This window comes from Leuresthes tenuis, unplaced genomic scaffold, assembly GCF_036924035.1.
Source record: "Leuresthes tenuis unplaced genomic scaffold, fLeuTen1.0.hap1 SCAF_4, whole genome shotgun sequence".
Classification (NCBI taxonomy): Eukaryota; Metazoa; Chordata; class Actinopteri; order Atheriniformes; family Atherinopsidae; genus Leuresthes; species Leuresthes tenuis.
Window position 1 is genome coordinate 33,244,513 of NW_027325358.1, and position 72,089 is coordinate 33,316,601.

The 72,089-nt window shown below is 42.5% G+C and overlaps 5 non-coding genes and 1 pseudogene across 5 annotated transcripts; all 6 read left to right on the plus strand.

The window, feature by feature from the left end:
• Window positions 1-28,861: 28,861 nt before the first annotated feature.
• LOC140306461 (U2 spliceosomal RNA) lies at window positions 28,862-29,052 on the plus strand. Its single transcript, XR_011915766.1, has one exon. It is a non-coding gene; the product is annotated as a U2 spliceosomal RNA (small nuclear RNA).
• Window positions 29,053-29,463: 411 nt separating this feature from the next.
• On the plus strand, window positions 29,464-29,577 carry LOC140306375 (U5 spliceosomal RNA). Its single transcript, XR_011915690.1, has one exon. It is a non-coding gene; the product is annotated as a U5 spliceosomal RNA (small nuclear RNA).
• Window positions 29,578-29,875: 298 nt separating this feature from the next.
• LOC140306208 (U2 spliceosomal RNA) lies at window positions 29,876-30,063 on the plus strand. The gene has a single exon (XR_011915559.1). It is a non-coding gene; the product is annotated as a U2 spliceosomal RNA (small nuclear RNA).
• Window positions 30,064-66,154: 36,091 nt separating this feature from the next.
• On the plus strand, window positions 66,155-66,322 carry LOC140306243 (U2 spliceosomal RNA; annotated as a pseudogene).
• A 411-nt stretch (window positions 66,323-66,733) lies between these two features.
• Window positions 66,734-66,847, plus strand: LOC140306274 (U5 spliceosomal RNA). The gene has a single exon (XR_011915597.1). It is a non-coding gene; the product is annotated as a U5 spliceosomal RNA (small nuclear RNA).
• A 298-nt stretch (window positions 66,848-67,145) lies between these two features.
• LOC140306142 (U2 spliceosomal RNA) lies at window positions 67,146-67,333 on the plus strand. The gene has a single exon (XR_011915499.1). It is a non-coding gene; the product is annotated as a U2 spliceosomal RNA (small nuclear RNA).
• Window positions 67,334-72,089: the final 4,756 nt, after the last annotated feature.

The following is a 72,089-nucleotide window of genomic DNA, read 5'->3' on the forward strand; positions in this document are numbered from 1 at the left end:
GGGTGTACGTTCAAACAGAGATGAGAAAATTGCAATAAATTATTGTTTGTTTGTTTGTTAGTATGTATATGAATGTTATGTGTATAAACTGTGTTGAGTTGTAGTTACTCAGTAGTGTCTCAGTGAAACAACCGACGGGGGAAGCCTTGCGGTGACAACAAAAGCAGTGTTTTACTGATCAGTCAAGTTGCTCCAGTGTACTCCATACAAACTGGTTGGCTACTGAAGTGATAGAAAATGGGGAATACTTGTTTTAAAGCAAAAAAGGAATTAGATGGGAAAAATACATGTTTTAACGGGACCCAGACAATATTATATAGATGTCGCCACTGAAGTAAAGAACATTTACGTGGGATGGTGTGAGGGTCCTCGTTTGGCTGACGTTCGCCGATATGCTCGCCATGCTCAGAACCAAGTTGAGACGCGTAAGACAACCAAAAGGGACAAGTGTGAAAAGGAGCTGCATTTGGCAAACATGACCATGTATTACGCAGTTGGTGTAAACAGAGGACGAGGCCGAAGTCGAAGACGTGGACGTGTGGGAGAGGAGGTCGAAATGGGCCACGCCAGAGCTATGATCCGAAAATTTGTTTTTACTGTGGCCAGACAGGACACTGGAAGAAGGACTGTCCACAGCTAAAAAGTGATGAAATTGGGCAAAAGGCTGACTGAGGGTGGGAGGCAGGTTCTGGACGTCACGCGGCAGCGGAGCCTCCACTAATGGGTGATAGCACAAACACACTCACACATTTTTCCTGCTCTGTGTAGTGAAGCAACGCTTGCCGACTGTGATTCACGTAGTAAAGTTTTCCATGCTATTTCCGTCCTAGAGCAAAGATATTTCTCTCAGAATATAGGAACTTATGTTCATCAGTAGTGAGTTTGATTGTCCTCCAAAGTTAAGTGGAAACCACGTTTACTGTATGTCTGCATCAGGCCAGGTTGTGAAGGAGAAAATGACAATGCCCATTGCGTGTTGTCACTCCCGATGAGCTCTCCTTCAAACACTCATTTTTGTTATCAGAGTTGTGTCCCATTAACCTGATGGGCTGTGATCTCATGTGTAAATTAGGCATTATTTTAACTTCTACACCAGAGGGTGTTAAGGTTATGTTACAGCCTGACAAAGTTTTCACAGCAGTGCAGTTTGATTCATCGGCACTTACATATGCTTATGAGTGGAAACTTCCCAGCTCTCCTTTTTCACAACAACTAGTGGAAGAAGCAAAAGCGTATTGACTCCAGAGCACTTCGATTTTTTTAATGTTTGTGGTACTCGCCCTCACATTTCCTTGGCCAAACGTACACACTGGCAGTGACAAGGTGTGGGAGAGTTTGTTGCTACATGTCAGAAAGAAATGGAGTGGACTGTTTCACCTGCTGATCCAAATTTGATGTTTTCTAAACGATTGTCAGCATACAAAAAAACATTTTTGAGTACAATGCATTGTCAAAGAACTGTGGACTTAATTCCTACCACAGAATCACATTTTGAAGCATGTTTTTTATCTGAAACAGATTTGTCTTCGATACCCATGTTGGCTGAAGTGCCCAATGATCTTTGGGCTAAGAGTAAATATGATGTGGGGTTGATAAAAGGCTGTGAACCAGTAATTGTCACCCCTAAATCAGACTTTTGTCCATGTAAAAAACAGTACCCTTTTAAGCCTGAAGCAATTAAAGGGATTAAACCTGTTTTTCAATCTTTTCAGAATACAGGCGTTATTGTTCCTTTTGAAAATTCACCTGTGCTTACTCCATTGTTTCCTGTTAAAAAGATTAAAGATGCTGGCCAGCCAGATGAATGGCGTTTTGTACAGGACCTCCAAGCGGTGAATGCTGCAGTTCAGCCACATGCTCCTACTGTGCCCAACCCACACACTATTTTGTCTCAAATTACATCAGATGCACAGTTTTTCTCAGTGGTTGACTTGTCGCCAGTGCACCCTGATAGCCCATTTTGGTTTGCTTTTTAGTTTGAAGGGAGATCTTGGACTTTTACCCGGTTATGCCAGGGGTACTGTGAAAGTCCCACTATTTACAATGCTGCCCTCAAAGCTAGTCTGGATTAACTTCAATCAACCACAGGCTCTGCTCTTTTGCAGTATGTGGATGACATCCTTTTATGTAGTCCATCTAAACAACAGTGTGAAAAAGACCAAATGACTCAAATAACTTTCTTGCTTTCAAAATTTTTCCTCTAGTGACGCTGACTTAGAGAGGGATGAAGATAATCATGTTTAATTGTTCATGTTTTGATTGTTTATCATTGGACCCTTTATTACTATGATGCTTGCATTTTAAACTCACGTTGTGTGCAAATGCAGGCTGATGTTTTACAGATAAAGTTATTATTTTCCTTGTTTCTTTTGGGTTGATTAATATAATGGTATTATTATAATCAAAAGGGAGGAATGTAATGGAAAATAATTCTTTTATGCATTGTATTGAGTGTTACTTTGTATAACCTGCAAATGACTGAGCTGCAAGGTACCACCCTGCCCTGTTTTCTTAAATTCCTCTTTACAATGCTGGGCTTGTTATAATGAGATAGCTGCACTTTAGGGGGGACAGGGTTAGGCTGGTATTTACGAGTGTGTCTGGGTAACCTCAACTGATGGTTGGGGAGGAAAGTTAGAAGAACAATCAATTATACCCAAAAACAGATGACGTGATGAGCGGGCAATATAACTGTGTGTTTTTGCTTCAGTGGTCAGAGCAACTCTGTATTCTGTACTGTGTTGTTCTCTCTTGCAAGATATTATTATTAAAGCCTCTTATCTCCTCACAAGAAAATAACTGACTCCCCAAATGCAAGTGTCAGGACAAATGATCAAACTTCTCCAAGCTTCAGTCTGCAGAGAAGTACAAGACAGGGTTGCTCACTTTCTCCCTCACTTTTTGCTATTTTCATCAAACCTTTAGCAGCTGCTATCAGACAAGATAGAAATATTAAAGACATCCAACCCCCAAATATTGAGCATAAAATAAGTCTTTATGCTGATGATGTATTACTTTTCCTTCAGAACTCACAGACGTCTCTCACTCACACGATCACACTCATAAATAAATTCTCAGCACTTTCTGACTACTCTATCAATTGGTCTAAGACCACAGTTCTGCCCATTAACTGTAGGGTCCAGAATATACCTGCGATCACTTTACAGTCAGGAAATATTAGATATTTAGGCATAAACATTTCCTCCAGGCTCTCAGAGCTAACAAAGCTAATTTATGTGCAATTATTAAAGACAGTAGAGGACAATCTCTCTCGTTGGAAGTCCTTACCTATATCACTTATGGGGAGAGTTACAACCATTAAAATGATGATACTACCAAAAGTTAACTATTTGTTCTCAATGATCCCCATAAAACCAACCTGCTACTTGGTTTAATTCACTAGATTCATGCATCTCCAAATTTCTGTGGAAAAACAAACCACCACGTATTAGTTTAAAAACCCTACAGAAGACCAAGGACAGTGGTGGATTAGATTTACCTAATTTTCAGCACTATTCCTTAGCCAATAGGTTACGGTATATATCAAAATGGTTTAAACCTAGCCCAATAGATGAACATGGATAAATATAGAACAAGTATTGTGTGATAATCTGGAAATCTCTGACCTGCCACTTATTAGTCAAAACGTAAAAAATCACAAATGTTTCAAAAGCATTAACATCAGCACCTCTCTGACAGCCTGGTGGGAATTTCTTAAAATAACAAAGTCTTCACTTGTCCCGTGTAAGCTTACACCCATCTGGAACAATCCTGACATCCTGCAAAACAAAAAAATGCTAAACATTACTCTGTGGAAGATCAAAGGAATCAAACATCTGGAACATATAATCCAAAATGGACATTTTATTTCATTTGATGAGCTCATATCACAACATGAGATAGGCAGCAATAAATTCCTAGAATATCAACAACTTAAGTCTATAATAACAAAGAAATATATCCTCCACCAACCAGACTTACAACTCCCGATTAGGGTAGAAGAATTTCTAAGCATCTGCACCCCAAAACTACTATCAAAAATATATAAATTATTGTCTAAGATAGATGACACAATGTCTCTACCGTCCTCAAAATGGGAGGCAGATTTATCCATCAGTTCTAGTCATAGCTTCTGGCCACAAATATGTTTGAACACCTTCAGAATGACTCAAAATCCTAATTTACAGCTCATACAATACAAAATTCTTCATAGAACACACTATACAGGACAAAGGATGTTCAGGATGGGTCTAACACACTCAAACATCTGCTCACATTGCACAGATAACACACCTGATGATTTTGCACACGCTTTGTGGTTTTGTGCGCCTGTCCAGAAGTTCTGGCTTGAAGTCTGTGCGGACCTAACAACATGGCTAAAGTGTAGCATTCCTGCATGCCCCACACTGTGCATACTGGGTGACTTAGACAACATCAACGTGGAATTTAGCTTAGCACACATGATCCTCACAGTGTTATGTATAGCAAAGAAAACTATTCTCATGAACTGGAAAGCGAAGAACAATCTGTGTATTAACCAGTTTAGAAATCGCTCTGGGCGGTTGGGTGTGTGCTGGGGGGGGGCTGTGTGGCTTCGGGCGTCTGTTGGTCTCTCGGGTCGTGGGGACCGGGTTGGTCATTGCTGGGGGGGACTGTGTGTCGGGCTTGGAGGGCAGTTTTGGGGGCTTGCGGGTTGGGCTGTCTTGCGGTGTTGGGCGGGGTCCCTTAGGGGCCTTGGGGTGGTGGCTGCTGGCTCTGTACCGGGTGACCAGGCCGCTCTGGTGTGGGTGGTGGAGCTGGGCCTTGACCTGGTGGTTTGCCGCTGCCTTGCGCCCGGGGCGGGGCCCTGCCTGTGCCTGGGGGGTCTGGGTTGCCCTGGACATGCCACAGTATGCGTGGGTTGGTGCAGGTCCTGGTGCCGGCCTTGTTGCTCTGGGAACTCCAAGGTGTCCGCAGGTGGTTGTTTTTTTTAGGGTGTTGGGGCGTGCGGTGAGGGGGAGGGGGTCTGTGTGGGGGTGTGCTTTTCCCCTGTTGGGAGGGGCCTGGGGGGGCCTGGGTGATGGTGGGTCTCAGGCCCGGGCTGCTGCGACTGGTGTAATAAGAATAAGCTTCTTTTCACGAGTTCTACACAAATCCGGATTTTGATATAAAATTAATTCCTTCACTCAAACCAAGTTAAAACTGCTTTGTCCTTCATATTTATCCATGTCTAAATAGCTTTAAACAAAAAAGAACGTTGTACTTTGCAGGATAGGAAAGAACAACACTAAACCTTGTGGAATCCGAGAATAAGCTTATTTTCACGAGTTCTACACAATTTCAGATTTTGTTATAAAATGAATTCCTTCACTCAAACCAAGTTAAAGCTGCTTTGTCCTTCATATTATTGCATGTCTAAATAGGTTTCAGGCATAAAATTCTTCATATTACCCTGTATGTGAAAGAAGCATACTTGTGATGGAGCAATACACTCCTTTTGGGTAACCTAAACTGATGGTTGGGGAGGAAAGTTAGAAGAACAATCAACTATCAACAAAAGACAGATGACGTGATGAGCGGGCAATATAACTGTGTGTTTTTACTTCAGTGGTCAGAGCAACTCTGTATTCTGTACTGTGTTGTTCTCTCTTTCAAGATATTATTATTAAAGCCTCTTATCTCCTCAGAAGAAAATAACTGACTCTGTGCGTTACTAAATTTCCACCACAATTTTGTCGTCACGAACAGGATCCCTCGACTGGTGTCTCTGGACCGGATCACAGTGCATTGCCAGCCTGGACTGAAGTAGCTGTTCCAGCCTCATACCTCCAAGGCCTTTTCTGAGAGAGAGGACTGGCAGGTCCTTTTCCTGAATACCAGCGCTGGGATCATTTTTGAAATATGATAGTCTGAGACGATAGGACTGCTTTTCAGTTTTTATTTGAATAAAAGAGGGTTTCCCGGTTGTGTCATTAGTGAGACAGAGATTTCATGGGTAAGTGAAACTTTTGAAGCAGTCCGAAGAAGTGTGAAGTACTCCGAAGAAGTGTGAGTACAGATTAAGGTCCTCATTGGAGACGTCCTTTGAGTGAAGGAATATATTTCCCCATTCCAAGTCTGAGAATGGGAAACAGTAGGTCTCAGACTTTTGACCTTACCGGGGGACCTGAGCATGATGAAATGAAAAAGACATATGGTCCAGAGGTTTTCCACCTGAAGGTTCTTTCAGTATGTTAGAAATAAGAAAGTTTTGCAAATATGAGAAAGAGATGAAGCAAAAAAAAAAAAATTAAGTTTAAATGAATAAAGAAGTAAGAAAGGTATAGAATTTTGGAAAAAATAAAGTGTATTAAGAGAAAGAAAGGAAAATGTTAAACAAATGCCATGACGGAATGATGATAATAATTTAGTATTAGCTGTGCCGGATCCAGACCTGGACTCCTGCCCTCCACGACGCCTGCAACAACAACAGCCAGCCCTGCCACAAGCCTCTGGCTCTCGGGAAGAAGGGACTTCTTCCATCCTCCCTCGGGAAGAAATTCCATCATTCTCACAACATCAGCTACATAGGTCTGATGATGAGGAAAAGGAAGACGTTTGGTTCTCCAGCGTACCTGCCCAAGAACTTTTAACGCAAGTGACAAAAATCCTTTACCCACAATCTGGACTTCAGAGATCTAAACGTGAGAAAAAACAAAACCAGATTCAAACCATGCCTATGGTTAAAGTTGCAGTTCCCAGTGGACCATTACTGGTTTATCGACCCTGGACTGAGACTGACATCATGGAAGCATGACAATGCTTACCAGATCCAGAGATTTCTGGACCCCATTTTGCTGACGAGTTGCGAGATTTCTGCGCACAATTCTGCCCGACTGGGGTTGAATTGCGTCGCATATTGGCAAAAAAGTTCAAACCGTCCGACCTCTGCAAAATAGAGGCCAGTATGCTACAACTGGATTTGCGACCTACCAACAGTGAACGAGGACATAATGATAACGCTCAATATGAAGCAGCCAACCAAAGACTGTGTCAAGCCATCACCACTCAATTTCCAACCAAAATCAATATGTCCCACATTTACACCTGCAAACAGAAACCCGGTGAAGGGACTGATGATTTTGTACACCGCATCCTTGAGGAAGTCAGCAAGCACAGCGGTCATCAGAGACCAAGGGATTTGGGTAATGAATCAGGACCATGGGAGAGTATTGCATGCAATGCAATAATTAAAGGCCTCATGCCAGATGTCGCCACTGAAGTAAAGAACATTTACGTGGGATGGTGTGAGGGTCCTCGTTTGGCTGACGTTCGCCGATATGCTCGCCATGCTCATAACCAAGTTGAGACGCGTAAGACAACCAAAAGGGACAAGTGTGAAAAGGAGCTGCATTTGGCAGCCATGACCATGTATTACGCAGTTGGTGTAAACAGAGGACGAGGCCGAAGTCGAAGACGTGGACGTGTGGGATCAGAGCTATGATCCGAATATTTGTTTTTACTGTGGCCAGACTGGACACTGGAAGAAGGACTGTCCACAGCTGAAAAGTGATGAAATTGGGCAAAAGGCTGACTGAGGGTGGGAGGCAGGTTCTGGACGTCACGCGGCAGCGGAGCCTCCACTAATGGGTGATAGCAAAAACACACTCACACATTTTTCCTGCTCTGTGTAGTGAAGAAACTCTTGCCGACTGTGATTCACGTAGTAAAGTTTTGCATGCTATTTCCGTCCTAGAGCAAAGATATTTCTCTCAGAATATGGGAACTTATGTTCATCGGTAGTGACGTCAGGGGAGTTTGATTGTCCTCCAAAGTTAAGTGGAAACCACGTTTACTGTATGTCTGCATCAGGCCAGGTTGTGAAGGAGAAAATGACAATGCCCATTGCGAGTTGTCACTCCCGATGAGCTCTCCTTCAAACACTCATTTTTGTTATCAGAGTTGTGTCCCATTAACCTGATGGGCTGTGATCTCATGTGTAAATTAGGCATTATTTTAACTTCTACACCAGAGGGTGTTAAGGTTATGTTACAACTTGACAAAGTTTTCACAGCAGTGCAGTTTGATTCATCGGCACTTACATATGCTTATGAGTGGAAACTTCCCAGCTCTCCTTTTTCACAACAACTAGTGGAAGAAGCAAAAGTGTTAGTTTCACCCCTTTCTGATTTCATGCAACCTACTGATTTGCACTGCACATCACACATTTCTTTGGGGCCTGACAATGACTATGAGAAGAAGTGAAAAAATATGTGCGCCTACTTTATTGGCTGTGTCGCTCACTCCAGAGCACTTCGATTTTTTTAATGTTTGTGGTACTCGCCCTCACATTTCCTTGGCCAAACGTACACACTGGCAGTGACTAGGTGTGGGAGAGTTTGTTGCTACATGTCAGAAATAAATGGAGTGGACCGTTTCACCTGCTGATCACCTGCTTTCTGAACGATTGTCAGCATACAAAAAAACATTTTTGAGTGCAATGCATTGTCAAAGAACTGTGGACTTAATTCCTACCACAGAATCACATTTTGAAGCATGTTTTTTATCTGAAACAGATTTGTCTTCGATACCCATGTTGGCTGAAGTGCCCAATGATCTTTGGGCTAAGAGCAAATATGATGTGGGGTTGATAAAAGGCTGTGAACCAGTAATTGTCACCCCTAAATCAGACTTTTGTCCATGTAAAAAACAGTACCCTTTTAAGCCTGAAGCAATTAAAGGGATTAAACCTGTTTTTCAATCTTTTCAGAAAACAGGCGTTATTGTTCCTTTTGAAAATTCACCTGTGCTTACTCCATTGTTTCCTGTTAAAAAGATTAAAGATGCTGGCCAGCCAGATGAATGGCGTTTTGTACAGGACCTCCAAGCGGTGAATGCTGCAGTTCAGCCACATGCTCCTACTGTGCCCAACCCACACACTATTTTGTCTCAAATTACATCAGATGCACAGTTTTTCTCAGTGGTTGACTTGTCGCCAGTGCACCCTGATAGCCCATTTTGGTTTGCTTTTTAGTTTGAAGGGAGATCTTGGACTTTTACCCGGTTATGCCAGGGGTACTGTGAAAGTCCCACTATTTACAATGCTGCCCTCAAAGCTAGTCTGGATTAACTTCAATCAACCACAGGCTCTGCTCTTTTGCAGTATGTGGATGACATCCTTTTATGTGGTCCATCTAAACAACAGTGTGAAAAAGACAGTGAATCTGTTGAAACATCTTCCTTCTTATGGCCATAAAGCCAGCCTTTCTAAGTTACAGTTTGTACAGGACGAAGTCACCTTTTTGGGTCATGTGATTTCTAAGGATGGGCGCTCACTTTCTCCTAAACGTGTTGCTGCAGTTCAGATCATTCCTAAACCGGTTACTAAAAAACAGCTTATGTCATTCTTAGGTATAACATCTTACTGCAGGAACTTTATTCCTAACTACTCTTTTCTCGAAGCTCTCTTAGGTGCTCTTATCCATGGTAAAGACAGCTGCAGTTCTGACATGCAGCTCCAGTCAGCTGATCGTGTTCCATGGACTCCTGAGGCTGAATCAGCCTTTAGTCAGCTTAAGCTGGCTCTTCAAACAGCACCAACACTTGGCATTCCAGATCCTCATAAACCTTTCATACAGGCAGTTGATGAGAAGCATGGTTGTATGACATCTGTTCTTATGCAGGAACATGGGGCAGGCAAAGGCCAGTGGCTCATTTCTCAGCAAAACTGGACTCTGTGGCTGCAGGACTGCCTGGTTGTCTTCGTGCTGTTGCAGCTGCAGAGAAAGCTGTCCTGGCCTCCAAAGATATTGTGGGCTACGCTAATTTGACTGTTTTGGTTCCTCATGCTGTTGCGATTATTCTTCTCGAGCAGAAAACTTCACATCTTTCAACTGCTTGTTGTATCAGATACACCTCTGTACTCCTTGATATGCCAAATGTCACTGTTAAACGTTGTACTGTTCTGAATCCTGCTACTTTGCTTCCGACTCCTGAGGATGGGGAGCCTCATGACTGTGAAGCTGTTTTGGAACAAGTTTGTACACCCCGACCTGATCTTTTAGAGACTCCTCTTCCAAACTCTGACATGATTCTTTTTGTAGATGGATCAGCTTTGCGTGATCCAGCCACAGGTACTAACTGTGTTTGGTTTGCAGTATGTTCTTCACATGACACTTTGTTGTCTGGTTCTCTTCCTAAACATTTCTCTGCTCAAACTACTGAGCTTATTGCACTTACTGAAGCTTGTAAGTTGGCAGCTGGTAAGTCTGTCACTATTTACACAGATTCCAGATATGCTTTTGGTGTTGTTCATGACTTTGGTGCGCTGTGGAAACACAGGCATTTCCTTAAATCAGATGGTAAAACTATTCTGAACTCCAAGCAGGTTTCTGATCTTCTTGATGCGATCCTTTTGCCTACAGCAATCTCGGTCTGTAAGTGTGCGGCTCACACTAACTCAGACGATCCTGTTGCTTGTGGCAATGCCAGAGCTGATGCTGCAGCTAAGCAAGCAGCTAAATCTTTTCCTGTTTTCGCTTCCCTCTCTTTGCAGGCAGAAGACTCCCTCACAGATCTCCATGCTTTGCAAACTTTTGCCTCTGCAGATGAAATTTGGTCCTCTGGACGCATTTGGTCCTCTGTGGGTGCAACTCATACGGATGGTGTTTGGATGGGACCTGATGGTAAACCCTGTCTACCTAAACATTTTTTTCCTCATTTTTCAAAATTGACACATGGGTTGAACCATGTGTCAAAAGGGGGGATGCTGAATGCACTCACTGCTCAGTGGTTCACAAAAGGGTTCAGTTCATATGCGCAAAAATACTGTCAGTCATGTATGGTTTGTGCCACACATAATGTAGGAAAGGCATTACACACATCGCAAGTTGCACACCCTCCACCAGAGAAACCTTTTGAACATTTGATGATGGATTTTGTTGAACTCACACCAGCTGAAGGAAAGAAATATGCACTAGTAATAGTGGACGTGTTTAGTAAATGGGTTGAAGTTTTCCCTGCAAAACATGCAAACAGTAATGCAGTGACTAAAGCACTGCTAAACAGAAATCATTCCTAGATGGGGCATTCCAGAGAAGATCAGCAGTGATAATGGCACACATTTTGTAAACACTGCATTGACTGAGGTTGGTAAATTCCTGGGAATAACCTTGCGCACACATTGTGCTTATCATCCACAGAGTGGAGGTGCTGTGGAAAGAGAAAATGGTACATTAAAGTCCAAGTTAGCCAAATGTTGTGAAGAAACAGGTCTGGCATGGACAAAAGCATTACCTATTGTGCTTACCTACATGAGAATGAGAATCAGAGCTCAAGTGAATCTCAGCCCATTTGAAATTTTATTTGGCAGACCTCCTAACCTGGGATTGGGACCTGTAACCAGACCCCTCCCTTCCACAACTGTTTGTGATGATGCTATGTTGTCTTACTGTCGAAACCTTTCCACTGTTCTATCTCAAGTTTCACAGACAGTAAAAGCAGCCCTTCCAGCCACAGAAAACACACCACTCCAACCAGATGACAGGTGGTGAAGGAACTTCGCAGGAAACATTGGAAGTCCAAACGTTGGCAAGGCCCGTTCCAGGTGCTACTGGTCACTCACACAGCTGTTAAAGTTGCAGAGAGAGCAACCTGGATTCATGCCAGTCACTGTAAGAAGGTACCAGAACCAGTAGATGACTTCCACCCTGACATACATCAGCCTAACCAACACGCCCGGAAGGACAAAGATAAGAGTCAGCAGTAAAAGCTGTACTCCACCGGTGTGTTAAGTGCTAGTAACCTCTGACACCGAAGATGTTTCAATCCTTACTGAGACCAGCGATGAAGATGATCATACACATGCTGTGAACCATGGAAGAAACTGTTTGTTGTTTGTATTTTCTTATTTGTAACCAGCATGTGCACATTGTATCTTGATTTCACAGGAAGCAATAATACAGGGCTGCTGTATTTCCCCACGACCCGAGAGACCACCAGACGCCCGAAGCCACACAGCCCCCCCCAGCACACACCCAACCGCCCAGAGCGACGGGACAGCAACCCACCACCACCACTATGTGATCAAGCTAATCAGAAGGGACCAGAGAGAATTAAATTCAGCCAATTGATGTTTTGAGGAAGCAGACATTGTTTCCATGCTAATATAATCTAAAAGAAAATTTCTAAACTGGTTAATACACAGATTGTTCTTCGCTTTCCAGTTCATGAGAATAGTTTTCTTTGCTATACATAACACTGTGAGGATCATGTGTGCTAAGCTAAATTCCACATTGATGTTGTCTAAGTCACCCAGTATGCACAGTGTGGGGCATGCAGGAATGCTACACTTTAGTCATGTTGATAGGTCCGCACAGACTTCAAGCCAGAACCTCTGGACAGGCGCACAAAACCACAAAGCGTGTGCATAATCATCAGGTGTGTTATCTGTGCAATGTGAGCAGATGTTTGAGTGTGTTAGACCCATCCTGAACATCCTTTGTCCTGTATAGTGTGTTCTATGAAGAATTTTGTATTGTATGAGCTGTAAATTAGGATTTCGAGTCATTCTGAAGGTGTTCAAACATATATGTGGCCAGAAGCTATGACTAGAACTGATGGATAAATCTGCCTCCCATTTTGAGGACGGTAGAGACATTGTGTCATCTATCTTAGACAATAATTTATATATTTTTGATAGTAGTTTTGGGGTGCAGATGCTTAGAAATTCTACTACCCTAATCGGGAGTTGTAAGTCTGGTTGGTGGAGGATATATTTCTTTGTTATTATAGACTTAAGTTGTTGATATTCTAGGAATTTATTGCTGCCTATCTCATGTTGTGATATGAGCTCATCAAATGAAATAAAATGTCCATTTTGGATTATATGTTCCAGATGTTTGATTCCTTTGATCTTCCAGGGAGTAAAGTTTAGCATTTTTTTGTTTTGCAGGATGTCAGGATTGTTCCAGATGGGTGTAAGCTTACACGGGACAAGTGAAGACTTTGTTATTTTAAGAAATTCCCACCAGGCTGTCAGAGAGGTGCTGATGTTAATGCTTTTGAAACATTTGTGATTTTTTACGTTTTGACTAATAAGTGGCAGGTCAGAGATTTCCAGATTATCACACAATGCTTGTTCTATACTTATCCATGGTTCATCTATTGGGCTAGGTTTAAACCATTTTGATATATACTGTAACCTATTGGCTAAGGAATAGTGCTGAAAATTAGGTAAATCTAATCCACCACTGTCCTTGGTAGGGTTTTTAAACTAATACGTGGTGGTTTGTTTTTCCACAGAAATTTGGAGATGCATGAACCTAGTGACTTAAACCAAGTAGTAGATGGTTTTATGGGGATCATTGAGAACAAATAGTTAACTTTTGGTAGTATCATCATTTTAATGGTTGTAACTCTCCCCATAAGTGATATAGGTAAGGACTTCCAACGAGAGAGATTGTCCTCTACTGTCTTTAATAATTGCACATAAATTAGCTTTGTTAGCTCTGAGAGCCTGGAGGGAATGTTTATGCCTAAATATCTAATATTTCCTGACTGTAAAGTGATCGCAGGTATATTCTGGTCCCTATAGTTAATGGGCAGAACTGTGGTCTTAGACCAATTGATAGAGTAGTCAGAAAGTGCTGAGAATTTATTTATGAGTGTGATCGTGTGAGTGAGAGACGTCTGTGAGTTCTGAAGGAAAAGTAATACATCATCAGCATAAAGACTTATTTTATGCTCAATATTTTGGGGTTGGATGCCTTTAATATTTCTATCTTGTCTGATAGCAGCTGCTAAAGGTTCGATGAAAATAGCAAAAAGTGAGGGCGAAAGTGGGCAACCCTGTCTTGTACCTCTCTGCAGACTGAAGCTTGAAGAAGTTTGATCATTTGTCCTGACACTTGCACTTGGGGAGTCAGTTATTTTCTTTTGAGGAGATAAGAGGCTTTAATAATAATATCTTGCAAGAGAGAACAACACAGTACAGAATACAGAGTTGCTCTGACCACTGAAGCAAAAACACACAGTTATATTGCCCACTCATCACGTCATCTGTTTTTGGGTATAGTTGATTGTTCTTCTAACTTTCCTCCCCAACCATTAGTTGAGGTTACCCAGACACACTCGTAAATACCAGCCTAACCCTGTCCCCCCTAAAGTGCAGCTATCTCATAATAACAAGCCCACCATTGTAAAGAGGAATTTAAGAAAACAGGGCAGGGTGGTACCTTGCAGCTCAGTCATTTGCAGGTTATACACAGTAACACTCAATACAATGCATATAAGAATTATTTTCCATTACATTCCTCCCTTTTGATTATAATAATACCATTATATTAATCAACCCAAAAGAAACAAGGAAAATAATAACTTTATCTGTAAAACATCAGCCTGCATTTGCACACAACGTGAGTTTAAAATGCAGGCATCATAGTGATAAAGGGTCCAATGATAAACAATCAAAACATGAACAATTAAATATGATTATCTTCATCCCTCTCTAAGTCAGCGTCACTAGAGGAAAAATTTTGAAAGCAAAAAAGTTCTTTGAGTCATTTGAATCATTTGGTGAGATACATACAATGAGGCCTTTCACACAGGGAAAAATACAGCAGCCCTGTATTATTGCTTCCTGTGAAATCAAGATACAATGTGCACATGCTGGTTACAAATAAGAAAATACAAACAACAAACAGTGTCTTCCATGGTTCACAGCATGTGTATGATCATCTTCATCGCAGGTCTCAGTAAGGATGTTTCAATCTTCGGTGTCAGAGGTTACTAGCACTTAACACACCGGTGGAGTACAGCTTTTACTGCTGACTCTTATCTTTGTCCTTCCGGGCGTGTTGGTTAGGCTGATGTATGTCAGGGTGGAAGTCATCTACTGGTTCTGGTACCTTCTTACAGTGACTGGCATGAATCCAGGTTGCTCTCTCTGCAACTTTAACAGCTGTATGAGTGACCAGTAGCACCTGGAACGGGCCTTGCCAACGTTTGGACTTCCAATGTTTCCTGCGAAGTTCCTTCACCACCTGTCATCTGGTTGGAGTGGTGTGTTTTCTGTGGCTGGAAGGGCTGCTTTTACTGTCTGTGAAACTTGAGATAGAACAGTGGAAAGGTTTCGACAGTAAGACAACATAGCATCATCACAAACAGTTGTGGAAGGGAGGGGTCTGGTTACAGGTCCCAATCCCAGGTTAGGAGGTCTGCCAAATAAAATTTCAAATGGGCTGAGATTCACTTGAGCTCTGATTCTCATTCTCATGTAGGTAAGCACAATAGGTAATGCTTTTGTCCATGGCAGACCTGTTTCTTCACAACATTTGGCTAACTTGGACTTTAATGTACCATTTTCTCTTTCCACAGCACCTCCACTCTGTGGATGATAAGCACAATGTGTGCGCAAGGTTATTCCCAGGAATTTACCAACCTCAGTCAATGCAGTGTTTACAAAATGTGTGCCATTATCACTGCTGATCTTCTCTGGAATGCCCCATCTAGGAATGATTTCTGTTTAGCAGTGCTTTAGTCACTGCATTACTGTTTGCATGTTTTGCAGGGAAAACTTCAACCCATTTACTAAACACGTCCACTATTACTAGTGCATATTTCTTTCCTTCAGCTGGTGTGAGTTCAACAAAATCCATCATCAAATGTTCAAAAGGTTTCTCTGGTGGAGGGTGTGCAACTTGCGATGTGTGTAATGCCTTTCCTACATTATGTGTGGCACAAACCATACATGACTGACAGTATTTTTGCGCATATGAACTGAACCCTTTTGTGAACCACTGAGCAGTGAGTGCATTCAGCATCCCCCCTTTTGACACATGGTTCAACCCATGTGTCAATTTTGAAAAATGAGGAAAAAAATGTTTAGGTAGACAGGGTTTACCATCAGGTCCCATCCAAACACCATCCATATGAGTTGCACCCACAGAGGACCAAATGCGTCCAGAGGACCAAATTTCATCTGCAGAGGCAAAAGTTTGCAAAGCATGGAGATCTGTGAGGGAGTCTTCTGCCTGCAAAGAGAGGGAAGCGAAAACAGGAAAAGATTTAGCTGCTTGCTTAGCTGCAGCATCAGCTCTGGCATTGCCACAAGCAACAGGATCGTCTGAGTTAGTGTGAGCCGCACACTTACAGACCGAGATTGCTGTAGGCAAAAGGATCGCATCAAGAAGATCAGAAACCTGCTTGGAGTTCAGAATAGTTTTACCATCTGATTTAAGGAAATGCCTGTGTTTCCACAGCGCACCAAAGTCATGAACAACACCAAAAGCATATCTGGAATCTGTGTAAATAGTGACAGACTTACCAGCTGCCAACTTACAAGCTTCAGTAAGTGCAATAAGCTCAGTAGTTTGAGCAGAGAAATGTTTAGGAAGAGAACCAGACAACAAAGTGTCATGTGAAGAACATACTGCAAACCAAACACAGTTAGTACCTGTGGCTGGATCACGCAAAGCTGATCCATCTACAAAAAGAATCATGTCAGAGTTTGGAAGAGGAGTCTCTAAAAGATCAGGTCGGGGTGTACAAACTTGTTCCAAAACAGCTTCACAGTCATGAGGCTCCCCATCCTCAGGAGTCGGAAGCAAAGTAGCAGGATTCAGAACAGTACAACAGTCAACAGTCAACAGTTAACAGTGACATTTGGCATATCACAGAGGTGTATCTGAGCCAACGAGCAGTTGAAAGATGTGAAGTTTTCTGCTCGAGAAGAATAAAGGCAACAGCATGAGGAACCAAAACAGTCAAATTAGCATAGCCCACAATATCTTGGGAGGCCAGGACAGCTTTCTCTGCAGCTGCAACAACACGAAGACAACCAGGCAGGCCTGCAGCCACAGAGTCCAGTTTTGCTGAGAAATGAGCCACTGGCCTTTGCCTGCCCCATGTTCCTGCATAAGAACAGATGTCATACAACCATGCTTCTCATCAACTGCCTGTATGAAAGGTTTATGAGGATCTGGAATGCCAAGTGTTGGTGCTGTTTGAAGAGCCAGCTTAAGCTGACTAAAGGCTGATTCAGCCTCAGGAGTCCATGGAACACGATCAGCTGACTGGAGCTGCATGTCAGAACTGCAGCTGCCTTTACCATGGATAAGAGCACCTAAGAGAGCTTTGAGAAAAGAGTAGTTAGGAATAAAGTTCCTGCAGTAAGATGTTATACCTAAGAATGACATAAGCTGTTTTTTAGTAACCGGTTTAGGAATGATCTGAACTGCAGCAACACGTTTAGGAGAAAGTGAGCGCCCATCCTTAGAAATCACATGACCCAAGAAGGTGACTTCGTCCTGTACAAACTGTAACTTAGAAAGGCTGGCTTTATGGCCATAAGAAGGAAGATGTTTCAACAGATTCACTGTCTTTTTCACACTGTTGTTTAGATGGACTACATAAAAGGATGTCATCCACATACTGCAAAAGAGCAGAGCCTGTGGTTGATTGAAGTTAATCCAGACTAGCTTTGAGGGCAGCATTGTAAATAGTGGGACTTTCACAGTACCCCTGGCATAACCGGGTAAAAGTCCAAGATCTCCCTTCAAACTAAAAAGCAAACCAAAATGGGCTATCAGGGTGCACTGGCGACAAGTCAACCACTGAGAAAAACTGTGCATCTGATGTAATTTGAGACAAAATAGTGTGTGGGTTGGGCACAGTAGGAGCATGTGGCTGAACTGCAGCATTCACCGCTTGGAGGTCCTGTACAAAACGCCATTCATCTGGCTGGCCAGCATATTTAATCTTTTTAACAGGAAACAATGGAGTAAGCACAGGTGAATTTTCAAAAGGAACAATAACGCCTGTTTTCTGAAAAGATTGAAAAACAGGTTTAATCCCTTTAATTGCTTCAGGCTTAAAAGGGTTTTTTTTTTTACATGGACAAAAGTTTGATTTAGGGGTGACAATTACTGGTTCACATCCTTTTATCAACCCCACATCATATTTGCTCTTAGCCCAAAGATCATTGGGCACTTCAGCCAACATGGGTATCGAAGACAAATCTGTTTCAGATAAAAAACATGCTTCAAAATGTGATTCTGTGGTAGGAATTAAGTCCACAGTTCTTTGACAATGCATTGTACTCAAAAATGTTTTTTTGTATGCTGACAATCGTTCAGAAAACATCAAATTTGGATCAGCAGGTGAAACGGTCCACTCCATTTCTTTCTGACATGTAGCAACAAACTCTCCCACACCTTGTCACTGCCAGTGTGTACGTTTGGCCAAGGAAATGAGAGGGCGAGTACCACAAAAATTTAAAAAAATCGAAGTGCTCTGGAGTGAGCGACACAGCCAATAAAGTAGGCGCACATATTTTTTCACTTCTTCTCATAGTCATTGTCAGGCCCCGAAGAAATGTGTGATGTGCAGTGCAAATCAGTAGGTTGCATGAAATCAGAAAGGGGTGAAACTAACGCTTTTGCTTCTTCCACTAGTTGTTGTGAAAAAGGAGAGCTGGGAAGTTTCCACTCATAAGCATATGTAAGTGCCGATGAATCAAACTGCACTGCTGTGAAAACTTTGTCAGGCTGTAACATAACCTTAACACCCTCTGGTGTAGAAGTTAAAATAATGCCTAATTTACACATGAGATCACAGCCCATCAGGTTAATGGGACACAACTCTGATAACAAAAATGAGTGTTTGAAGGAGAGCTCATCGGGAGTGACAACACGCAATGGGCATTGTCATTTTCTCCTTCACAACCTGGCCTGAGGCAGACATACAGTAAACGTGGTTTCCACTTAACTTTGGAGGACAATCAAACTCCCCTGACGTCACTACTGATGAACATAAGTTCCTATATTCTGAGAGAAATATCTTTGCTCTAGGACGGAAATAGCATGCAAAACTTTACTACGTGAATCATCGTCGGCAAGCATTTCTTCACTACACAGAGCAGGAAAAATGTGTGAGTGTGTTTGTGCTATCACCCATCAGTGGAGGCTCCGCTGCCGCGTGACGTCCAGAACCTGCCTCCCACCCTCAGTCAGCCTTTTGCCCAATTTCATCACTTTTCAGCTGTGGACAGTCCTTGTTCCAGTGTCCAGTCTGGCCACAGTAAAAACAAATATTCGGATCATAGCTCTGGCATGGCCCATTTCGACCTCCTCTCCCACACGTCCACGTCTTCAACTTCGGCCTCGTCCTCTTTTTACACCAACTGCGTAATACATGGTCATGGCTGCCAAATGCAGCTCCTTTTCACACTTGTCCCTTTTGGTTGTCTTACGCGTCTCAACTTGGTTATGACCATGGCAAACATATCGGCGAACGTCAGCCAAACGAGGACCCTCACACCATCCCACGTAAATGTTCTTTACTTCAGTGGCGACATCTGGCATGAGGCCTTTAATTATTGCATTGCATGCAATACTGTCCCATGGTCCTGATTCATTACCCAAATCCCTTGGTCTCTGATGACCGCTGTGCTTGCTGACTTCCTCAAGGATGCCGTGTACAAAATCATCAGTCCCTTCACCGGGTTTCTGTTTGCAGGTGTAAATGTGGGACATATTGATTTTGGTTGGAAATTGAGTGGTGATGGCTTGACACAGTCTTTGGTTGGCTGCTTCATATTGAGCGTTATCATTATGTCCTCGTTCACTGTTGGTAGGTCGCAAATCCAGTTGTAGCATACTGGCCTCTATTTTGCAGAGGTCGGTCAGTTTGAACTTTTTTGCCAATATGCGACGCAATTCAACCCCAGTCAGGCAGAATTATGCGCAGAAATCTCGCAACTCGTCAGCAAAATGGGGTCCAGAAATCTCTGGATCTGGTAAGCATTGTTATGCTTCCATGATGTCAGTCTCAGTCCAGGGTCGATAAACCAGTAATGGTCCAGTGGGAACTGCAACTTTAACCATAGGCATGGTTTGAATCTGGTTTAGTTTTTTCTCACGTTTAGATCTCTGAAGTCCAGATTGTGGGTAAAGGATTTTTGTCACTTGCGTTAAAAGTTCTTGGGCAGGTACGCTGGAGATCCAAACGTCTTCCTTGTCCTCATCATCAGACCTATGTAACTGATATTGTGAGAATGATGGAATTTCTTCCCGAGGGAGGATGGAAGAAGTCCCTTCTTCCCGAGAGCCAGAGGCTTGTGGCAGGGCTGGCTGTTGTTGTTGCAGGCGTCGTGGAGGGCAGGAGTCCAGGTCTGGATCCGGCACAGCTAATACTAAATTATTATCATCATTCCGTCATGGCATTTGTTTAACATTTTCCTTTCTTTCTCTTAATACACTTTATTTTTTCCAAAATTCTATACCTTTCTTACTTCTTATTTAAACTTAATCTTCTTTTTTTTGCTTCATCTCTTTCTCATATTTGCAAAACTTTTCTTCTAATTTTCTTATTTCTAACATACTAAAAGAACCTTCAGGTGGAAAACCTCTGGACCATATGTCTTTTTCATTTCATCTTGCTTAGGTCCCCCAGTAGGGTCAAAAGTCTGAGACCTACTGTTTCCCATTCTCAGACTTGGAATGGGGAAATATATTCCTTCACTCAAAGGACGTCTCCAATGAGGACCTTAATCTGTACTCACACTTCTTCGGAGTACTTCACACTTCTTCGGACTGCTTCAAAAGTTTCACTTACCCATGAAATCTCTGTCTCACTAATGACACAACCGGGAAACCCTCTTTTATTCAAATAAAAACTAAAAAGCAGTCCTATCGTCTCAGACTATCATATTTCAAAAATGATCCCAGCGCTGGTATTCAAGAAAAGGACCTGCCAGTCCTCTCTCTCAGAAAAGGCCTTGGAGGTATGAGGCTGGAACAGCTACTTCAGTCCAGGCTGGCCATGCACTGTGATCCGGTCCAGAGACACCAGTCGAGGGATCCTGTTCGTGACGCCAAGATTGTGGTGGAAATTTAGTAACGCACAGAGTCAGTTATTTTCTTCTGAGGAGATAAGAGGCTTTAATAATAATATCTTGAAAGAGAGAACAACACAGTACAGAATACAGAGTTGCTCTGACCACTGAAGCAAAAACACACAGTTATATTGCCCGCTCATCACGTCATCTGTCTTTGGTTGATAGTTGATTGTTCTTCTAACTTTCCTCCCCAACCATCAGTTTAGGTTACCCAAAAGGAGTGTATTGCTCCATCACAAGTATGCTTCTTTCACATACAGGGTAATATGAAGAATTTTATGCCTGAAACCTATTTAGACATGCAAAAATATGAAGGACAAAGCAGTTTTAACTTGGTTTGAGTGAAGGAATTCATTTTATAACAAAATCTGAAATTGTTAAGAACTCGTCAAAATAAGCTTATTCTCGGATTCCTAAAGGTTTAGTGTTGTTCTTTCCTATCCTGCAAAGTACAACGTTCTTTTTTGTTTAAAGCTATTTAGACATGGATAAATATGAAGGACAAAGCAGTTTTAACTTGGTTTGAGTGAAGGAATTAATTTTATATCAAAATCCGGAATTGTGTAGAACTCGTGAAAAGAAGCTTATTCTTGGATTCCTGAAAAAATTTAGTGTTGTTGTTTCCTATCCTGAAAAGTACTACGTTCGTTTTTGTTTAAAGCTATTTAGACATGGATAAATATGAAGGACAAAGCAGTTTTAACTTGGTTTGAGTGAAGGAATTCATTTTATATCAAAATCCGAAATTGTGTAGAACTCGTGAAAATAAGCTTATTCTCGGATTCCTAAAGGTTTAGTGTTGTTCTTTCCTATCCTGCAAAGTACAACGTTCTTTTTTGTTTAAAGCTATTTAGACATGGATAAATATGAAGGAAAAAGCAGTTTTAACTTGGTTTGAGTGAAGGAATTCATTTTATATCAAAATCCGGAATTGTGCATTATGTCAGCAGAATTGTAGTCTGAATACCTTTATGCCAAACAGATTTGCTTTGCCAAGGGAAGTTTTATAAATGTTTATTGTTTATGTTTACAATATATAAACTAGCAGAATAATTAATTCATCCTCCTGGTCCCTCCCACCCCGGAGAGGGCAGCCAGAGACTGGCTGCAATAGGCATCCCCGCTACCTGGGACCCAACACAGGGCAGGAGGGCCTGATGTCCACCAGGCTCGGGGCCTGCAGTCACCATATTCCGGGAGCTACTGTACCCCCAGAAGGAACCCATCCCGCCCCACCCCACTCAATCCAACCCCACCCCGGAGGACCTCTACAAAAACAAACAAACAACAACAAAAATCAAACAAACAAACAAACAAATCACCCGGTCACACCAGTCGCAGCAGCGAGACCCACCATCACCCAGGCCCCCCCAGCCCCCCCCCCAACAGGGGAAAAGCACACCCCCACACAGACCCCCTCCCCCTCACTGCACGCCCCAACACCCTAAAAAAAATAACCACCTGCGGACACCTTGGAGTTCCCAGAGCAACAAGGCCGGCACCAGGACCTGCACCAACCCACGCATACTGTGGCATGTCCAGGGCAACCCAGACCCCCCAGGCACAGGCAGGGCCCCGCCCCGGGCACAAGGCAGCGGCAAGCCACCAGGTCCAGGCCCAGCTCCACCACCCACGCCAGAGCGGCCCGGTCACCCGGTACAGAGCCAGCAGCCACCACCCCAAGGCCCCTAAGGGACCCCGCCCCACATCGCAAGACAGCCCCACCCGCAAGCCCCCAAAACTGCCCTCCAAGCCCGACACACAGTCCCCCCCAGCAATGACCACGACCCGAGAGACCACCAGACGCCCCAGCACACACCCAACCGCCCAGAGCAACGGGACAGCAACCCACCACCAACACTATGTGATAAAGATAATCAGAGGGGACCAGAGAGAATTAAATTCAGCCAATTGATGTTTTGAGGAGGCAGACATTGTTTCCATGCTAATATAATCTAAAAGAAAATTTCTAAACTGGTTAATACACAGATTGTTCTTCGCTTTCCAGTTCATGAGAATAGTTTTCTTTGCTATACATAACACTGTGAGGATCATGTGTGCTAAGCTAAATTCCACGTTGATGTTGTCTAAGTCACCCAGTATGCACAGTGTGGGGCATGCAGGAATGCTACACTTTAGCCATGTTGTTAGGTCCGCACAGACTTCAAGCCAGAACTTCTGGACAGGCGCACAAAACCACAAAGCGTGTGCATAATCATCAGGTGTGTTATCTGTGCAATGTGAGCAGATGTTTGAGTGTGTTAGACCCATCCTGAACATCCTTTGTCCTGTATAGTGTGTTCTATGAAGAATTTTGTATTGTATGAGCTGTAAATTAGGATTTCGAGTCATTGTGAAGGTGTTCAAACATATTTGTGGCCAGAAGCTATGACTAGAACTGATGGATAAATCTGCCTCCCATTTTGAGGACGGTAGAGACATTGTGTCATCTATCTTAGACAATAATTTATATATTTTTGATAGTAGTTTTGGGGTGCAGATGCTTAGAAATTCTGCTACCCTAATCGGGAGTTGTAAGTCTGGTTGGTGGAGGATATATTTCTTTGTTATTATAGACTTAAGTTGTTGATATTCTAGGAATTTATTGCTGCCTATCTCATGTTGTGATATGAGCTCATCAAATGAAATAAAATGTCCATTTTGGATTATATGTTCCAGATGTTTGATTCCTTTGATCTTCCAGGGAGTAAAGTTTAGCATTTTTTTGTTTTGCAGGATGTCAGGATTGTTCCAGATGGGTGTAAGCTTACACGGGACAAGTGAAGACTTTGTTATTTTAAGAAATTCCCACCAGGCTGTCAGAGAGGTGCTGATGTAAATGCTTTTGAAACATTTGTGATTTTTCACGTTTTGACTAATAAGTGGCAGGTCAGAGATTTCCAGATTATCACACAATGCTTGTTCTATACTTATCCATGTTCATCTATTGGGCTAGGTTTAAACCATTTTGATATATACTGTAACCTATTGGCTAAGGAATAGTGCTGAAAATTAGGTAAATCTAATCCACCCTGTCCTTGGTCTTCTGTAGGGTTTTTAAACTAATACGTGGTGGTTTGTTTTTCCACAGAAATTTAGAGATGCATGAATCTAGTGACTTAAACCAAGTAGCAGGTGGTTTTATGGGGATCATTGAGAACAAATAGTTAACTTTTGGTAGTATCATCATTTTAATGGTTGTAACTCTCCCCATAAGTGATATAGGTAAGGACTTCCAACGAGAGAGATCGTCCTTTACTGTCTTTAATAATTGCACATTGAGGCGGCCTGTTGCCACTGCGGGTTCTTTCAGAGAGACTCAGAGACAGAGGACGGTTCAACGTATAGTTTATTTAACCCTTTTTCATGAATGTGGAGTCGTTCGCAGGCCTTCCCTCCCGGTTCGTGCTGCCGACTCCACTTCAATACTCCTTCCAGCTCTGAGTTTTTAAAAGAGGAGAGTGATTAGACAAGTGACTGCCGGTGTACTAATCACTCACCTAGTCCTGCTCCCCAGAGCTTTCTCCACAGCTCTCTCCTGCAGCTGATGCACCACGCCCCCCCCCCCCCCCCCCCACCTCACCATGCGAGCTGGAAAGGAAGTTGGCCACCGCCATCTTTGCCCCCGGCCTATGGACCACTTTGAATTTAAAAGGCTGTAGTGCCAGATACCAGCGGGTGATCCGTGCATTGACATTTTTCATTCGGTGGAGCCACTGGAGGGGAGCAAGGTCCGAGCAAAGGGTGAATGGGCACCCCAGCAAGTAATACCGCACAGCGCCGACCACCCACCGGATGGCCAGGCACTCCCGGATGGAGGATGAATTAATTATTCTGCTAGTTTATATATTGTAAACATAAACAATAAACATTTATAAAACTTCCCTTGGCAAAGAAAATCTGTTTGGCATAAAGGTATTCAGACTACAATTCTGCTGCCATAATGCACAATTCCGGATTTTGATATAAAATGAATTCCTTCACTCAAACCAAGTTAAAACTGCTTTTTCCTTCATATTCATCCATGTCATAATAGCTTTAAACAAAAAAGAACGCTGTACTTTGCAGGATAGGAAAGAACAACACTAAACCTTTAGGAATCCGAGAATAATCTTATTTTCACGAGTTCTACACAATTTCGGATTTTGATATAAAATGAATTCCTTCACTCAAACCAAGTTAAAACTGCTTTGTCCTTCATATTTATCCATGTCTAAATAGCTTTAAACAAAAAAAGAACGTTGTACTTTGCAGGATAGGAAAGAACAACTCTAAACCTTTTCAGGAATCCGAGAATAAGCGTCGATTGACAAGTTCTACACAATTTCGGATTTTGATATAAAATGAATTCCTTCACTCAAACCAAGTTAAAACTGCTTTGTCCTTCATATTTATCCATGTCTGAATAGGTTTCAACAAAAAAGAAAGTATTACTTTGCAGTATACCAAAGAACAACACTAAACCTTTAGGAATCCGAGAATAAGCTTCTTGTCACCAGTTCTACACAATTTCGGATTTTGATATAAAATGAATTCCTTCACTCAAACCAAGTTAAAACTGCTTTGTCCTTCATATTTACCCATGTCTAAATAGCTTTAAACAAAAAAGAACGTAGTACTTTGCAGGATAGGAAAGAACAACACTAATTTTTTTCAGGAATCCGAGAATAAGCTTCTTTTCACGAGTTCTACACAATTCCGGATTTTGATATAAAATTAATTCCTTCACTCAAACCAAGTTACAACTGCTTTGTCCTTCATATTTATCCATGTCTGAATCGGTTTCAACAAAATAGAAAGTATTACTTTGCAGTATACCAAAGAACAACACTAAACCTTTAGGAATCCGAGAATAAACTTATTTCCACGAGTTCTACACAATTTCGGATTTTGATATAAAATGAATTCCTTCACTCAAACCAAGTGAAAACTGCTTTGTCATATTTTTCAGCAAGTATGGTCGGACATTCACACCTACTCACAGCCGAACACCTCCGCTCCCGCATTTGATGGTGTATAGTCGGGCATTCTCACCATCTCTCATCAGGTTTTTGCAAATTATGATCTGACATTCACACCTGCTTTTGATGTTGTATGGTTGGGCATTCACACCTTTTTTTACCCATTTTTGAGGAATTATGGGTGGACATTCACACCTTCTTGCAGCTGAACACCTCCTTTCCCACTTATGATCATGTGCGGTTGGATATTCGAACATTTTTTTTCATGTTTTCTAGCTATTATTGATGGACATTGAGACCTTCTTGCAGCTGAACACCTCTGCTCCCACTTTTGATGGTGTATAGTCGGGCTTCCGAGCCTTTTCTTCCCCGGTTTTTACAAATTATGGTTGGACATTCAGACCTTCTTGCAGCCGAAAACCTCCGCTCCCTCTTTTGATCATACATTGTCGGGCATTCGCACCTTTTCTTAACCGCTTTTTACAAAACATGGTCGGACTTTCACACCTTCTTGTAGCCGAACACATCCCTTCCCACTATTGATTGTGTACAGTCGGCCATTTTAACCTTTTCTTACCCGCTTTTTACCAACTACGGTCAGACATTCACACCTTCTTATGGCGGAACACCTCCGCTCCCTCTTTTGATGGTGTATGTTCGGGCATTCGAACCTTTTCTTACCCGCTTTTTACAAACTATGCTCGGACATTCAAACCTTCTTGTAGCCGAACACATCCAGTCCTGCTTTTGATGATGTATGGTTGGGCATTCGCACCTTTTTTTTTACCCATTTTTCAGGAATTATGGGTGGACATTCACACCTTCTTGCAGCTAAACACCTCCGCTCCCACTTATGATCATGTGCGGTTTGATATTCGAAAATTTTCTTTCATGTTTTCTAGCAATTATTGATGGACATTCAGACCTTCTTGCAGCTGAACCCCTCTGCTCCCGCTTTTGATGGTGTATAGTCGGGCATTCGAGCCTTTTCTTCCCCGGTTTTTACAAATTATGGTTCGACATTCAGGCCTTCTTTGAGCCGAAAACCTCCACTCCCTCTTTTGATCATACATTGTCGGGCATTCGCACCTTTTCTTACTCGCTATTTACAAAACATGGTCGGACTTTCACAACTTCTTGTAGCCGAACACATTCGCTCCCGCTATTGATTGTGTACAGTCGGGTATTTTAACCTTTTCTTACCCACTTTTTACCAACTACGGTCGGACATTCACACCTTCTTATGGCGGAACACCTCCGCTCCCTGTTTTGATCATTTATGGTCTGGCAATACTACCTTTTCTTACCCGTTTTTGAGTTATTATGGCTGGACATTCATAGCTTCTTGCAGCCGAACACCTGTTCTCCCGCTTTTGATGATGAATGGTCCGGCATTCTTACCTTTTCTAACACATTTTTCAGCAATTATTGTCGGTCATTCACACCTTTCTCATCAGCTTTTTGCCAATTATGATCTGACATTCACACCTACTTGCAGCCGAACACCTCGGCTTCCACTTTTGATGGTGTATATTTTGGCATTCGAACCTTTTCTTACCCGCTTTTTACAAACCATGGTCGGACTTTCACCCCTTCTTTTAGCCGAACAACTCCGCTTCCGCTATTGATTGTGTAGAGTCGGGTATTTCAACCTTTTCTTACCCGCTTTTTACCAACTATGGTCGGACATTCACACCTTCTTACAGCGGAACACCTCCGCTCCCTCTTTTGATGGTGTATGTTCTGGCATTCGAACCTTTTCTTACCCACTTTTTACAAACTATGCTCGGACATTCACACCTTCTTGAAGCGAAACACCTCCGCTCCCTCTTTTGATTGTGTATGTTCGGGCATTCGAACCTTTTCTTACCCGCCTTTTACAAACTATGGTCGGACATTCAAACCTTCTTGTGGCCGAACACATCCACTTCGGCATTTGATGATGTATAGTTGGGCATTCACACCTTTTCTTACCCATTTTTCAGTAATTATTGGTGGACATTCAGATCTTCTTGCAGCTGAACACCTCCGCTCCCGCTGTTGATGGTGTATAGTCGGGCTTTCGAGGCTTTTCTTCAACGGTGTTTACAAATTATGGTTGGAAATTCAGACCTTGCAGCCGAACACCTCCGCTCCCTCTTTTGATCATACATTGTCGGGCATTCGCACCTTTTCTTACCCGCCTTTTACAAACCATGGTCGGACTTTCACACCTTCTTGTAGCCGAAAAACTCCGCTCCCGCTATTGATTGTGTACAGTCGGGTTTTGTAACCTTTTCTTACCCGCTTTTTACCAACTATGGTCGGACATTCGCAGCATCTTACAGCGGAACACCTCCGCTCCCTCTTTTGATGGTGTATGTTCGGGCATTCGAACTTTTTCTTACCCACTTTTTACAAACTATGGTCGGACATTCAAACCTTCTTGTAGCAAAACACATCCACTTCTTCTTTTGATGATGTATGGTTGGGCATTCGCACCTTTTCTTACCCATTTTTCAGGAATTATGGGTGGACATTCACACCTACTTGCAGTCGAACAGCTCTGCTCCCACTTTTGATTATGTTTGGTTGGATATTCGAACCTTGTCTTACCCGCTTTTTACAAACTATGGTCGGACATTCACACCGTCTTTCAGTGTAACACCTCCGCTCCCTCTTTTGATGGTGTATGTTCGGGCATTCGCACCTTTTCTTACCCGCTTTTTACAAACTATGGTCGTACATTCAAACCTTCTTGTAGCCGAAAACCTCCACTCCCTCTTTTGATCATACTTTGTCGGGCATTCGCACCTTTTCTTACCCGCTTTTTACAAACTATGCTCGGACATTCAAACCTTCTTGTAGCCGAACACATCCACTCCTGCTTTTGATGATGTATGGTTGGGCATTCGAACCTACTTTTTGCCCGCTTTTCATTAATTATGGGTGGACATTCACACCTTGTCGCAGCCAAACACCTCCGCTCCCTGTTTTGATCATGTATGGTTGGACATTCGCACCTTTTCTCACCCTCGGACCCTCGGACGTGAACCAGTGGACAGTTATCGCTTCTCGGCCTTTTGGCTAAGATCAAGTGTAGTATCTGTTCTTATCAGTTTAATGTCTGATATGTCCTCTATGCGAGGACTACATATTAAATGGATTTTTATCAATAGGAGTTGAAAAAGGAGCTTGCTCCGTTCACTCCAAGCATCGACCTGGTACTGCAGTGCCGCTGGGAACGGTGCGCTCTCCTCTGCTCTTGTGAAAAAGCAAACAGCGGTGCAGGATGGAAGTTTCAGGGAGCCCAAGATGAAACTTTCTTTTAATCTGCTGAGAAAAGAGAGTGAATGCGAAGCAGACTTTAACACGGCTCTGGGAGCGAGTCGTGTGCGGGCTAACCGGGAGAATTGCTTGAAAGAAATGCGACACCGAATGAGCGGTCAGAAAAAAGCCTCAATACGGTGTTCCCGTGTTGTTTGTGGCTGCCTTGTCTTTTGCACAGAGTAAAAGACAAGGCAGCCATCGAATAGGGCCCGATTGTTCCTACTTGGTCAGCCGAGGAGCAAGGGTGGGGAGCAAGCGTCTCAACCAAGCAAAGCTCACCATGGGGAAGGTGGCTATGCCAACTAGCCTGATGCCCTGCTCCCGCAGTGATGGATAATCGTACTCTGGTTTCTCTTCATAACGTACAAGTCCTTCGCCTTTTACTGAAGACTTCTGTGGAGAGCAGCACTAATGAATTGTTTCTATTTTTGGCAGGCTTTACCTTTGGGGGTGAAGCCCTTTCTGTCTGTGCAAAAGAAATTTTGTTACTGTGCAGAGTGACTTCTCTGAGTAGAGTCGCCTTACTTGTTGCGACTGTGCCGATGTTCAAAGCTGGAGTGCAAAGTTGTTGCTTGAATGGTGCTCGCTGGAGCGTGCGGTAGTGTAAAGTTATACCATTTAAAAGGGTTGAAGAGTGCTCAGTGCAGCGGGTGGGCGGAGGTGCAAAGTGACACTATGGCCATAAAAAGAACACCGCTACAAGTGCGCATTGTGCCAGGAAGGGCCCTCGGACGTGAACCAGTGGATAGATATCGCTTCTCGGCCTTTTGGCTAAGATCAAGTGTAGTATCTGTACTTATCAGTTTAATATGTGATATGTCTATGCAAGGACCACATATTAAATGTATTTGTATCAATAGGAGTTGAAAAAGGAGCTTGCTCCGTTCACTCCAAGCATCGACCCGGTACTGTAGTGCCGCTGGGAACGGTGCGCTCTCCTCTGCTCTTGTGAAAAAGCAAACAGCGGTGCAGGATGGAAGTTTCAGGGACCCCAAGATGAAACTTTCTTTTAGTCTGCTGAGAAAAGAGAGTGAATGCGAAGTAGACTTTAACACGGGCTAACCAGGAGAATTGCTTGAAAGAAACGCGACACCGAATGAGCGGTCAGAACAAAGCCTCAATACGGTGTTCCTGTGGTGTTTTTATAAAATGCGGTGAAAAAAAGGTGTGAATGCCCCATAGAAAACTAAAAGGTGGAGCGGAAGTGTTCGGCTGCAAGAAGGTGTGAATGTCCGACTATATTTGGTGAAAAGCAGGTGAAGCAAGGTCTGAATGCCCAACCTTACATCATTAAAAGCGAGATCAGAGGTTTTTGGCTGCAAGAAGGCCATAGTTTGCGAAAAGCGGGTAAGGTGCGAATGACCGACTAAATATCAACAAAAGTGGGGGCGGAGGTCTTCGGATGCAAGTAGGTGTGAATATCCCACCATACAAGTATGGTGGAGAGGAAGCTGTGAATGGCCGACCATAGTTTGCAAAAAGCGGGTGAGAAAAGGTGCGAATGTCCAACCATACATGATCAAAACAGGGAGCGGAGGTGTTTGGGTGCGACAAGGTGTGAATGTCCACCCATAATTATTGAAAAGCGGGCAACAAGTAGGTTCGAATGCCATACCAGACATCATCAAAAGCAGGAGTGGATGTGTTCGGCTACAAGAAGGTTTGAATGTCCGAACATAGTTTGTAAAAAGCGGGTAAGAAAAGGTTCGAATGCCCGAACATACACCATCAAAAGAGGGAGCGGAGGTGTTCCGCTGTAAGACGGTGTGAATGTCCGACGATAGTTGGTAAAAAGTGGGTATGAAAAGGTTCGAATGCCCAAATTCGGCTGCAAAAAACTGTGTCCGGCTGCAAAAAGGTGTGAATGTTCGACTAAAGTTTGTAAAAAGCGGGTAAGACAAGGTTCGAATGCCTGACAATGTATGATCAAAAGTGGGAGCGGAGGTGTTCAGCTGCAAGAAGGTCTAAATGTCCATTATTAATTGCTAGAAAACATGAAAGAAAATTTTCGAAAATCAATCCGCACATGATCATAAGTGGGAGAGGACGTGTTCAGCTGCAAGAAGGTGTGAATGTCCTACCATAATTGCTGAAAAATGTGTTAGAAACGGTAAGAATGCCGGACCATACATCATCAAAAGCTAGAGAGGTGGTGTTCGGCTGCAAGTAGGTGTGAATGTCTGACTAAAGTTCAAATATATTAACAAAAGCGGGAGGAGAGGTCTTCGGATGAGTGGTTGAGAATTTCCAACCATAATCTATAAAATGCGGTGAAAAAAAAGGTGTGATAGAAACCTAAAAGGTGGAGCGGAAGTGTTCGGCTGCAAGAAGGTGTGAATGTCCATCTATAGTTGGTGAAAAGCAGGAAAAGCAAGGTCTGAATGCCCAATCTTACATCATCAAAAGCGAGATCAGAGGTGTTTGGCGGCAAGAAAACGGGTAAGGTGTGAATGACCGACTAAATATCAACAAAAGTGGGGGCGGAGATCTTCGGATGCAAGTGGGTGTGAATATCCCACCATACAAGTATGGTGGAGAGGAAGCTGTGAATGGCCGACCATAGTTTGCAAAAAGCGGGTGAGAAAAGGTGCGAATGTCTAACCATACATGATCAAAACAGGGAGCGGAGGTGTTTGGCTGCGACAAGGTGTGAATGTCCACCCATAATTAATGAAAAGCGGGCAACAAGTAGGTTCGAATGCCCAACCATACATCAAAAAAAGCAGGAGTGGATGTGTTTGGCTACAAGAAGGTTTGAATGTCCGAGCATAGTTTGTAAAAAGCGGGTAAGAAAAGGTGCGAATGCCCGACAAAGTATGATCAAAAGAGGGAGTGGAGGTTTTCGGCTACAAGAAGGTTTGAATGTCCGACCATAGTTGGTAAAAAGCGGGTAAGAAAAGGTGCGAATGCCCGAACATACACCATCAAAAGAGGGAGCGGAGGTGTTACGCTGAAAGACGGTGTGAATGTCCGACCATAGTTGGTAAAAAGCGGGTAAGAAAAGGTTCGAATGCCCGAATATATACCATCAAAAGCGGAAGCGGAGGTGTTCGGCTGCAAGAAGGTGTGAACGTCCGTCCAAAGTTTGTAAAAAGCAGTTAAGAAAAGGTTCGAATATCCAACCAAACATAATCAAAAGTGGGAGCAGAGCTGTTTGACTGCAAGTAGGTGTGAATGTCCACCCATAATTCCTGAAAAATGGGTAAGAAAAGGTGCGAATGCCCAACCATACATCATCAAAAGAAGAAGTGGATGTGTTCTGCTACAAGAAGTTTTGAATGTCCGACCATAGTTTGTAAAAAGTGGGTAAGAAAAAGTTCGAATGCCCGAACATACACCATCAAAAGAGGGAGCGGAGGTGTTCCGCTGTAAGATGCTGCGAATGTCCGACCATAGTTGGTAAAAAGCGGGTAAGAAAAGGTTAAAAAACCCGACTGTACACAATCAATAGCGGGAGCGGAGTTGTTCGGCTACAAGAAGGTGTGAAAGTCCGACCATGGTTTTTAAAACGCGGGTAAGACAAGGTGCGAATGCCCGACAATGTATGATCAAAAGAGGGAGCGGAGTTGTTCGGCTGCAAGGTCTGAATTTCCAACCATAATTTGTAAACACCGTTGAAGAAAAGCCTCGAAAGCCTGACTATACACCATCAAAAGCGGGAGCGGAGGTGTTCAGCTGCAAGAAGGTCTGAATGTCCACAAATAATTACTGAAAAATGGGTAAGAAAAGGTGTGAATGCCCAACTATACATCATCAAAAGCAGAAGTGGATGTGTTCGGCCACAAGAAGGTTTGAATGTCCGACCATAGTTTGTAAAAGGCGGGTAAGAAAAGGTTCGAATGCCCGAACATACACAATCAAAAGAGGGAGCGGAGGTGTTTCGCTGCAAGAAGGTGTGAAAGTCCGAGCATAGTTTGTAAAAAGTGGGTAAGAAAAGGTTCGAATGCCAGAACATACACCATCAAAAGAGGGAGCGGAGGTGTTCCGCTGTAAGAAGGTGTGAATGTCCGACCATAGTTGGTAAAAAGCGGGTAAGAAAAGGTTAAAATACCCGACTCTACACAATCAATAGCGGGAGCAGAGTTGTTCGGCTAAAAGAAGTTGTGAAAGTCCGACCATGGTTTGTAAAAAGCGGGTAAGAAAAGGTTCGAATGCCAAAATATACACCATCAAAAGCGGAAGCCGAGGTGTTCGGCTGCAAGTAGGTGTGAATGTCAGATCATAATTTGCAAAAAGCTGATGAGAAAGGTGTGAATGACCGACAATAATTGCTGAAAAATGTGTTAGAAAAGGTAAGAATGCCGGACCATTCATCATCAAAAGCGGGAGAAGAGGTGTTCGGCTGCAAGAAGCTGTGAATGTCCAGCCATAATTACTCAAAAACGGGTAAGAAAAGGTAGTATTGCCAGACCATAAATGATCAAAACAGGGAGCGGAGGTGTTCCGCTGTAAGAAGGTGTGAATGTCCGACCATAATTGGTAAAAAGCGGGTAAGAAAAGGTTAAAATACCCGACTGTACACAATCAATAGCGGGAGCGGAGTTGTTTGGCTACTAAAAGGTGTGAAAGTCCGACCATGGTTTTTAAAAAGCGGGTAAGAAAAGGTGCCAATGCCGGACAATGTATGATCAAAAGAGGGAACGGAGGTTTTCGGCTGCAAGAGGGTCTAAATGTCCAACCATAATTTGTAAAAACCGGGGAAGAAAAGGCTCGGAAGCCCGACTATACACCATCAAAAGCGGGAGTGGAGGTGTTCAGCTGCAAGAAGGTCTGAATGTCCATCAATAATTGCTAGAAAACATGAAAGAAAATTTTCGAATATCCAACCGCACATGATCATAAGTGGGAGAGGAGGTGTTCAGCTGCAAGAAGGTGTGAATGTCCACCCATAATTCCTCAAAAATGGGTAAAAAAAAAGGTGCGAATGCCCAACCATACATCATCAAAAGCAGGACTGGATGTGTTCGGTTACAAGAAGGTTTGAATGTCCGAGCATAATTTGTAAAAAGCGGGTAAGAAAAGGTTCGAATGCCCGAACATACACCATCAAAAGAGGGAGCGGAGGTGTTCCGCCATAAGAAGGTGTGAATGTCCGACCGTAGTTGGTAAAAAGTGGGTAAGCAAAGGTTAAAATACCCGACTGTGCACAATCAATAGCGGGAGCGAATGTGTTCGGCTACAAGAAGGTGTGAAAGTCCGACCATGTTTTGTAAATAGCGGGTAAGAAAAGGTGCGAATGCCCGACAATGTATGATCAAAAGAGGGAGCGGAGGTTTTCGGCTAAAAGAAGGTCTGAATGTCCAACCATAATTTGTAAAAACCGGGTAAGAAAAGGCTCGAAAGCCCGACTATACACCATCAAAAGCGGGAGCAGAGGTGTTCCGCCATAAGAAGGTGTGAATGTCCGACCGTAGTTGGTAAAAAGCGGGTAAGAAAAGGTTAAAATACCCGACTGTACACAATCAATAGCGGGAAGGGATGTGTTCTGCTACAAGGTGTGAAAGTCCGACCATGTTTTGTAAAAAGCGGTTAAGAAAAGGTGCGAATGCCCGACAATGTATGATCAAAAGAGGGATCGTAGGTTTTCGGCTGCAAGAAGGTCTGAATGTCCAACCATAATTTGTAAAAACCGGGGAAGAAAAGGCTCGAAAGCCCGACTATACACCATCAAAAGCGGGAGCAGAGGTGTTCAGCTGCAAGAAGGTCTCAATGTCCATCAATAATTGCTAGAAAACATGAAAGAAAATTTTCGAATATCAAACCGCACATGATCATATGCGGGAGAGGAGGTGTTCAGCTGCAAGAAGGTGTGAATGTCCACCCATAATTCCTGAAAAATGGGTAAAAAAAGGTGCGAATGCCCAACCATACATCATCAAAAGCAGGTGTGAATGTCAGATCATAATTTGCAAAAACCTGATGAGAAATGGTGAGAATGCCCGACTATACACCATCAAATGCGGGAGCAGAGGTGTTCGGCTGTGAGTAGGTGTGAATGTCCGACCATACTTGCTGAAAAATATGACAAAGCAGTTTTCACTTGGTTTGAGTGAAGGAATTCATTTTATATCAAAATCCGAAATTGTGTAAAACTCGTGGAAATAAGTTTATTCTCGGATTCCTAAAGGTTTATTGTTGTTCTTTGGTATATTGCAAAGTAATACTTTCTATTTTGTTGAAACCGATTCAGACATGGATAAATATGAAGGACAAAGCAGTTTTAACTTGGTTTGAGTGAAGGAATTAATTTTATATCAAAATCCGAAATTGTGTAGAACTGGTGAAAATAAGCTTATTCTCGGATTACTAAAGGTTTAGTGTTGTTCTTTGGTATACTTGCAAAGTAATACTTTCTTTTTTGTTGAAACCTATTCAGACATGGATAGATATTAAGGACAAAGCAGTTTTAACTTGGTTTGAGTGAAGGAATTCATTTTATATCAAAATCCGGAATTGTGTAGAACTCGTGAAAAGAAGCTTATTCTCGGATCCCTGAAAAAAATTAGTGTTGTTCTTTCCTATCCTGCAAAGTACTACGTTCTTTTTTGTTTAAAGCTATTTAGACATGGGTAAATATGAAGGACAAAGCAGTTTTAACTTGGTTTGAGTGAAGGAATTCATTTTATATCAAAATCCGAAATTGTGTAGAACTGGTGACAAGAAGCTTATTCTCGGATTCCTAAAGGTTTAGTGTTGTTCTTTGGTATACTGCAAAGTAATACTTTCTTTTTTGTTGAAACCTATTCAGACATGGATAAATATGATGGACAAAGCAGTTTTAACTTGGTTTGAGTGAAGGAATTCATTTTATATCAAAATCCGAAATTGTGTAGAACTCGTCAATCGACGCTTATTCTCGGATTCCTGAAAAGGTTTAGAGTTGTTCTTTCCTATCCTGCAAAGTACAACGTTCTTTTTTTGTTTAAAGCTATTTAGACATGGATAAATATGAAGGACAAAGCAGTTTTAACTTGGTTTGAGTGAAGGAATTCATTTTATATCAAAATCCGAAATTGTGTAGAACTCGTGAAAATAAGATTATTCTCGGATTCCTAAAGGTTTATTGTTGTTCTTTCCTATCCTGCAAAGTACAACGTTCTTTTTTTGTTTAAAGCTATTATGACATGGATAAATATGAAGGACAAAGCAGTTTTAACTTGGTTTGAGTGAAGGAATTCATTTTATATCAAAATCCAGAGTTGTGCATTATGGCAGCAGAATTGTAGTCTGAATACCTTTTATGCCAAACAGATTTGCCTTGCCAAGGGAAGTTTTAAAAATGTTTATTGTTTATGTTTAAAATATATAAACTAGCAGAATAATTAATTCATCCGCCTGGTCCCTCCCACCCCGGAGAGGGCAGCCAGAGACTGGCTGCAATAGGCATCCCCGCAACCTGGGACCCAACACAGGGCAGGAGGGCCTTATGTCCACCAGGCTCAGGGCCTGCAGTCACCATATTCCGGGAGCTACTGTACCTACAGAAGGAACTGCTTTGTCCTTCATATTTATCCATGTCTAAATAGCTTTAAACAAAAAAAGAACGTTGTGCTTTGCAGGATAGGAAAGAACAACTCTAAACCTTTTCAGGAATCCGAGAATAGGCGTCGATTGACGAGTTCTACACAATTTCGGATTTTGATATAAAATTGAATTCCTTCACTCAAACCAAGTTAAAACTGCTTTGTCCTTGATATTTATCCATGTCTGAATCGGTTTCAACAAAATAGAAAGTATTACTTTGCAGTATACCAAAGAACAACACTAAACCTTTAGGAATCCGAGAATAAACTTATTTCCACGAGTTCTACACAATTTCGGATTTTGATATAAAATGAATTCCTTCACTAGAACCAAGTGAAAACTGCTTTGTCATATTTTTCAGCAAGTATGGTCGGACATTCACACCTACTCACAGCCGAACACCTCCGCTCCCGCATTTGATGGTGTATAGTCGGGCATTCTCACCATTTCTCATCAGGTTTTTGCAAATTATGATCTGACATTCACACCTGCTTTTGATGTTGTATGGTTGGGCATTCGCACCTTTTTTTACCCATTTTTCAGGAATTATGGGTGGACATTCACACCATCTTGCAGCTGAACACCTCCTCTCCCGCATATGATCATGTGCGGTTTGATATTCGAAAATTTTCTTTCATGTTTTCTAGCAATTATTGATGGACATTGAGACCTTCTTGCAGCTGAACACCTCTGCTCCCGCTTTTGATGGTGTATAGTCGGGCTTTCGAGCCTTTTCTTCCCCGGTTTTTACAAATTATGGTTGGACATTCAGACCTTCTTGCAGCCGAAAACCTACGATCCCTCTTTTGATCATACATTGTCGGGCATTCGCACCTTTTCTTAACCGCTTTTTACAAAACATGGTCGGACTTTCACACCTTGTAGCAGAACACATCCCTTCCCGCTATTGATTGTGTACAGTCGGACATTTTAACCTTTTCTTACCCGCTTTTTACCAACTACGGTCGGACATTCACACCTTCTCATGGCGGAACACCTCCGCTCCCTCTTTTGATGGTGTATGTTCGGGCATTCGAACCTTTTCTTACCCGCTTTTTACAAACTATGGTCGGACATTCAAACCTTCTTGTAGCCGAACACATCCAGTCCTGCTTTTGATGATGTATGGTTGGGCATTCGTACCTTTTTTTTTACCCATTTTTGAGGAATTATGGGTGGATATTCACACCTTCTTGCAGCTGATAACCTCCACTTATGATCATGTGCGGTTTGATATTCGAAAATTTTCTTTCATGTTTTCTAGCAATTATTGATGGACATTCAGACCTTCTTGCAGCTGAACACCTCCGCTCCCGCTTTTGATGGTGTATAGTCGGGCTTCCGAGCCTTTTCTTCCCCGGTTTTTACAAATTATGGTTGGACATTTAGACCTTCTTGCAGCCGAAAACCTCCGTTCCCTCTTTTGGTCATACATTGTCCGGAATTCACACCTTTTCTTACCCGCTTTTTACAAACCATGGTCGGACTTTCACACCTTTTAATTCAATTCAATTCAATTTTATTTATATAGCGCCAGATTACAACAATTGTCATCTCAAGGCACTTAAGTAATATAGTCCAATTCAAGCCAATTGGAATTCAATTCATTGTAATCATAATCCAATTAATTCATATAGAGCTAATTAAAAAAATTAATATCCTAGCTAAGGAAACCAACAGATTGCACCGAAATGTGTCTTCAGTCCAATCTCCCGTCCTGAGCGTGCCTGTGGCAACTGTGGAAAGGAACGACTCCCTTTTAACAGGAAGAAACCTCTGGCAGAACCAGACTCAGGAAGGGTGGCCATCCGCCTCGACCAGCTGGGGTTTGAGAAGACAGAAAAGAGGGAAAAGAGGGGGGAAAAACACCATAACGCCATTCAAAGGATATCTGTTGGAACAGGGAAACATAGGTTAATAACCACAATAATGTCACATGTACATAAAATCAATTTTGAAATTAAACAGGGGGAAAAAGAGAGCAAAGTGAGGAAAGGTGTGACAGATGAGGTCCCCCAGCAGTCTAAGCCTATAGCAGCTTAACTATGGGATGTTTCAGGATTACCTGAGCCATCCCTAACTATAAGCTTTATCGAAAAGAAAAGTTTTAAGCCTAATCTTAAAAGTGGAAAGGGTGTCTGCTTCCCGGACATTTACTGGCAGCTTATTCCACAAGAGAGGGGCCTGATAAATGAAGGCTCTACCTCCCATTCTACTTTTAGAAACTCTGGGAACAACAAGTAAACCTGCAGTTTGGGAGCGAAGTGCTCTGTTAGGAAAATATTGTACAATGAGATCTTTAAGATATGATGGAGTTCGGTCAGTAAGAGCTTTATATGTGAGGAGAAGAATCTTAAATTCTATTCTGAATTTAACAGGGAGCCAATGAAGAGAAGCTAAAACTGGAGAAACATGATCTCTCCTGTTAGTTCTCATCAGAACTCTGGCTGCAGCATTTTGGATCAGCTGGAGGCTTTTCAGAGAATATGTGGGACAGCCCAATAATAAGGAATTACAGTAGTCCAATCTTGAAGTAACAAATGCATGAACTAGTTTCTCTGCATCACCTTGAGACAGGATGTTCCTGATTTTGGCAATGTTACGAAGGTGAAAGAAGGCAGTCCTAGAAACCAGTTTTATATGTGCGTCAAATGATAAATTCTGGTCAAAAATAACTCCAAGGTTCCTCACTGTAGAACTAGAAGCCAAGGAAATACCATCTAGAGTAACTATATAACTAGACAATTTCTCCCTGAAGCGCTCAGGTCCAAAGAGAACAACTTCAGTTTTGTCTGAATTTAAAAGCAGACAGTTCTGAGTCATCCAGGTCTTTATGTCTTTAAGACAGGCTTGTAGCCTGACCAACCTGTAGGTTTCATCTGGTTTCATAGATAAGTACAGCTGAGTATCATCAGCATAACAATGGAAATTTATGCCATGCTGTCTGATAATGTTACCTAATGGAAGCATGTATAAAGTAAAAAGAATTGGTCCAAGCACAGAACCCTGAGGAACTCCATGACTTACTCCAACGTGTGAGGAAGATTCCTCATTTACAAGAACAAACTGGAATCTATCAGATAAATATGACTTAAACCAGCCTAATGCAGTTCCTTTAATCCCAATAACATGTTCAAGTCTCTGTAACAGAATGCTGTGATCGATCGTATCAAATGCAGCACTGAGATCCAACAGGACAAGCACAGAAACAAGTCCGCTATCAGAAGCTAACAGGAGATCATTGGTAACTTTCACCAGTGCCGTTTCTGTGCTATGATGCACTCTGAATCCTGACTGAAACTCTTCAAACAGATTATTTCTATGTAAATGATCACAAAGTTGAACTGCAACTATTTTTTCAAGAACTTTGGACAAAAAAGGGAGATTGGATATAGGTCGATAATTAGCCAACACTTCTGAATCAAGAGTAGGTTTTTTAAGTAAAGGTTTAATTACAGCAACCTTAAAAGTCTGAGGTACATATCCTATCAACAAAGACCGATTGATCAAATCCAATATGGAAGTGTCAATTAAGGGGAAAACCTCCTTGAACAGTCTGGTTGGGATTGGGTCTAACATACAAGTTGATGGTTTAGAAGAGACTATTGCTGTTGTTAGCTCAGAAAGATCAACTGGACAGAAGCTGTCTAAATACAATTCAGGTTCGAAAGATACTTCTAAAGCTGCTCTACTTGATGATACATCAGTGATAATAATGGGAAGGATTCCATTAATCTTCTCTCTGATAGAAACAATTTTATTGATGAAGAATCTCATGAAATCATCACTGCTGAGAGTTAAAGGAATACATGGCTCAACAGAGCTCGGAGTCTTTGTCAGTCTGGCAACAGTGCTGAAAAGAAACCTGGGATTATTCTTATTCTCTTCTATCAATAATGAATAATACGCAGTTCTAGCTTTACGAAGTGCTTTCTTATACGTTATTAAACTATCTTTCCAGACTAATTGAGACTCTTCTAAATTAGAGGAACGCCACTGTCTCTCCAGCTTTCTTGCAGTCTGCTTTAACGCACGCAGCTGTGAATTATACCAAGGAGCCAACCTCTTCTGACTGATTACCTTCCTTTTCAGAGGGGCAACATTGTCCAGTGTTGTACGCATTGAAGCTGTAGTGCTGTCAACAAGAGAGTCAAGTTCTACTGGAGTAAAATTTAGGTAGCCATCCTGTGTCATATCAGCACATGGCAGTGAAGAAAAGGATGATGAAATCAACTCTTTAAATCTGGTTACAGCATTCTCTGACAGACACCTTCTATATGTAGAATTCTTCTCAGAAACCGTGTAGTCAAGTAATGTAAATTCAAAAGTTATTAAAAAATGGTCAGACAAGACAGGGTTATGAGGGAACACTGTTAACTGTTCACTCTCAATGCCATAAGTCAGCACAAGGTCAAGGGTATGATTAAGGCAGTGAGTAGGTCTGTGAACACTTTGAGAAAATCCAATAGAGTCTAATATAGAATTAAAGTTAATATTTAGGCTGTCATTTTCAACATCTACATGAATATTAAAGTCACCCACTACAATGACTTTATCTGTACTCAGCACTAACTGGGATAAAAACTCTGAGAATTCAGACAGAAACTCAGAATAAGGGCCAGGTGGACGATACACAACAACAAACACAAGAGATTTTTGTGATTTCCACTTTGGGTGGGAAAAACTGAGAATCAGAGATTCAAAAGAGCTAAAACTAATCTTGGGTCTAGGACTGATTAGTAACCCTGATCTGAAGATAGCTGCCACTCCTCCTCCTCTACCTGTGGTTCTAGGAACATGAACATTTAAATAGTCAGAGGGAGTTGATTCATTAATGCTAACATGATCCTCCTGCTGCAGCCAGGTTTCTGTAAGACAAAATATATCAATATGATGATCACAAATCAAATCATTCACTAACAGAGACTTCAAAGGGAGAGATCTAATATTCAGCAAACCACATTTAATAGTTTGATGTTTTTGTTCAGTTAAAGTTTTTGTTTTAAATTTTTTTTGCACAAGAGGATTTGCTCCTTTTGTGTTTTTTGATTGAGGGGGGGGCAGCATCAGGTGGGAAGCCGCAGAGAAGTGTGTAAGACTACAACTCTGCATCCTGGTCTCAACCCTGGGATGTCATGTTTTTGGATGACTAATAAATTCGTCCATATTTCTAGAAATGAGAGCCGCTCCTTCCAAAGTGGGATGGATGCCGTCTCTCCTCATCAGACCAGGTTTTCTCCAGAAAGATTGCCAATTATCTATGTAGCCCACGTTGTTTGCTGGACACCATCTAGACAACCAGCGATTGAATGAGGACATGCGGCTAAACATGTCATCACTGGTCAGATTTGGCAGGGGTCCAGAGAAAACTACGGAGTCCGACATTGTTTTGGCAAAATTACACACCGATGCAACATTAATTTTAGTGACCTCCGATTGGCGTAACCGGGTGTCATTACCGCCGACGTGAATAACTATTTTACCGTATTTACGTTTATCCTTAGCCAGCAGTTTTAAATAGGATTCTATGTCGCCCGCTCTGGCCCCTGGAATGCATTTGACTATGGTCGCTGGTGTCTCTAATGCCACGTTTCTGACTATAGAGCTGCCAATTACCAGGGTTTTCTCCTCAGCGGGTGTGTCGCTGAGTGGGGAAAATCTATTAGAAACGTGGACAGGTTGATGGTGAACCACGGGCTTGACTTTAGGACTATGACTCCTCTTCCTGACAGTCACCCAGCCACTCTTAAGTCCCGGCTGCTCGGGATCTGCTCGGGGACGACTAACAGAGCAAGCTACGCTAGGTGGCTCCGCACTGACTAAAGGGGCCTGGCTCGCTATCGGGTGGTTTTCAACAGTGCAGAGCCGAGTTTCCAATTCAGAAAGCCTTGCCTCCAAAACTACAAAAAGACTACATTTGTTACATGTACCATTACCACTAAAGGAGGCAGAGGAGTAACTAAACATCTGACACACGGAGCAGGTGAAAGCAGGAGATAGAGGAAGAGAACTGGTAGCCATGCTAAGCTAGAGAACCAGATACACCGCTAAAAAGTGAAAAATAAAGACTAAAGATCTGTAAGAGTGAGCGTTAGAATATAACAAGTATGGGATAGAGTTAACTATGCAAGATGTGTAAATTATAGGGAGAAATAAGGTGATTATTAGTAGTTCAAGGAGAGCGAGAACTGTCACAGTGCACACACACAAAGCAACAGGAAGTGATGCAATACGTCTTACCGCAAAGCAAAGCCGTCAGACCCCCACTATCCTTCCGGTTTGAAAAGAAACTTTTTTTAAACTTTTTTTCTTGCTTTTAGTAGCCAAACAACTCCGCTCCCGCTATTGATTGTGTACAGTCGGGTATTTTAACCTTTTCTTACCCGCTTTTTACCAATTATGGTCGGACATTCACACCTTCTTACAGCGGAACACCTCCGCTCCCTGTTTTGATAATTTATGGTCTGGCAATACTACCTTTTCTTACCCGTTTTTGAGTAATTATGGCTGGACATTCACAGCTTCTTGCAGCCGAACACCTCTTCTCCCGCTTTTGATGATGAATGGTCGGGCATTCTTACCTTTTCTAACACATTTTTCAGCAATTATTGTCGGTCATTCACACCTTTCTCATCAGCTTTTTGCAAATTATGATCTGACATTCACACCTACTTGCAGCCGAACACCTCGGCTTCCGCTTTTGATGGTGTATATTTTGGCATTCGAACCTTTTCTTACCCGCTTTTTACAAACCATGGTCGGACTTTCACAACTTCTTTTAGCCAAACAACTCTGCTCCCGCTATTGATTGTGTAGAGTCGGGTATTTTAACCTTTTCTTACCCGCTTTTTACCAACTATGGTCGGACATTCACACCTTCTTACAGCGGAACACCTCCGCTCCCTCTTTTGATGGTGTATGTTCTGGCATTCGAACCTTTTCTTACCCACTTTTTACAAACTATGCTCGGACATTCACACCTTCTTGCAGCGAAACACCTCCGCTCCCTCTTTTGATTGTGTATGTTCGGGCATTCGAACCTTTTCTTACCCGCCTTTTACAAACTATGGTCGGACATTCAAACCTTCTTGTGGCCGAACACATCCACTTCTGCTTTTGATGATGTATAGTTGGGCATTAACACCTTTTCTTACCCATTTTTCAGTAATTATTGGTGGACATTCAGACCTTCTTGCAGCTGAACACCTCTGCTCCCGCTTTTGATGGTGTATAGTCGGGCTTTCGAACCTTTTCTTCAACGGTGTTTACAAATTATGGTTGGAAATTCAGTCCTTGCAGCCGAACCCCTCCGCTCCCTCTTTTGATCATACATTGTCGGGCATTCGCACCTTGTCTTACCCGCGTTTTACAAACCATGGTCGGACTTTCACACCTTCTTGTAGCCGAACAACTCCGCTCCCGCTATTGATTGTGTACAGTCGGGTATTTTAACCTTTTCTTACCCGCTTTTTACCAACTATGGTCGGACATTCACACCTTCTTACAGCCGAACACCTCCGCTTCCGCTTTTGATGGTATATATTCGGGCATTCGAACCTTTTCTTACCCGCTTTTTACCAACTATGGTCGGACATTCACACCATCTTACAGCGGAACACCTCCGCTCCCTCTTTTGATGGTGTATGTTCGGGCATTCGAACCTTTTCTTACCCGCTTTTTACAAACTATGCTCGGACATTCAAACCTTCTTGTAGCCGAAAACCTCCACTCCCTCTTTTGATCATACATTGTCGGGCATTCGCACCTTTTCTTACCCGCTTTTTACAAACTATGCTCGGACATTCAAACCTTCTTGTAGCCAAACACATCCACTCCTGCTTTTGTTGATGTATGGTTGGGCATTCGAACCTACTTGTTGCCCGCTTTTCATTAATTATGGGTGGACATTCACACCTTGTCGCAGCCAAACACCTCCGCTCCCTGTTTTGATCATGTATGGTTGGACATTCGCACCTTTTCTCACCCGCTTTTTGCAAACTATGGTCGGCCATTCACAGCTTCCTCTCCACCATACTTGTATGGTGGGATATTCACACCCACTTGCATCCGAAGACCTCCGCCCCCACTTTTGTTGATATTTAGTCGGTCATTCACACCTTACCCGTTTTCTTGCAGCCAAACATCTCTGATCTCGCTTTTGATGATGTAAGATTGGGCATTAAGACCTTGATTTTCCTGCTTTTCACCAACTATAGACGGACAATCACACCATCTTGCAGCCGAACACTTCCGCTCCACCTTTTAGGTTTCTATCACACCTTTTTTTTCACCGCATTTTATAGATTATGGTTGGAAATTCTCAACCACTTATCCGAAGACCTCTCCTCCCGCTTTTGTTAATATATTTGAACTTTAGTCAGACATTCACACCTACTTGCAGCCGAACACCACCTCTCTAGCTTTTGATGATGTATGGTCCGGCATTCTTACCATTTCTAACACATTTTTCAGCAATTATGGTAGGACATTCACACCTTCTTGCAGCTGAACACCTCCTCTCCCACTTATGATCATGTGCGGATTGATTTTCGAAAATTTTCTTTCATGTTTTCTAGCAATTAATGATGGACATTTAGACCTTGCAGCTGAACACCTCCGCTCCCGCTTTTCATCATACATTGTCAGGCATTCGCACCTTGTCTTACCCGCTTTTTACAAACTTTAGTCAAACATTCACACCTTTTTGCATCCGAACACAGTTTTTTTCAGCCGAATTTGGGCATTCGAACCTTTTCATACCCACTTTTTACCAACTATTGTCGGACATTCAAACCTTCTTGTAGCCGAACACATCCACTCCTGCTTTTGATGATGTATGGTTGGGCATTCGAACCTACTTGTTGCCCGCTTTTCATTAATTATGGGTGGACATTCACACCTTGTCGCAGCCAAACACCTCCGCTCCCTGTTTTGATCATGTATGGTTGGACATTCGCACCTTTTCTCACCCGCTTTTTGCAAACTATGGTCGGCCATTCACAGCTTCCTCTCCACCATACTTGTATGGTGGGATATTCACACCCACTTGCATCCGAAGACCTCCGCCCCCACTTTTGTTTATATTTAGTCGGTCATTCGCACCTTACCCGCTTTTGGCAAACTATGGCCTTCTTGCAGCCAAAAACCTCTGATCTCGCTTTTGATGATGTAAGGTTGGGCATTCAGACCTTGCTTCACCTGCTTTTCACCAAATATAGTCGGACATTCACACCTTCTTGCAGCCGAACACTTCCGATCCACCTTTTAGTTTTCTATGGGGCATTCACACCTTTTTTTTCACCGCATTTTATAAAAACACCACAGGAACACCGTATTGAGGCTTTGTTCTGACCGCTCATTCGGTGTCGCGTTTCTTTCAAGCAATTCTCCTGGTTAGCCCGCACTCGGCTCGCTCCCAGAGCCGTGTTAAAGTCTACTTCGCATTCCGCACCTCCGCCCACCCGCTGCACTGAGCACTCTTCAGCCCTTTTAAATGGTATAACTTTACACTACCGCACGCTCCAGCGAGCACCATTCAAGCAACAACTTTGCACTCCAGCTTCGAACATCGGCACAGTCGCAACAAGTAAGGCGACTCTACTCAGAGAAGTCACTCTGCACAGTAACAAGATTTCTTTTGCACAGACAGAAAGGGCTTCATCCGCAAAGGTAAAGCCTGCCAAAAATAGAAACAACTCATTAGTGCTGCTCAACGTTGTACTTTGCAGTAAAAGAAAGACCAAATTTAAAGATTCAGGAATCCGAGAATAAGCTTACTTCCATGAGTTCTTCACGATTTCGGATTTTGCTATTAAATGAATTCCTTCACTCAAACTAAATTAAAACTGCTAAACCGCTAATCTGTTACATGCAAGGCAGATGTCAAATTCACCGAAATAGGATCTAAGGGTATTTGGCCAATCGAGCTGTAGCAGCTTCGGTAAAAGAGTATAAGTTGAAGAGTTTGTGAATAAAGGTGTGCGCACACATAGTGAGTTGTAGGAAAATAGGCAGGGAGCAATGCCGGCTGGGGTATAGGTTCTTGTATGTTGTCTGACTGTTTGATTTGAATGTGTTGTGTAAGTGTCCTGTTGAATGTTACATGTTTGGGCTTTGACACGCTTCACTGTGGTTGTTAACTGTGTGGTGTGTCCTGAAATGTTATATGTTTGGGCTGTGTGACATGCTTAATGCTTTTCAGTAGCAACCCACTTATTCATATATAGCAACTGACAACATAAGAAGTCCGGACATACTTTGATAGTAGTTGTAGAAGTGTCCTTATTGATAATAGATAAACTAATTCATAGTGATAGAACAGTAGATGAACAGGTGCCTGCACATGTCTCATGAAAATAAAATGGGTGTATGATTGCTGACGGCAGAGCAATACTGCCAAACTTATGAGTTCTTGTGGCAAACTTGATTCAGTGTCTTGACGTGTATACGCTGTTTCGCTGACTTGTCACAAGAAACAAAGTGTGTTTGATAAGATCCGACCATTTTATTACGGGAGGATCAGTATGTATGGATTCTGATGTGACTGATAAACCCATTCGTATCTTAAGCATAATCTAATACGTGAGACAACGCCCTGGCACACAATAAAAAAAAAAAAAAGAGAGAGCGGTTTTGTTTCCCCACAGTCCATAATGTAAAAAAGAGAGAAAAAAGCCTTTCTGATTTGGTGTGTGTGCTCACAGTGCAGAGTGTAGAGAAAAGAGAGAAAAGAAAGCCGTTTTGGTGTCACGGGTGTTGTGACTTACACACACACATTTCTGAATTGAGAAAGGAAATTATTTTAGAGGAAGCACTAGAGTTTAGATCCCACATTTGTTGATAGGCATTCATTTAATTTTTCTTTTAATCAGTTTTAAAGTGAATACTAACTGAGAAATGAAAAAGGTTAAGAGTTTAGAAGCTTGGTTCAAGAGCAAAACTTGGTTTATGATCAGCTGAGTCTCTAAACAGAACAGCAAAGGGCTTCATCGAACATTTAAAAAAGATTCAGATTGTTAGAATATCCAGAATTTATAGGAATGGTGGTGATTACTCTTATTTTCTAGAATGGAAATAACTGCACCATGTCTGTTTTATGAATTTAAGGGGCTAAAAAGTTTTGTTCTCGTTTTTCTATGATTAACCGAATGTATGTGAGAGTCCAAACAGACAGAAGGGTTACGGCCGAGCGCTGGACCTTCCAAAAAAGATGAGACAGGCTGGACCCGTGCCATACTAGTTAAGACCTGCCTGTGGATAACAGGTTCTTTAAACTCTCACACACACAAACTCACACACGTTCGCACACATACACCCATACACACACACATTCTTGAACTTGCTGCAAGATTAAACCTTTGCATTAACTGACTCCAGCAACTCTGAGTCTCATTGAGAGACTTTTCTCAACAATTGGGTCCTCAAACCAGATCTCAACGTTTTTTCCGCTGTCCAGGGTCGGAGCTGAAACCGTGCACGGGGGAGTCCAGTACTCCTAATGAAAGAACCCCTGCTGAATTGCGGTAATTAGGGGCCAGTGTCCACTGAAAGGGGGAAAAAGGGACGAGATCGTACTTTTGAATCAATGGCCAGAAGCCATTGGCAGTGCAGGCATCAACAATAATGGTGTTATTTCACCCATTAACACTTAAGGTACCTCATGCAGTGGCTGTGATATGGTTACTTAACAAAATATCTTTACCAGACATCTCTCCTACATAACAGTTCTTCTTTCACAGCCACACCTTGTTGTCGAGAGATGTGCTACACTTAATCCATCCACACTGCTACCTACCCCACAGATGGAAAGCCTCATGATTGCATGTCAGAAATAACCATCAGTGTTTTACCCAGGCCAGACTTAACTGATATACGTTATGAAAATGCAGAAATAACTATATTTATTCAACAGGTCAAGCAAAAAACCCTGATGGCACAAATGCTACAGGATTTGCAGTAGTAACAGAAACTGAAGTTTTCTTAAAACAACCACTACCAAAAAATTACTCTGTTCAAGCAGTCGAATTGGTAGCTTTAACTGAAGCTTGTAAATTAAATAACAAAAAGGTTGTTAACGTTTACACTGACAGTCAGTATGCCTTCTCAACTGTACATGTGTTAACACAGCATTGGAAAAACAGGTATGTTGACATCCACAGCTAAATGTATAAACTACAAATATTTTAGCATTGTTAGATGTTATTCAATTGCCATCTACAATAGACTCGTATGAATGACCGGAAGGAAAACCATACTGCCAAAGAATTTGTTTAAATATGCTGCAGTATTGAGCCACGGACCATGTCATGTCTCAACAGGAGGGATGGAAGCAATAATGAACAAGGTTTTTACAGCATATGGTTTTACTAATTATTGAATTTTTTTTTTTAGAATAAATAAATTAATAAAGTTTTGTCTAGCAGGTCAAATATGTGCAAAATACATTCCACAGGGCAATCTAAGACCAAAACGAAGATAATTCCCTAAGCCAGTGTATCTTTTTCAACATATTTGTTTGGATTTCATTATTTCATTATTGTGTAGATTTCATTGAACTAAATTAATGTTAAGGGAAACGATTCTGCTCAGTGACAACAGAGGTTTTTACCAAATGGTCTGAAATATTTCCATGTGCACAAGCAGATGCACTCTCAGTAGCAAAATCACGCGTAAAATATCTCATTTCTAGTTTTGAAATTCCTGAAAAGATCTTCAGTGATAATTTGACACACTTTGTAAACTATGTCATCTCACTGATGGCAAAGAACTTAAAATAGATCTTAGAAACCACTGTGATATCGAAGGTTTCGCTAACACATTGGAATTGTTTTACTATTTACATATGCATGTGCAGTGAAGAATTGCTTGCTGCTGATAAATGCAAAGAAGAACAGCTTACACATAGATGCTCACATATAGGCTGCTGAATGCAATGAAGACCTGCTTATCCAGTAAAGTTCAATGTCAATGTGTAATATTCAATTAGGAATCGCAAAACAGTGAAGTTAAACAATGAATGGGTCCATAGTCGGTATGAGAAGACAGGAATATTTACCTGGGTGTACGTTCAAACAGAGATGAGAAAATTGCGATAAATTATTGTTTGTTTGTTTGTTAGTATGTATATGAATGTTATGTGTATAAACTGTGTTGAGTTGTAGTTACTCAGTAGTGTCTCAGTGAAACAACCGACGGGGGAAGCCTTGCGGTGACAACAAAAGCAGTGTTTTACTGATCAGTCAAGTTGCTCCAGTGTACTCCATACAAACTGGTTGGCTACTGAAGGGATAGAAAATGGGGAATACTTGTTTTAAAGCAAACAAGGAATTAGATGGGAAAAATACATGTTTTAACGGGACCCAGACAATATTAAATACTCAGACAGATGGGAGAAGAAGTGTAGTTTTGTAGGAAATCACAAAATTATTACATAAAATTAGTGAAATCAATTGAAGAATGCCTTTCTGAAGAGCTGTTTACCACAGATGAGCAGCTTTGCGACCAAGCACATTGTAGATCGCTTTACTGCCAAAATGATCTAGTTTAATGGATTGGTTTAGACATGCATAACAGCATTTTAAGAACAAAGAGAGAAACAAAAAGGGACAACGCTTCATGGTGGAAGGTGATGTATAAATAACTGTGTATATGATGAAGGAGAGACCATTTGAGCAGCACAGCCATTTCGCAGCACAGGGACAGCAGTCCAAGTTAAAGGATCTCCCACGTGGTATCACCTGTCACACTGTGTCAAGGCATCAAAAGAAGAAAAAATCACCAAACTCAAGGACAAAGAGACGAAGACTCCGGTGAACAAAGAGAGAGGACTTACAAACCAGAAATACAAAAGGATTCTCGATATCAAGATCCAGAAGAAGAGGCTAACAATGCCACGAACACTTACGATGCTGGGAATGATGCCAGCAATGAACAGAGAAGAAGATTCAGTGTCATCAATCTGCAACACGTGCCTCTAATGAGGGGGTGAATATAGAATCCTCAACGATTACAACGTACTTCTGTAGGGTTTTTAAACTAATACGTGGTGGTTTGTTTTTCCACAGAAATTTGGAGATGCATGAATCTAGTGACCTAAACCAAGTAGCAGATGGTTTTATGGGGATCATTGAGAACAAATAGTTAACTTTTGGTAGTATCATCATTTTAATGGTTGTAACTCTCCCCATAAGTGATATAGGTAAGGACTTCCAACGAGAGAGATCGTCCTCTACTCTCTTTAATAATTGCACATAATTTAGCTTTGTTAGCTCTGAGAGCCTGGAGGAAATGTTTATGCCTAAATATCTAATATTTCCTGACTGTAAAGTGATCGCAGGTATATTCTGGACCCTACAGTTAATGGGCAGAACTGTGGTCTTAGACCAGTTAATAGAGTAGTCAGAAAGTGCCGAGAATTTATTTATGAGTGTGATCGTGTGAGTGAGAGACGTCTCTGAGTTCTGAAGGAAAAATAATACATCATCAGCATAAAGACTTATTTTATGCTCAATATTTTGGGGTTGGATGCCTTTAATATTTCTATCTTGTCTGATAGCAGCTGCTAAAGGTTTGATGAAAATAGCAAAAAGTGAGGGAGAAAGTGAGCAACCCTGTCTTGTACCTCTCTGCAGACTGAAGCTTGGAGAAGTTTGATCATTTGTCCTGACACTTGCATTTGGGGAGCTATATAATATCCTTATCCAGTTGATGAAGTGTGACCCAAACCCGAATTTGTTTTATGCTGCGAAGAAAAATTTCCAGTTCCCTCCATTAAATGCTTTTTCTGCATCTAGAGAGTCGATTGTGGTTTCCAAGTTGTTGATGGTAGAATAGTCTATGAGATTAATGATGCGGTTTGTGAACGAACTGTTGTGCCTACTGCTCTTCAGCCTGTCAAATGAAACGTAGAATTTAAAACGTGACAAATGAACGAAGACCCAAGGAGTTGAGTCGTAAACTAATCAATACTGTTTCCTGTGCGAGGACCCGTCAGTCGAGGAGTTGAGTCATGAACGAATCAATACTGTTTCCTGTCCTGCTGACTGAGCTTATGAAGCTGCCGCCTGCCATGTGGTGAGGAAGGGTACTGCATGAAAATGAACGAATCACTCACTGAGACAACTCGTTACTCCCGAGTCATATAAAAAATTTGTTCATATCGAACGAATCGCTCACGAACGACACATCACTATCTATTTGACAAGTTATGCATGAATTTGGATTTTGCAATAAAATTAATTCCTTCTCTCAAACCACGTTCAAACTGCTTTGTCCTTCATATTTATCTACTTCTAATCTAGTTTCAACAATAAACAACCCCACATCATATTTTCTCTTCGCCCAAAGATCATTGGGCACTTCAGCCAACATGGGTATCGAAGACAAATCTTTTTCAGATTAAAAACATGCTTCAAAATGTGATTCTGTGGTAGGAATTAATTCCACAGTTCTTTGACAATGCATTGTACTCAAAAATGTTTTTTTGTATGCTGACAATCGTTCAGAAAACATCAAATTTGGATCAGCAGGTGAAACGGTCCAATCCGTTTCTTTCTGACATGTAACAACAAACTCTCCCACACCTTGTCAATGCCAGTGTGTAGGTTTGGCCAAGGAAATGTGAGGGCGAGTACCACAAACATTAAAAAAATCGAATTGCTCTGGAGTGAGCGACACAGCCAATAAAGTAGGCGCACATATTTTTTCACTTCTTCTCATAGTCATTGTCAGGCCCCAAAGAAATGTGTGATGTTCAGTGCAAATCAGCAGGTTGCATGAAATCAGAAAGGGGTGAAACTTACGCTTTTGCTTCTTCCACTAGTTGTTGGGAAAAAGGAGAGCTGGGAAGTTTCCACTCATAAGCATATGTAAGTGCAGATGAATCAAACTGCACTGCTGTGAAAACTTTGTCAGGCTGTAACATAACGTTAACACCCTCTGGTGTAGAAGTTAAAATAATGCCTAATTTACACATGAGATCACAGCCCATCAGGTTAATGGGACACAACTCTGATAACAAAAATGAGTGTTTGAAGGAGAGCCCATCGGGAGTGACACACGCAATGGGCGATGTCATTTTCTCCTTCACAACCTGGCCTGATGCAGACATAGAGTAAACGTGGTTTCCACTTAACTTTGGAGGACAATCAAACTCCCCTGACGTCACTACTGATGAACATAAGTTCCTATATTCTGAGAGAAATATCTTTGCTCTAGGACGGAAATAGCATGCAAAACTTTACTACGTGAATCACAGTCGGCAAGCGTTGCTTCACTACACAGAGCAGGAAAAATGTGTGAGTGTGTTTGTGCTATCACCCATTAGTGGAGGCTCCGCTGCTGCGTGACGTCCAGAACCTGCCTCCCACCCTCAGTCAGCCTTTTGCCCAATTTCATCACTTTTTAGCTGTGGACACAGCCACAGTAAAAACAAATATTCGGATCATAGCTCTGGCATGGCCCATTTCGACCTCCTCTCCCACACGTCCACGTCTTCGACTTCGGCCTCGTCTTCTGTTTACACCAACTGCGTAATACATGGTCATGGCTGCCAAATGCAGCTCCTTTTCACACTTGTCCTATATCTTACGCGTCTCAACTTGGTTCTGAGCATGGCGAGCATATCGGCGAACGTCAGCCAAACGAGGACGCTCACACCATCCCACGTAAATGTCTTTTACTTCAGTGGCGACATCTGGCATGAGGCCTTTAATTATTGCATTGCATGCAATACTCTCCCATGGTCCTGATTCATTACCCAAATCCCTTGGTCTCTGATGACCGCTGTGCTTGCTGACTTCCTCAAGGATGCGGTGTACAAAATCATCAGTCCCTTCACCGGGTTTCTGTTTGCAGGTGTAAATGTGGGACGTATTGATTTTGGTTGGAAATTGAGTGGTGATGGCTTGACACAGTCTTTGGATGGCTGCTTCATATTGAGCGTTATCATTATGTCCTCGTTCACTGTTGGTAGGTCGCAAATCCAGTTGTAGCATACTGGCCTCTATTTTGCAGAGGTCGGTCAGTTTGAACTTTTTTGCCAATATGCAACGCAATTCAACCCCGGTCGGGCAGAATTGTGCGCAGAAATCTCGCAACTCGTCAGCAAAATGGGGTCCAGAAATCTCTGGATCTGGTAAGCATTGTTATGCTTCCATGATGTCAGTCTCAGTCCAGGGTCGATAAACCAGTAATGGTCCAGTGGGAACTGCAACTTTAACCATAGGCATGGTTTGAATCTGGTTTTGTTTTTTCTCACGTTTAGATCTCTGAAGTCCAGATTGTGGGTAAAGGATTTTTGTCACTTGCGTTAAAAGTTCTTGGGCAGGTACGCTGGAGAACCAAACGTCTTCCTTTTCCTCATCATCAGACCTATGTAACTGATGTTGTGAGGATGATGGAATTTCTTCCCGAGGGAGGATGGAAGAAGTCCCTTCTTCCCGAGAGCCAGAGGCTTGTGGCAGGGCTGGCTGTTGTTGTTGCAGGCGTCGTGGAGGGCAGGAGTCCAGGTCTGGATCCGGCACAGCGAGAGCGCTCAGGGTGGGGTAAAGAGGTGCAGAAGGAGAAAAAGTGTTATCAGTGGAATATGGTGGTGGTTTAAAAGAAGATTCAGTCTTAATCAGAGCTGAATTATCTTTTCGTCCACATACTAAATTATTATCATCATTCCGTCATGGCATTTGTTTAACATTTTCCTTTCTTTCTCTTAATACACTTTATTTTTTCCAACATTCTATACCTTTCTTACTTCTTATTTAAACTTAATTTTCTTTTTTTTGCTTCATCTCTTTCTCATATTTGCAAAACTTTTCTTCTAATTTTCTTATTTCTAACATACTAAAAGAACCTTCAGGTGGAAAACCTCTGGACCATATTTCTTTTTCATTTCATCATGCTTAGGTCCCCCGGTAGGGTCAAAAGTCTGTTAGGCCGGACCGCTCCCCGGCCAAGGTCAGGCGGTGGAGGTATGTTGAGGGGGCGTGGTGCATCAGCTGCAGGAGAGAGCTGTGGAGAGAGCTCTGGGGAGCAGGACTAGGTGAGTGATTAGTACACCGGCAGTCACTTGTCTAATCACTCTCCTCTTTTAAAAACTCAGAGCTGGAAGGAGTATTGAAGTGGAGTCGGCAGCACGAACCGGGAGGGAAGGCCTGCGAACGACTCCACATTCATGAAAAAGGGTTAAATAAACTATACGTTGAACCGTCCTCTGTCTCTGAGTCTCTCTGAAAGAACCCGCAGTGGCAACAGGCCGCCTCAATGTGCAATTATTAAAGACAGTAAAGGACGATCTCTCTCGTTGGAAGTCCTTACCTATATCACTTATGGGGAGAGTTACAACCATTAAAATGATGATACTACCAAAAGTTAACTATTTGTTCTCAATGATCCCCATAAAACCACCTGCTACTTGGTTTAAGTCACTAGATTCATGCATCTCTAAATTTCTGTGGAAAAACAAACCACCACGTATTAGTTTAAAAACCCTACAGAAGACCAAGGACAGGGTGGATTAGATTTACCTAATTTTCAGCACTATTCCTTAACCAATAGGTTACAGTATATATCAAAATGGTTTAAACCTAGCCCAATAGATGAACATGGATAAGTATAGAACAAGCATTGTGTGATAATCTGGAAATCTCTGACCTGCCACTTATTAGTCAAAACGTGAAAAATCACAAATGTTTCAAAAGCATTAACATCAGCACCTCTCTCACAGCCTGGTGGGACATTCTAAAAATAACTAAGTCTTCACTTGTCCCGTGTAAGCTTACACCCATCTGGAACAATCCTGACATCCTGCAAAACAAAAAAATGCTAAACTTTACTCTGTGGAAGATCAAAGGAATCAAACATCTGGAACATATAATCCAAAATGGACATTTTATTTCATGATGAGCTCATATCACAACATGAGATAGGCAGCAATAAATTTCTAGAATATCAACAACTTAAGTCTTTAATAACAAAGAAATATATCCTCCACCAACCAGACTTACAACTCCCGATTAGGGTAGCAGAATTTCTAAGCATCTGCACCCCAAAAGTACTATCAAAAATATATAAATTATTGTCTAAGATAGATGACACAATATCTCTACCGTCCTCAAAATGGGAGGCAGATTTATCCATCAGTTCTAGTCATAGCTTCTGGCCACAAATATGTTTGAACACCTTCACAATGACTCGAAATCCTAATTTACAGCTCATACAATACAAAATTCTTCATAGAACACACTATACAGGACAAAGGATGGGTCTAACACACTCAAACATCTGCTCACATTGCACAGATAACACACCTGATGATTATGCACACGCTTTGTGGTTTTGTGCGCCTGTCCAGAAGTTCTGGCTTGAAGTCTGTGCGGACCTATCAACATGGCTAAAGTGTAGCATTCCTGCATGCCCCACACTGTGCATACTGGGTGACTTAGACAACATCAACGTGGAATTTAGCTTAGCACACATGATCCTCACAGTGTTATGTATAGCAAAGAAAACTATTCTCATGAACTGGAAAGCGAAGAACAATCTGTGTATTAACCAGTTTAGAAATTTTCTTTTAGATTATATTAGCATGGAAACAATGTCTGCCTCCTCAAAACATCAATTGGCTGAATTTAATTCTCTCTGGTCCCCTCTGATTAGCTTGATCACATAGTGTTGGTGGTGGGTTGCTGTCCCGTCGCTCTGGGCGGTTGGGTGTGTGCTGGGGGGGGCTGTGTGGCTTCGGGCGTCTGGTGGTCTCTCGGGTCGTGGGGACCGGGTTGGTCATTGCTGGGGGGGACTGTGTGTCGGGCTTGGAGGGCAGTTTTGGGGGCTTGCGGGTGGGGCTGTCTTGCGGTGTGGGGCAGGGTCCCTTAGGGGCCTTGGGGTGGTGGCTGCTGGCTCTGTACCGGGTGACCGGGCCGCTCTGGCGTGGCTGGTGGAGCTGGGCCTGGACCTGGTGGCTTGCCGCTGCCTTGCGCCCGGGGCGGGGCCCTGCCTGTGCCTGGGGGGTCTGGGTTGCCCTGGACATGCCACAGTATGCGTGGGTTGGTGCAGGTCCTGGTGCCGGCCTTGTTGCTCTGGGAACTCCAAGGTGTCCGCAGGTGGTTGTTTTTTTTAGGGTGTTGGGGCGTGCGGTGAGGGGGTCTGTGTGGGGGTGTGCTTTTCCCCTGTTGGGTGGGGCCTGGGGGGGCCTGGGTGATGGTGGGTCTCAGGCCCGGGCTGCTGCGACTGGTGTGACCGGGTGATTTGTTTGTTTGTGTGTTTGATTTTTGTTGTTGTTTGTTTGTTTTTGTAGAGGTCCGCCGGGGTGGGGTTGGGTTGAGTGGGGTGGGGCGGGATGGGTTCCTTCTGGGGGTAGAGTAGCTCCCGGGAATATGGTGACTGCAGGCCCCGAGCCTGGTGGACATCAGGCCCTCCTGCCCTGTGTTGGGTCCCAGGTAGCGGGGATGCCTATTGCAGCCAGTCTCTGGCTGCCCTCTCCGGGGTGGGAGGGACCAGGAGGATGAATTAATTATTCTGCTAGTTTATATATTGTAAACATAAAAAATAAACATTTGTAAAGCTTCCCTTGGCAAAGCAAATCTGTTTGGCATAAAGGTATTCAGACTACAATTCTGCTGCCATAATGAACAATTCCGGATTTTGATATAAAATGAATTCCTTCACTCAAACCAAGTTAAAACTGCTTTTTCCTTCATATTTATCCATGTCTAAATAGCTTTAAACAAAAAAGAACGTTGTACTTTGCAGGATAGGAAAGAACAACACTAAACCTTTAGGAATCGGAGAATAAGCTTATTTTCACGAGTTCTACACAATTTTTGATTTTGATATAAAATGAATTCCTTCACTCAAACCAAGTTAAAACTGCTTTGTCCTTCATATTTATCCATGTCTAAATAGCTTTAAACAAAAAAGAACGTTGTACTTTTCAGGATAGGAAACAACAACACTAAACCTTTTCAGGAATCCGAGAATAATCGTCGTTTGACGAGTTCTACACAATATCGGATTTTGATGTAAAATGAATTCCTTCAATCAAACCGAGTTAAAACTGCTTTGTCCTTCATATTTATCCATGTCTAAATAGCTTTAAACAAAAACGAACGTAGTACTTTTCAGGATAGGAAACAACAACACTAAATTTTTTCAGGAATCCAAGAATAAGCTTCTTTTCACGAGTTCTGCTAGTTTATATATTGTAAACATAAAAAATAAACATTTGTAAAGCTTCCCTTGGCAAAGCAAATCTGTTTGGCATAAAGGTATTCAGACTACAATTCTGCTGCCATAATGAACAATTCCGGATTTTGATATAAAATGAATTCCTTCACTCAAACCAAGTTAAAACTGCTTTTTCCTTCATATTTATCCATGTCTAAATAGCTTTAAACAAAAAAGAACGTTGTACTTTGCAGGATAGGAAAGAACAACACTAAACCTTTAGGAATCGGAGAATAAGCTTATTTTCACGAGTTCTACACAATTTTTGATTTTGATATAAAATGAATTCCTTCACTCAAACCAAGTTAAAACTGCTTTGTCCTTCATATTTATCCATGTCTAAATAGCTTTAAACAAAAAAGAACGTTGTACTTTTCAGGATAGGAAACAACAACACTAAACCTTTTCAGGAATCCGAGAATAATCGTCGTTTGACGAGTTCTACACAATATCGGATTTTGATGTAAAATGAATTCCTTCAATCAAACCGAGTTAAAACTGCTTTGTCCTTCATATTTATCCATGTCTAAATAGCTTTAAACAAAAACGAACGTAGTACTTTTCAGGATAGGAAACAACAACACTAAATTTTTTCAGGAATCCAAGAATAAGCTTCTTTTCACGAGTTCTACACAATTCCGGATTTTGATATAAAATTAATTCCTTCACTCAAACCAAGTTAAAACTGCTTTGTCCTTCATATTTATCCATGTCTAAATAGCTTTAAACAAAAAAAGAACGTTGTACTTTGCAGGATAGGAAAGAACAACACTAAACCTTTAGGAATCCGAGAATAAGCTTATTTTCACGAGTTCTACACAATTTCAGATTTTGTTATAAAATGAATTCCTTCACTCAAACCAAGTTAAAACTGCTTTGTCCTTCATATTTTTGCATGTCTAAATAGGTTTCAGGCATAAAATTCTTCATATTACCCTGTATGTGAAAGAAGCATACTTGTGATGGAGCAATACACTCCTTTTGGGTAAGCTAAACTGATGGTTGGGGAGGAAAGTTAGAAGAACAATCAACTATCAACCAAAGACAGATGACGTGATGAGCGGGCAATATAACTGTGTGTTTTTGCTTCAGTGGTCAGAGCAACTCTGTATTCTGTACTGTGTTGTTCTCTCTTTCAAGATATTATTATTAAAGCCTCTTATCTCCTCAGAAGAAAATAACTGACTCTGTGCGTTACTAAATTTCCACCACAATTTTGGCGTCACGAACAGGATCCCTCGACTGGTGTCTCTGGACCGGATCGCAGTGCATGGCCAGCCTGGACTGAAGTAGCTGTTCCAGCCTCATACCTCCAAGGCCTTTTCTGAGAGAGAGGACTGGCAGGTCCTTTTCCTGAATACCAGCGCTGGGATCATTTTTTAAATATGATAGTCTGAGACGATAGGACTGCTTTTTAGTTTTTATTTTAATAAAAGAGGGTTTCCCGGTTGTGTCATTAGTGAGACAGAGATTTCATGGGTAAGTGAAACTTTTGAAGCAGTCCGAAGAAGTGTGAAGTACTCCGAAGAAGTGTGAGTACAGATTAAGGTCCTCATTGGAGACGTCCTTTGAGTGAAGGAATATATTTCCCCATTCCAAGTCTGAGAATGGGAAACAGTAGGTCTCAGACTTTTGACCCTACCGGGGGACCTAAGCATGATGAAATGAAAAAGACATATGGTCCAGAGGTTTTCCACCTGAAGGTTCTTTTAGTATCTTAGAAATAAGAAAATTAGAAGAAAAGTTTTTCAAATATGAGAAAGAGATGAAGCAAAAAAAAAGAAAATTAAGTTTAAATAAGAAGTAAGAAAGGTATAGAATTTTGGAAAAAATAAAGTGTATTAAGAGAAAGAAAGGAAATGTTAAACAAATGCACTGACGGAATGATGATAATAATTTAGTATTAGCTGTGCCGGATCCAGACCTGGACTCCTGCCCTCCACGACGCCTGCAACAACAACAGCCAGCCCTGCCACAAGCCTCTGGCTCTCGGGAAGAAGGGACTTCTTCCATCCTCCCTCGGGAAGAAATTCTATCATCCTCACAACATCAGTTACATAGGTCTGATGATGAGGAAAAGGAAGACGTTTGGTTCTCCAGCGTACCTGCCCAAGAACTTTTAACGCAAGTGACCAAAATCCTTTACCCACAATCTGGACTTCAGAGATCTAAACGTGAGAAAAAACAAAACCAGATTCAAACCATGCCTATGGTTAAAGTTGCAGTTCCCACTGGACCATTACTGGTTTATCGACCCTGGACTGAGACTGACATCATGGAAGCATAACAATGCTTACCAGATCCAGAGATTTCTGGACCCCATTTTATTGACGAGTTGCGAGATTTCTGCGCACAATTCTGCCCGACTGGGGTTGAATTGCGTTGCATATTGGCAAAAAAGTTCAAACCGACCGACCTCTGCAAAATAGAGGCCAGTATGCTACAACTGGATTTGCGACCTACCAACAGTGAACGAGGACATAATGATAACGCTCAATATGAAGCAGCCATCCAAAGACTGTGTCAAGCCATCACCACTCAATTTCCAACCAAAATCAATATGTCCCACATTTACACCTGCAAACAGAAACCCGGTGAAGGGACTGATGATTTTGTACACCGCATCCTTGAGGAAGTCAGCAAGCACAGCGGTCATCAGAGACCAAGGGATTTTGGTAATGAATCAGGACCATGAGTATTGCATGCAAAGCAATAATTAAAGGCCTCATGCCAGATGTCGCCACTGAAGTAAAGAACATTTACGTGGGATGGTGTGAGGGTCCTCGTTTGGCTGACGTTCGCCGATATGCTCGCCATGCTCATAACCAAGTTGAGACGCGTAAGACAACCAAAAGGGACAAGTGTGAAAAGGAGCTGCATTTGGCATACACCATCAAAAGAGGGAGCCGAGGTGTTCGGTTGTGAGGAGGTGTGAATCTCCGACCACAATTGCTGAAAGATGTGTTAGAAAAGGTAAGAATGCCGGTCCATACATCATCAAAAGCGAGAGAGGTGGTGTTCGGCTGCAAGTAGGAGTGAATGTCCAGCCATAATTACTCACAAACGGGTAAGAAAAGGTAGTATTGCCGGACCATACATGATCAAAACAGGGAGCGGAGGTGGTTCAGCTGCAAGAAGGTGTGAATGTCCGACTAAAGTTCAAATATATTAACAAAAGCGGGAGGAGAGGTCTTCGGATGAGAGTGGTTTAGAATTTCCAACCATAAACTATAAAATGCGGTGAAAAAAAAGGTGTGATAGAACAATAAAAGGTGGAGCGGAAGTGTTCGGCTGCAAGAAGGGTTGAATCTCCGACCATAATTGCTGAAAAATGTGTTAGAAAAGGTAAGAATGCCGGACCATACATCATCAAAAGCGGGAGAGGTGGTGTTCGGCTGCAAAAAGGTGTGAATGTTCGACTTAAGTTTGTAAAAAGCGGGTAAGACAAAGTGCGAATGCCCGTCAATGTATGTTAAAAAGTGGGAGCGGAGGTGTTCAGCTGCAAGAAGGTCTGAATGTCCATCAATAATTTCAAGAAAACATGAAAGATAATTTTCGAAAATCAAACCGCACATGATCATAAATGGGAGAGGAGATGTTCAGCTGCAAGAAGTTGTGAATGTCCACCCATAATTCCTGAAAAACGGCAAAAAAAGGTGCGAATGCCCAACGATACATCATCAAAGGCAGGAGCGGAGGTGTTCCGCTGTAAGAAGGTGTGAATGTCCGACCATAGTTGGTAAAAAGCGGGTAAGAAAAGGTTAAAATACCCGACTGTACACAATCAATAGCGGGAGCGTATGTGTTCGGCTACAAGAAGGTGTGAAAGTCCGACCATGGTTTGTAAAAAGCGGGTAAGAAAAGGTGCGAATGCCCGACAATGTATGATCAATAGAGGGAGCGGAGGTTTTCGGCTGCAAGAAGGTCTGAATGTCCAACCATAATTTTTTTTAAAACGGGGAAGAAAAGAATCGAAAGCCCGACTATACACCATCAAAAGCGGGAGCAGAGGTGTTCAGCTGCAAGAAGGTCTGAATGTCCATCAATAATTGCTAGAAAACATGAAAGAAAATTTTCGAATATCAAACCGCACATGATCATAAGCGGGAGAGGAGGTGTTCAGCTGCAGGAAGGTTTGAATGTCCATCCATAATTCCTGAAAAATGGGTAAAAAAAAAAAGGTGCGAATGCCCAACCATACATCATCAAAAGCAGGTGTGAATGTTAGATCATAATTTGCAAAAAGCTGATGAGAAAGGGTGCCCGACTATACACCACCATCAAATGCGGGAGCGGAGGTGTTCGGCTGTGAGGAGGTGTGAATCTCCGACCATAATTGCTGAAAAATGTGTTAGAAAAGGTAAGAATGCCGGACCATACATCATCAAGAGCGGGAGAGGTGGTGTTCGGCTGCAAGTAGGTGTGAATGTCCAGCCATAATTACTCACAAACGGGTAAGAAAAGGTAGTATTGCCAGACCATACATGATCAAAACAGGGAGCGGAGGTGGTTCGGCTGCAAGAAGGTGTGAATGTCCGACTAAAGTTCAAATATATTAACAAAAGTGGGAGGAGAGGTCTTCGGATGAGAGTGGTTGAGAATTTCCAAAACATAATCTATAAAATGCGGTGAAAAAAAAGGTGTGATAGAACACTAAAAGGTGGAGCGGAAGTGTTCGTCTGCAAGAAGGTGTGAATGTCCGACTATATTTGGTGAAAAGCAGGTGAAGCAAGGTCTGAATGCCCAACCTTACATCATGAAAAGCGAGATCAGAGGTGTTTGGCTGAGAGAAGGCCACAGTTTGCGATGCAATAATTAATGGCCTCATGCCAGATGTCGCCACTGAAGTAAAGAACATTTACGTGGGATGGTATGAGGGTCCTTGTTTGGCTGACGTTCGCCGATATGCTCGCCATGCTCAGAACCAAGTTGAGACGAGTAAGACAACCAAAAGGGACAAGTGTGAAAAGGAGCTGCATTTGGCAGCCATGACCATGTATTACGCAGTTGGTGTAAACAGAGGACGAGGCCGAAGTCGAAGACGTGGACGTGTGAGAGAGGAGGTCGAAATGGGCCACGCCAGAGCTATGATCCGAATATTTGCTTTTACTGTGGCCAGACTGGACACTGGAAGAAGGACTGTCCACAGCTGAAAAGTGATGAAATTTGGCCAAGGGCTGACTGAGGGTGGGAGGCAGGTTCTGGACGTCACGCGGCAGCGGAGCCTCCACTAATGGGTGATAGCACAAACACACTCACACATTTTTCCTGCTCTGTGTAGTGAAGAAACGCTTGCCGACTGTGATTCATGTAGTAAAGTTTTGCATGCTATTTCCATCCTAGAGCAAAGATATTTCTCTCAGAATATAGGAACTTATGTTCATCAGTAGTGACGTCAGGGGAGTTTGATTGTCCTCCAAAGTTAAGTGGAAACCACGTTTACTGTATGTCTGCATCAGGCCAGGTTGTGAAGGAGAAAATGACAATGCCCATTGCGTGTTGTCACTCCCTATGAGCTCTCCTTCAAACACTCATTTTTGTTATCAGAGTTGTGTCCCATTAACCTGATGGGCTGTGATCTCATGTGTAAATTAGGCATTATTTTAACTTCTACACCAGAGGGTGTTACGGTTATGTTACAGCCTGACAAAGTTTTCACAGCAGTGCAGTTTGATTCATCGGCACTTACATATGCTTATGAGTGGAAACTTCCGAGCTCTCCTTTTTCACAACAACTAGTGGAAGAAGCAAAAGCGTTAGTTTCACCCCTTTCTGATGTCATGCAACCTACTGATTTGCACTGCACATCACACATTTCTTTGGGGCCTGACAATGACTATGAGAAGAAGTGAAAAAATATGTGCGCCTACTTTATTGGCTGTGTCGCTCACTCCAGAGCACTTCGATTTTTTTAATGTTTGTGGTACTCGCCCTCACATTTCCTTGGCCAAACGTACACACTGGCAGTGACAAGGTGTGGGAGAGTTTGTTGCTACATGTCAGAAAGAAATGGAGTGGACCGTTTCACCTGCTGATCCAAATTTTATGTTTTCTGAACGATTGTCAGCATACAAAAAAACATTTTTGAGTACAATGCATTGTCAAAGAACTGTGGATTTAATTCCTACCACAGAATCACATTTTGAAGCATGTTTTTTTATCTGAAACAGATTTGTCTTCGATACCCATGTTGGCTGAAGTGCCCAATGATCTTTGAGCTAAGAGCAAATATGATGTGGGGTTGATAAAAGGCTGTGAACCAGTAATTGTCACCCCTAAATCAGACTTTTGTCCGTGTAAAAAACAATACCCTTTTAAGCCTGAAGCAATTAAAGGGATTAAACCTGTTTTTCAATCTTTTCAGAAAACAGGCGTTATTGTTCCTTTTGAAAATTCACCTGTATTTACTCCATTGTTTCCTGTTAAAAAGATTAAAGATGCTGGCTAGCCAGATGAATGGCGTTTTGTACAGGACCTCCAAGCGGTGAATGCTGCAGTTCAGCCACATGCTCCTACTGTGCCCAACCCACACACTATTTTGTAACAAATTACATCAGATGCACAGTTTTTCTCAGTGGTTGACTTGTCGCCAGTGCACCCTGATAGCCCATTTTGGTTTGCTTTTTAGTTTGAAGGGAGATCTTGGACTTTTACCCGGTTATGCCAGGGGTACTGTGAAAGTCCCACTATTTACAATGCTGCCCTCAAAGCTAGTCTGGATTAACTTCAATAAACCACAGGCTCTGCTCTTTTGCAGTATGTGGATGACATCCTTTTATGTAGTCCATCTAAACAACAGTGTGAAAAAGACAGTGAATCTGTTGAAACATCTTCATTCTTATGGCCATAAAGCCAGCCTTTCTAAGTTACAGTTTGTACAGGACGAAGTCACCTTTTTGGGTCGTGCGATTTCTAAGGATGGGCGCTCACTTTCTCCTAAACGTGTTGCTGCAGTTCAGATCATTCCTAAACCGGTTACTAAAAAACAGCTTATGTCATTCTTAGGTATAACATCTTACTGCAGGAACTTTATTCCTAACTACTCTTTTCTCAAAGCTCTCTTAGGTGCTCTTATCCATGGTAAAGGCAGCTGCAGTTCTGACATGCAGCTCCAGTCAGCTGATCGTGTTCCATGGACTCCTGAGGCTGAATCAGCCTTTAGTCAGCTTAAGCTGGCTCTACAAACAGCACCAACACTTGGCATTCCAGATCCTCATAAACCTTTCATACAGGCAGTTGATGAGAAGCATGGTTGTATGACATCTGTTCTTATGCAGGAACATGGGGCAGGCAAAGGCCAGTGGCTCATTTCTCAGCAAAACTGGACTCTGTGGCTGCAGGCCTGCCTGGTTGTCTTCGTGCTGTTGCAGCTGCAGAGAAAGCTGTCCTGGCCTCCCAAGATATTGTGGGCTACGCTAATTTGACTGTTTTGGTTCCTCATGCTGTTGCCATTATTCTTCTCGAGAAGAAAACTTCACATCTTTCAACTGCTCGTTGGCTCAGATACACCTCTGTGCTCCTTGATATGCCAAATGTCACTGTTAAACGTTGTACTGTTCTGAATCCTGCTACTTTGCTTCCGACTCCTGAGGATGGGGAGCCTCATGACTGTGAAGCTGTTTTGGAACAAGTTTGTACACCCCGACCTGATCTTTTAGAGACTCCTCTTCCAAACTCTGACATGATTCTTTTTGTAGATGGATCAGCTTTGCGTGATCCAGCGACAGGTACTAACTGTGTTTGGTTTGCAGTATGTTCTTCACATGACACTTTGTTGTCTGGTTCTCTTCCTAAACATTTCTCTGCTCAAACTATTGAGCTTATTGCACTTACTGAAGCTTGTAAGTTGGCAGCTGGTAAGTCTGTCACTATTTACACAGATTCCAGATATGCTTTTGGTGTTGTTCATGACTTTGGTGCGCTGTGGAAACACAGGCATTTCCTTAAATCAGATGGTAAAACTATTCTGAACTCCAAGCAGGTTTCTGATCTTCTTGATGCGATCCTTTTACCTACAGCAATCTCGGTCTGTAAGTGTGCGGCTCACACTAACTCAGACGATCCTGTTGCTTGTGGCAATGCCAGAGCTGATGCTGCAGCTAAGCAAGCAGCTAAATCTTGTCCTGTTTTCGCTTCCCTCTCTTTGCAGGCAGAAGACTCCCTCACAGATCTCCATGCTTTGCAAACTTTTGCCTCTGCAGATGAAATTTGGTCCTCTGGACGCATTTGGTCCTCTGTGGGTGCAACTCATACGGATGGTGTTTGGATGGGACCTGATGGTAAACCCTGTCTACCTAAACATTTTTTTCCTCATTTTTCAAAATTGTCTGATATGTCCTCTATGCGAGGACTACATATTAAATGGATTTTTATCAATAGCAGTTGAAAAAGGAGCTTGCTCCGTTCACTCCAAGCATCGACCCGGTACTGCAGTGCCGCTGGGAACGGTGCGCTCTCCTCTGCTCTTGTGAAAAAGCAAACAGCGGTGCAGGATGGAAGTTTCAGGGAGCCCAAGATGAAACTTTCTTTTAATCTGCTGAGAAAAGAGAGTGAATGCGAAGCAGACTTTAACATGGCTCTGGGAGCGAGCCGAGTGCGGGCTAACCGGGAGAATTGCTTGAAAGAAACGCGACACAGAATGAGCGGTCAGAACAAAGCCTCAATACGGTGTTCCCGTGTTGTTTGTGGCTGCCTTGTCTTTTGCACAGAGTAAAAGACAAGGCAGCCATCGAATAGGGCCCGATTGTTCCTACTTGGTCAGCCGAGGAGCAAGGGGGGAGAGCAAGCGTCTCAACCAAGCAAAGCTCACCATGGGGAAGGTGGCTATGCCAACTAGCCTGATGCCCTGCTCCCGCAGTGATGGATAATCGTACTCTGGTTTCTCTTCATAATGTACAAGTCTTTCGCCTTTTACTAAAGACTTCCGTGGAGAGCAGCACTAATGAATTGTTTCTATTTTTGGCAGGCTTTACCTTTGCGGGTGAAGCCCTTTCTGTCTGTGCAAAAGAAATCTTGTTACTGTGCAGAGTGACTTCTCTGAGTAGAGTCGCCTTACTTGTTGCGACTGTGCCGATGTTCAAAGCTGGAGTGCAAAGTTGTTGCTTGAATGGTGCTCGCTGGAGCGTGCGGTAGTGTAAAGTTATACCATTTAAAAGGGTTGAAGAGTGCTCAGTGCAGCGGGTGGGTGGAGGTGCAAAGTGACACTATGGCCATAAAAAGAACACCGCTACAAGTGCGCATTGTGCCAGGAAGGGCCCTCGGACGTGAACCAGTGGACAGATATCGCTTCTCGGCCTTTTGGCTAAGATCAAGTGTAGTATCTGTACTTATCAGTTTAATATGTGATATGTCTATGCAAGGACTACATATTAAATGGATTTTTATCAATAGGAGTTGAAAAAGGAGCTTGCTCCGTTCACTCCAAGCATCGACCCGGTACTGCAGTGCCGCTGGGAACGGTGCGCTCTCCTCTGCTCTTGTGAAAAAGCAAACAGCGGTGCAGGATGGAAATTTCTTTTAGTCTGCTGAGAAAAGAGAGTGAATGCGAAGTAGACTTTAACACGGCTCTGGGAGCGAGCCGAGTGCGGGCTAACCAGGAGAATTGCTTGAAAGAAACGCGACACCGAATGAGCGGTCAGAACAAAGCCTCAATACGGTGTTCCTGTGGTGTTTTTATAAAATGCGGTGAAAAAAAAGGTGTGAATGCCCCATAGAAAACTAAAAGGTGGAGCGGAAGTGTTCGGCTGAAAGAAGGTGTGAATGTCCGACTATATTTGGTGAAAAGCAGGTGAAACAAGGTCTGAATGCCCAACCTTACATCATCAAAAGCGAGATCAGAGGTTTTTGGCTGCAAGAAGGCCATAGTTTGCCAAAAGCGGGTAAGGTGCGAATGACCGACTAAATATCAACAAAAGTGGGGGCGGAGGTCTTCGGATGCAAGTGGGTGTGAATATCCCACCATACAAGTATGGTGGAGAGGAAGCTGTGAATGGCCGGCCATAGTTTGCAAAAAGCGGGTGAGAAAAGGTGCGAATGTCCAACCATACATGATCAAAACAGGGAGCGGAGGTGTTTGGCTGCGACAAGGTGTAAATGTCCACCCATAATTAATGAAAAGCGGGCAACAAGTAGGTTCGAATGCCCAACCATACATCATCAAAAGCAGGAGTGGATGTGTTCGGCTACAAGAAGGTTTGAATGTCCGAGCATAGTTTGTAAAAAGCGGGTAAGAAAAGGTTCGAATGCCCGAACATAAACCATAAAAAGAGGGAGCGGAGGTGTTCCGCTGTAAGACGGTGTGAATGTCCGACCATAGTTTGTAAAAAGTGGGTATGAAAAGGTTCGAATGCCCAAATTCGGCTGCAAAAAACTGTGTTCGGCTGCAAAAAGGTGTTAATGTTCGACTAAAGTTTGTAAAAAGCGGGTAAGACAAGGTGCGAATGCCTGACAATGTATGATCAAAAGCGGGAGCAGAGGTGTTCAGCTGCAAGAAGGTCTAAATGTCCATTATTAATTGCTAGAAAACATGAAAGAAAATTTTCGAAAATCAATCCGCACATGATCATAAGGGGAGAGGAGGTGTTCAGCTGCAAGAAGGTGTAAATGTCCTACCATAATTGCTGAAAAATGTGTTAGAAACGGTAAGAATGCCGGACCATACATCATCAAAAGCTAGAGAGGTGGTGTTCGGCTGCAAGTAGGTGTGAATGTCTGACTAAAGTTCAAATATATTAACAAAAGCGGGAGGAGAGGTCTTCGGATGAGTGGTTGAGAATTTCCAACCATAATCTATAAAATGCAGTGAAAAAAAAGGTGTGATAGAAACCTAAAAGGTGGAGCGGAAGTGTTCGGCTGCAAGAAGGTGTGAATGTCCATCTATAGTTGGTGAAAAGCAGGAAAAGCAAGGTCTGAATGCCCAATCTTACATCATCAAAAGCGAGATCAGAGGTGTTTGGCGGCAAGAAAACGGGTAAGGTGTGAATGACCGACTAAATATCAACAAAAGTGGGGGCGGAGATCTTCGGATGCAAGTGGGTGTGAATATCCCACCATACAAGTATGGTGGAGAGGAAGCTGTGAATGGCCGACCATAGTTTGCAAAAAGCGGGTGAGAAAAGGTGCGAATGTCGAACCATATATGATCAAAACAGGGAGCGGAGGTGTTTGGCTGCGACAAGGTGTGAATGTCCACCCATAATTAATGAAAAGCGGGCAACAAGTAGGTTCGAATGCCCAACCATACATCAACAAAAGCAGGAGTGGATGTGTTTGGCTACAAGAAGGTTTGAATGTCCGAGCATAGTTTGTAAAAAGCGGGTAAGAAAAGGTGCGAATGCCCGACAAAGTATGATCAAAAGAGGGAGTGGAGGTTTTCGGCTACAAGAAGGTTTGAATGTACGACCATAGTTTGTAAAAAGCGGGTAAGAAAAGGTTTGAATGCCCGAACATACACCATCAAAAGAGGGAGCGGAGGTGTTACACTGAAAGACGGTGTGAATGTCCGACCATAGTTGGTAAAAAGTGGGTAAGAAAAGGTTAAAATGCCCGAATATATACCATCAAAAGCGGAAGCGGAGGTGTTCGGCTGCAAGAAGGTGTGAACGTCCGACCAAAGTTTGTAAAAAGCAGTTAAGAAAAGGTTTGAATATCCAACCAAACATAATCAAAAGTGGGAGCAGAGCTGTTCGACTGCAAGTAGGTGTGAATGTCCACCCATTATTCCTGAAAATTGGGTAAGAAAAGGTGCGAATGCCCAACCATACATCATCAAAAGAAGAAGTGGATGTGTTCTGCTACAAGAAGGTTTGAATGTCCGACCATAGTTTGTAAAAAGCGGGTAAGAAAAAGTTCGAATGCCCGAACATACACCATCAAAAGAGGGAGCGGAGGTGTTCCGCTGTAAGATGCTGCGAATGTCCGACCATAGTTGGTAAAAAGCGGGTAAGAAAAGGTTAAAAAACCCGACTGTACACAATCAATAGCGGGAACGGAGTTGTTCGGCTACAAGAAGGTATGAAAGTCCGACCATGGTTTGTAAAACGCGGGTAAGACAAGGTGCGAATGCCCGACAATGTATGATCAAAAGAGGGAGCAGAGTTGTTCGGCTGCAAGGTCTGAATTTCCAACCATAATTTGTAAACACCGTTGAAGAAAAGCCTCGAAAGCCCGACTATACACCATCAAAAGCGGGAGCGGAGGTGTTCAGCTGCAAGAAGGTCTGAATGTCCACCAATAATTACTGAAAAATGTGTTAGAAAAGGTAAGAATGCCGGACCATACATCATCAAGAGCGGGAGAGGTGGTGTTCGGCTGCAAGTAGGTGTGAATGTCCAGCCATAATTACTCACAAACGGGTAAGAAAAGGTAGTATTGCCAGACCATACATGATCAAAACAGGGAGCGGAGGTGGTTCGGCTGCAAGAAGGTGTGAATGTCCGACTAAAGTTCAAATATATTAACAAAAGCAGGAGGAGAGGTCTTCGGATGAGAGTGGTTGAGAATTTCCAAAACATAATCTATAAAATGCGGTGAAAAAAAAGGTGTGATAGAACACTAAAAGGTGGAGCGGAAGTGTTCGTCTGCAAGAAGACATTTTGGTTTGCTTTTTAGTTTGAAGGGAGATCTTGGACTTTTACACGGTTATGCCAGGGGTACTGTGAAAGTCCCACTATTTACAATGCTGCCCTCAAAGCTAGTCTGGATTAACTTCAATCAACCACAGGCTCTGCTCTTTTGCAGTATGTGGATGACATCCTTTTATGTAGTCCATCTAAACAACAGTGTGAAAAAGACAGTGAATCTGTTGAAACATCTTCATTCTTATGGCCATAAAGCCAGCCTTTCTAAGTTACAGTTTGTACAGGACGAAGTCACCTTTTTGGGTCATGCGATTTCTAAGGATGGGCGCTCACTTTCTCCTAAACGTGTTGCTGCAGTTCAGATCATTCCTAAACCGGTTACTAAAAAACAGCTTATGTCATTCTTAGGTATAACATCTTACTGCAGGAACTTTATTCCTAACTACTCTTTTCTCAAAGCTCTCTTAGGTGCTCTTATCCATGGTAAAGGCAGCTGCAGTTCTGACATGCAGCTCCAGTCAGCTGATCGTGTTCCATGGACTCCTGAGGCTGAATCAGCCTTTAGTCAGCTTAAGCTGGCTCTTCAAACAGCACCAACACTTGGCATTCCAGATCCTCATAAACCTTTCATACAGGCAGTTGATGAGAAGCATGGTTGTATGACATCTGTTCTTATGCAGGAACATGGGGCAGGCAAAGGCCAGTGGCTCATTTCTCAGCAAAACTGGACTCTGTGGCTGCAGGGCTGCCTGGTTGTCTTCGTGCTGTTGCAGCTGCAGAGAAAGCTGTCCTGGCCTCCCAAGATATTGTGGGCTACGCTAATTTGACTGTTTTGGTTCCTCATGCTGTTGCCATTATTCTTCTCGAGCAGAAAACTTCACATCTTTCAACTGCTCGTTGGCTCAGATACACCTCTGTGCTCCTTGATATGCCAAATGTCACTGTTAAACGTTGTACTGTTCTGAATCCTGCTACTTTGCTTCCGACTCCTGAGGATGGGGAGCCTCATGACTGTGAAGCTGTTTTGGAACAAGTTTGTACACCCCGACCTGATCTTTTAGAGACTCCTCTTCCAAACTCTGACATGATTCTTTTTGTAGATGGATCAGCTTTGCGTGATCCAGCCACAGGTACTAACTGTGTTTGGTTTGCAGTATGTTCTTCACATGACACTTTGTTGTCTGGTTCTCTTCCTAAACATTTCTCTGCTCAAACTATTGAGCTTATTGCACTTACTGAAGCTTGTAAGTTGGCAGCTGGTAAGTCTGTCACTATTTACACAGATTCCAGATATGCTTTTGGTGTTGTTCATGACTTTGGTGCGCTGTGGAAACACAGGCATTTCCTTAAATCAGATGGTAAAACTATTCTGAACTCCAAGCAGGTTTCTGATCTTCTTGATGCGATCCTTTTGCCTACAGCAATCTCGGTCTGTAAGTGTGCGGCTCACACTAACTCAGACGATCCTGTTGCTTGTGGCAATGCCAGAGCTGATGCTGCAGCTAAGCAAGCAGCTAAATCTTGTCCTGTTTTCGCTTCCCTCTCTTTGCAGGCAGAAGACTCCCTCACAGATCTCCATGCTTTGCAAACTTTTGCCTCTGCAGATGAAATTTGGTCCTCTGGACGCATTTGGTCCTCTGTGGGTGC